The sequence below is a fragment of the Lycium barbarum genome, chromosome 6 (assembly GCF_019175385.1).
Source record: "Lycium barbarum isolate Lr01 chromosome 6, ASM1917538v2, whole genome shotgun sequence".
NCBI lineage: Eukaryota > Viridiplantae > Streptophyta > Magnoliopsida > Solanales > Solanaceae > Lycium > Lycium barbarum.
The window spans coordinates 112,314,043-112,386,131 of record NC_083342.1 but is presented as its reverse complement, the minus strand read 5'-3'; the positions used below and the strand labels follow the sequence as shown (position 1 = coordinate 112,386,131).

The following is a 72,089-nucleotide window of genomic DNA, read 5'->3' as shown; positions in this document are numbered from 1 at the left end:
TGATTTTATGATTCATGCATGATACTAATCTTAGTCGGCCTATGATATCTACCGGTACATAGTGTTTGTACTTATACTACCTTGTTATATTCTTTTTAGTGCAGATTTTGATCCAGAGACTGCTACTCGACCTCATATCAAGCTTGAGGCCATTTACTGACAGATTGAGGGTGAGCTTCTATCCGTGTCAGGCCGCCCGAAGATCTCCCCTTAGTTAATGTCTATTTCCATTTTAGACATTGATGTTTATTTATTTTAGACAGTATGGATCCTTAGACATGTTTTGGATTAGAGTCCTTGTATGGTGACTTTCGGATTTTGAGATTGTAATAGTTAGGACTTCCCCATTTACATTATTGTTTATGGCATGACCACTTTTGACTTAATCTTGTGTTTAGTTTTAATCTTGCGTTTAATTTATTGTGAACTGAATGAATTGACTAAGTAAAATGGACTTTGAATGAGTAGATGGTTAAGTGTATTGGTTCGCCCACTAGGAGTTAGTGTGGGTACCAGTCATGGCGGGTTGAGTCGTGACAACTTCATATGGGTTGTAAGTGTAGGATTTCGATGATATAGGGACAGGAAGTATTTGATTTTAATTCAGGCCTTATTTAGATTTTATACGGTTGGTAATTAATGATTAATTCCTCATCAAGCATTTTAATTTCATAATTGTACTTGGCCCTTGTTTGGTAAGAATTGAAGCTAAGTTGAACCTGTAATCTTTCAGTTGGAATTGTCTAGAGGTCTCCATTTCTGTTGGCGAGTCATTTGCAATAAAAAAAGACTATGAAGTGTTGGAATCACTTGTCCTACCACCAAAGACCACATGATGAATATTCTTTAAGTAAAAAAGAATTCAAATACAGTTTTATTATCTTGTTATTGTAATAATAAGTGAAGTAAGAAGAATATGGTCAATAAGGGAAGTTAATATTTCTTCAAAAACAAAAAAGATAGATTTTACTTCACAAACTTTATTTTCTTTTTCTTTGACCTTTTACCTGATTATGATTTCTTGTTACTATCCCATCTACCGATACCTTCCTTTGTTCGTTATCAGCCTATATTAATTTGACAACTTTCAAAAACTCAAGTACCAACTACATATACATCTCTTTCTTCTCTTTCTTTTTTGTTTATTTTTCAAATGTTGTTCAACCAACTAACCATGTTCCTTCTTGCTTCAAAGTTAATATGTTTATCATCACATTTCATTCATATGATACCATTAGAAGCTCAAATACTCTCTCCATTCCAAAATAAATATTATTTTAAACAATTACGAAGACATTAATTATTATTTTCAAATATACTTTTTCTGGTCGCGATAACTTATTACTCCTTCCATTCACTTTTACTTGTCCAATTTGGACTTTTCACGCTGTTTAAGAAATAATAAATGGAGTACATAATTTATCAATGTACCCATATTAATTGATGCATATTTTTATTGGATTAGAAAAATGATTTGAAGTGAGTAATTAATACTATGGGTAAAACAGGAAAAAAAATATTGTCTTATCTTGATATGTGAAAAATGACAAGTAAAAATGAAAATTTATTTTAGAAATAGTGAACAAGTAAAAGTGAACGGAGAGAGTATTCAATATCTAGTCTACTTTGTAATATTGTTGATGTCTAGTTCATTTAGAATGCTCTTTTTTTCCTTTTCCTTTTCCCTTTAGTAAACTCTCTAAAAGAAATAATCGGTGAAAATATAAATCTTTTATATTTCAGAAGAAGGGAGCATTTATTCCCATTTTACAGGAGCGTTTGAAAAAATCAACCAGCTTAAGCATAATTCAAATAAAAAAAAATGTTACCTTCATATTCCTTTTTTTTTTCACTGTGGACGTCAAGCAGAAGTTGGCAGCATATCACATCTGAATTTTCTTCTTTGTATGCATTAGAGTCTTGAAATTTTGGAAAAAATCACAAACTGAACCTGATGGACTCAAATGAAGGTTGGAAATGAACATATGTTTGCAACTTCATGCCTCATCTTCTTTGGCCGACCGACATACTAGCTTGAACTCCAACACTTGATTATTACTCCTTCCCAAGGCCAAAGCCACTAAGGCAATTGCTTTGGGCTCCCAAAAATTTGGGAACCCATTTTTTATTAAGTTTTATGGCTAATTTATTTTTAAATTATTGTAATTTATAATATTTTTATGTAGTTTTTAAATATATAAATTATTATTTTTTAAAATTAAAGATTGTATGTCAAAAATTTACGATAAAAATAAGGAAGTTTAACTCTCGAAATTCAAATTGCGTCAAATAAATTGGGACAGAGAAGTACACGATTTTTATTTTAAAAAAAGAGAGAGAAGAATTTTTTTTAAGTCGTATGATTGATTAGTTATATTATCAGTTGAATTTTTTTAGAATAAATTTATTTTAAAAAGTTTTTAACAACTTTGCATCGTTCTTGACGATTATAAAACAATAAATAATGACTTCGCATCTAAAAAAGCTAAAAAGTAGATTCTAAATAAAAATATATATATATCACGATCTTTCCTTAAAAAAAAAATTAAGGTTTCTCTCTCAAGTTGGACTTTAGGCCCCCAATCTTGTTGAGACGGTTTGTTCCTTCCATTTCAATTTATGTGTCATATAGTTTAACTCACACAAAACTTAATAAAATAAACAATATTTTTGAATCGTGTGCTCAAACTAAAGATATATAATGTACTAAAATTTTCTTTAATTTAGTGGTCTTAAACATGTCGTGTGGGATGTTGAAATCAGAAAATAGTTAAATTAGGAAAGAGACATTCTTTTTTAAATAAATTAAAAAGGAAAGTAAGACAAACAAATTGAAACATAAGTACTCATTATTTTTTAAACAAATTGAAACATAAGTACTCATTATTTTTTAAACAAATTGAAACATAGTCAGTCTATGATATACCGACTAACAAAATAGTAAATCCGATTAGTTATTCGGGTAAAGATCCCTCAAATTCTTTCCTTTCAGCTGTATTTCTTGGACTCGATCGGGCTATTGAAGGCAAATCAGCCAGAAGTGCTGTTGAAATCGTGGCCCCATTTTGATTAGTTGGCCGAATAGGATCATTTGCACTTATGTCCTATTTTGTGCTGGTCTGTAATTTCTATCCTTGGTAATAAATAATTTTTTTGCAGGTCATAAGTTTATATTTGAAAAAATGACATAGGTTACGTATTTAAGACTCTTTATTACAAAACATAACGATAATTTTCCTTATTTACAAAATATAACAGATCTTCATTTTTCATACATTTCTTTTTTAAAAAAATCGGTCAAAGCTTAAAAAATTCAGTCCATTTTTGTGTATAAAAACTGTATGAAATGTGTATATGTGTGCGAAAATTTTAATACATTTTTCATACACAAATTTTGAGCGAACTTTTTAAGCCTTGAGCGAGATATACATATTTCATACACAAAATTTTGAGCAATTTTTTTAAGCCTTAAATATTGTATGAAAGTTGTATACAATGTTGTCGTAGTTGTATTAATTTTCCAGAAATCTAACATGAACGTTATACACAAAAAATGTGAGCGACATTCTAAGCCCTGAGCGAGATATACATAATTCATATTGTTTTTATATACAAAATGAGTGAAAGTTTTAAGCCTTGAACCAGATATACACATTTCATACATTTTTCATACACAATTCTGAGCAAACTTTTTAAGCTTGAGCGAGATATGCACATTTCATACACAAAATTTTGAGTGATTTTTTTAAGCCTTGAGCAGAAAAAAATTAATTATTTTAAAAAAAAAAAAAATTAATTTTAAAAAAAAACTTGAGTGAAAATTTTATATAAATTTTGTAAGAAATCTATTGCTATGTTTTGTAAACTGAAAATTTCGTTATATTTTGTAAATACTTTTCTTATTATGTATATATAGGTCAATCTCCCTTTATATTTTCGCATCATAATATCCCAAAAGTTATGCTCCACGCCTTTCAAAAACTTATGCCTCTCAAGACATAAATTCGATTGCTAAGGACAAAAAATTGAAAATCATCCCATTTGAAGGGAAAACCATGCAAGTTCTTCGGCCGAATAAAGTTGAGTATATGAGTTGTTCTTGTAAAACTTTTACGCGATATGACAAAAAAAACTCAAAATTACCATTTTTAAAGGTACTTTCAACTAATTATCCAACATAACAATACTTTTCAAATATAGCAACTTAGAAAAAATTGGGGGTCCCTTGATTTTAGAAGAATATTTTGATGTCTATCTACTACCTAAATCTAACCCTTGTCTCCCAAGCACTCCAGTAGTCGACCCATCCTCTATTTCGATCGCCGCCATAACTCTGGCAACCGTCGTAATAGCCATCACCAGCGACATCATTGCTTTATTATTTGTGTTAGTGGCTGGATATGCTTTGGCAGAATCCAAGCATCTCTGAAGAATTTTTCGTCACCTAATACGATCACTTCATGACCTCCTTCTACAACAACACATGTCTCCGGTCTTGCAAATTCTTATACTACTGCATCTTTCATATTTACATGACGAAATAGCTCTAGCAAAATAGATCTGGACAGATCACTCCGACATAACTCTTTATTTGTATGGATATGATTTTGCATTGGGTATAGTAGACTGATGGTAGTATGGTGGTTTGAAGGTGAAATGAATATATGGTGTATCTCACTGTATATCTAGTTTAAGATTACTGGTGCTCAATGTATTGTTGTATATAGGGTGACATATATACAACCACATAGAACTACATAAAAGTGTATATATCATTGTATGTTATGTGTATGTCATTCATATGTTTTATATTTTTTGTGTTTGTCAATATATATCATTGTATGTCATGCATATGTCAAGTGTATACATTGATATACGTATTACATTGGCTGGATACATACGCGACCTCTCAAAAATGTCAAATATTTCATTTAAACACCTAAATTAAAGTTTGTACCTATTAAACACCTTAACTTGAACTATTAGACATAAAGCTGACAATCTATATCTATATATATAAAATAGGAAAGGTACAAGCAATGTAGTTAAGCCAAGTGGCAAGCTAATAACATGCCACATAGCAATTTTAAGACAAAGTTAATGAGAATTAGGACAAAGTTTATAAATTAATTTTATCAAATTCCAAAAATCTAAAATAATTTATGAGAAATAAAATTTTAAATTTTAAATTTAAAAGCAATATTAATCCACATTTAGAATAAATCCTTAAACCTTATCCTTATCAATATCACAATAAACTCAAACTCAAACATATCGGCTAAAAAAAGAGTTGTGTACTAACCAAATGCCACATTAAATTTAAATTAAAACTCAAAGATAGAAATGTGGGAACTTCTAGCAATCTGTAGTTATCTAGAAGTACTAAACACAAAGATATCTTTTATACGATGAAGTATTTGCTTTTAACGAATTATTTAATATTTTTTGTCTGAAATTCAAACTCAAAGTTGCTTCAGAAGTTGAATAAATTATACAACAAATGGGGAAAATGTGGATCTTATATGTAGACAATCTTGTAAATTACAATTTGTTACTTACATACTAACTATTAGAGCCCGGAGCCTAAAGGGTATAAAAATACACGGTATTTATCAAAACGGAATGACAAAAAAATTATATATCAAAAGGGGTATATCGTGGGTTGATCCACGATATACCCCAAAAAAAAATTTCATCTAACAACAAAAAAAAACAAAAAAATTTAATTGTATAACGTGGATCAGTCCACGTTATACAATTAATATTTTTTTCCCAGCGTTTTACAAAATAGGAGTCCGGAACCAAAATGCCCGAAGTGTTTTTTCCATACTTTGACCAACGATTAGTCGTGTGTCAAGACTCCGAAACGTCAATATTTTATCTAGAACCTGATATTTTTTTCTGCGTACAATAATGTAGGCCCAATACATCAAGGATACGTAGACGTTCGGATAGTCATTTTAGGGGTTGAAAAGGTGCCCGAAGTAAGTTTTGTTTGAAAAAATTTAGTGATTTTTCCATACTTTGACCAACGATTAGTCGTGTGTCAAGACTCCGAAACGTTAATATTTTATATAGAATCTGATATTTTTTTCTGCGTACAATAATGTAGGCTCAATATATCAAGGATACATAGACGTTCGGATCGTCATTTTAGGGGTTGAAAAGGTGCCCGAAGTAAGTTTTGTTTGAAAACTAGTTGTAAAGTGGTCAAACTTTAGATGGTCATAACTTTGCGCTCAGACGTCCGTTTTATGCGGTTTTTTTTTTAACCTGCGTATTTTTTCGAGATCTACGCAGACAAACCGCTATGGCCGAGCCGATTTTTGAAAAAACACCTTTGATCCCATTCAATTTCAATTTTCCCCCAAATTGGCCTAAAATTTTCAGTTTTATATACTTATAAGATGATGATACGCAATAGATTTCAACGTAAAAATCCCGGGGTAATGTATCTGTGAATGTCAATTTCACTTCTGTGGTTTCAATTTTTGAAAATAAAGCTGACTAATTTTCTCGACATATAAAGTTGACTAAAATAACCTTACAGTCAAACACTAAGTTTTTTCAAACAAAACTTACTTCGGGTTCAGGAGCACGGACTACAACTAGAAGGAGGAATGAAGTGTAGTACGTGCAAGCAAACAAGTCATAAAAAGAATCGCTGCCCCGACAGAAAACAGTAGTTATTGTTGCTTGTTGGTTTTTATGTTTTTTCTTAAGTTGTACGATCGTTGTTTCCTTATGCAATCTTCCAAGAATATATAACATGTCTTGTACCGTTTAATAGTTAGTATGTAATTTAACATTTACTACTTAGTTAATGTGTGACGTTTATTTAACTTATATTTTATTTTTTATTTCTGTTCGCATATATAACACATTTAATTATTGCATGTGTTAAAATATTTATTTGAGTTAATCATGCTTTAAAAATTAAAAAAATCAATAAATTTTTTTTATTAAAAACATAACCGGATATGATTTATTTTGGTAACCAAACCCACTTTTGAAGTTATTTAAGTTGCGGACTCCAATTAGTTGGGCGTTAAAGGGTATAACGCAAAAAAAAAAAAAAAATTACACATAAATAATTGATTATGAATTAATATTTTGTTAATTGATTATGGATTATTAATTTGTTAATTTTTTTATTTTGTTAATTGCTTATGGATTATTATTGCATGTGTTAAAATATTTATTTGAGTTAATCATGCTTTAAAAATTAAAAAAAAACAATAAATTGTTTTTATTAAAAACATAACCGAATATGATTTAAATTTAGGCAACGTCTTACCAAGTATTTGTTCAATGGGATAAAAATTTTAATTGTATAACGTGGACTGATCCACGTTATACAATTAAAAAAAAAAAAATCGTTGTCACATGAAAAAAAAAATTGGGGTATATCGTGGATCAGCCCACGATATACCCCTTTTGGTATATAAATTTTTGGTCATTCCGTTTTGGTAAATACCGTGTATTTTTATACCCTTTAGGCTCCGGACACCTTACTATTATGCAAGTCTTATGTGTTTCCTTGTTTGGTTCGCGGGATGCTTATCATCAAATCTTTTGTTGAATTTCAGCTCCAAGTGTACAAATTAAATGTGAGATATATCATCCTAATATCCTTTGTTGAATTTCAGTTCTAGAATTGAGTCCCTTGTTGTATTCCAGTGTGAAGTGTTCTCATAGTCGTATGTTTGTTTTACTTTGAAGAATTGCTTATGTAAAGTGCTTAGATTCCAAATTTTAAAGCAGTTTTCTATAAAGAAGCCTTTACATGAACTTCTGGGAACCAAATGAACCATTAAAATATAGGAATTTTGACGGTTGAAGTGACCCAAAAAAAAAAAGGGGGAAAAAAAAAGAGCAATCATAAAAAATTTGGTAACGGCAAGAAATTTAAATTTGATGTGAGAGCATCTCAATTCTTTTTAATTTACCTTTTTACACTATCTTATACCGAGTATGACAGTGAGAAAGATTAAAAAAACATAATAAAATGTATTTTTTACATTTCACAGTACAAAGGAAGCATGTTACAGGAGCACTTGAAACACTCAAACCAACCTGAGCATAACCACACACAAAAAAATTACTATCTTATTTTCCCTTTGTAGGGGGGTGTGGGACGGATAGGGAGGGATTATTTTTTGTCATTCGGTGCATATTGCATCATAGTGTCTTGAAATTATGCACCAAAAAAGAAAATCACCAACTGAAGCTGATGGACTCAAAGTGAAGGTTGGATGCTAAACCAGATGAACATATGCTTGCAACTTCATGTCTCATTTTCTTTGGCCCACACACTAGAACTCCAACACTTGATTCTTTTCTCTCAAACAACACCCCTGTATCAAATTTACAACTTATTAGCAAAAGTTAGGTAATTTGAATAAGAGATTCTAATGTAGGATATATAAAGATACCTGATCTTTAGATTTAAGTTATATATACAAAAATTATAAATAATTTTTACACCATGAGTTCAATTAAATTGGCTATAGTTAGTTACATTCTATTTCTCATATTATATATCAGGCTTATATGACGAGTTACTTGTTATTAGTAACATTTTCTGTGATGAAACATACTTTTGAGGTCTGGCCTTTCACCAAAATGGAGATTAGTTGATTGAAAAAGTGACTGCTGGGGCAAGCTCTCCATTTCCCTATCAGCATTATAGAACCAAGAATTAGGTGAAGCCATTGGACTTGCAGCTTCCATGTTCTGAATTTGTTTGGCATCATTGGCACTGTGTCTCTTGTTCCAAACAAATGCTGCACTACTTGTGATGGCTATTGAGATGCAAATGATAAGCATATTCAGCACTGCCTTTATTGGATAAGAGTATATCTCATTGGTATTTTTATCAATTGGGTATATGTAATATCTATTCAAAGCCCCCAAGGAAATCAAGAAAATGATGAAGGAAGATGATATGATAGCACCAAGCCACAGCCAATTGTTTGGGCCAAGAATTGGAGTAATGGGCTCATCAGATGGGCTAGGCTTGAACCACATGGTCCTCAAGTTCTTTTTGTTTTCTTCTGATATGGGCTGCTTTTCTCTTGTTACAAAAGCCTCAATTTGTAGGCCCAATTTAGAAGTTTGTGATGGGCCACCAGAAATAGGAAGGAGAAGGTCCAACATGGTGAGGTCTTGTGAGTTCTTGAACACACTTATTAGTAGGATTTCTGGTGTCTTGCATTTTTGTGACTCACTTGTGTGGATTAGCTCCCTGATTATGGAGATGAAAGGGGTAATTCCACTTCCTCCACTCACCATAACCAATAAATCATGCCTGCAACAAGTAAAATAAAACTTTAGTTTGTAATTGTAACATAAATCTAATCCATATACTAGTATATTTTAGATGACAAAATGAAACTATCTCTGTTTTACTAATTTTCATACATACCTTAGAAAATGTGTGGAAGCAGGTCCATAAGGTCCTTCAACAGAGACGTTAAGACGATCGATAGATTCAGGGGAAGAAATCATCTGGTAAAGTTTCTTGGACCAGCTTCCTTCACTCTTAATGACAACACTAAGCTTCTCTGGCTCCAAACTACTGCTTGAAGTGATTGTAAATGGATGCCATTGTAGTTTTGAAATGCTAGGTACATTCACAAACATGATGCTAGTTGGTGTATAACTTAAACCTGTGCATTTTTCAAAAAAGGAAAAAGGATCAAAATTGTCAGTTTGGTTATGTTATCCTTCAATAACATTCTAACAAGAACAACACAGAGTTGTGAGGGGACGGACTTGTTCGTCACAAAATTGTGATGTCATCAATTGGACAAATTTTGTGACGGACATCCATGCAAATTTTTTCGTCACAAATCGTGATTTTTCTTGTGTGAACAAAGTGTAAATATATGAAATTTCTTCAATTTACCTTTGCTCTTGGAGAAGTTTAGCTCAAGAGTTTCACATGGTAGAACTCGAGCTGAGACTAAACGAACATTTGACCGCGATTGTAAGAATCTCAAGTATCGATCAATCACGAAGAGGTAGAAACCGGGAAGCATAATGCCGGCATAAGAGATGCCAACATGGAAGACGAAGAAGACAACAAAGAGGATGTAGAAGTGATGAGTGTAGAAGAAGAGTTCAAACATCTTTCTCCTAATGCGAGGGAATGTTGCTATCCATAACACCAATCCAGATAGCAATGACAACTCTCCAGCCAAATTTGAGACATCAGTTTTTGCCCACTTAAGCATCTGTTTCATTTCAATCAAGAGTCATTAATTACTAATTAGAAATTCACCAAGAATTGAACTTGTGTTCTAGTACTACTACTTTACATGATAAATCCTACAATACTAATAAATTTTTTAATGTGATTCTACTGTTTGTTAAATAAAACTCAAATTAAACTTGTTCTATGTATATCTTGTTTTCCTTTGCATGTCTAATTTTGTTGCCCGTGTTGAGTTGTCTTTGTCTTTTAAAGCAAGGACCAGTTGATATATTTTAAAAAGAACAAACAGAATAAAAGGTCAATACTTTTATTCCCACTGAAAAGTGTAAAAACTTGATTGAGGAATATTTTGTTAGAAAATGTTTGGACCACTAGAACTCTTGAAGATTTGACTACGCATGGAGATCCAAGAAATTTGCTTTATTTATCTTTTATTGTGCTTTTCTTGCTAACAAAGACTTGACGTATTGCAAAAGAAGGAAAATGTAACAAATGATGGAGACAACCCCACTAAAATAAACAAATCAACAAGCAAAGAAATCACAAAAGCACAATCACTTTCTGTTTTTTTCTTGATGGTCATCTTCTATATATGTTCACTCCATCAAATGTGACCTAGCTTTACGTCATGATTATATCATTGTATTATTGGAAAAAATAAGGTTATTGTATTATATCCTAAGGTATGTAATTAAAGTATTACCTCAGATAATTGATGAGTGGCAGCCCAATAGACTATGTAACAAATGCCATGAGCAGAGAAAAGGGTCATAACAATATGTCCAAGCCATATATGGTATTTAACACTAGCTTCTGAGGTGAGACCAAATACTTGGAGCACAGATGAACCTCTTGTGACTGGAACAAACAGAAATGTAAGGCATATATTTCCAACAAGTCCCAACCTCAATCCTGAATCTTCCAATTTGGCTTCCCATCTGTCATAACCAAACCAAAATGAATAGAAAAGTGTTATATATATTAATGGTAACAATATAAGTCGGTAGCAAATTCAGTATTTAATGTTGTAGATTCAAGTGAATGAGTTTTAAAATATAAATTTATATCTAGTTCTATAACTTATACTCCCTTAATTTCACTTTATATGGCGACGACGTCAATTACTATTTGGAGAATCGACAAGATTTTCCTTTAACCAGTAATTTTTCAAATATAATTTAAAAATATAGAATTATTAACTATTGTGAGACCTATATATAATATTTCTTTTGGTAACATGGGAACCCACGATCGCTACTCATTGGGTGTAGTAATAGCCGCAAATCACACAGAAGATGTAAACTGCACTAAGTAAGTCTCGGGCGACGAGCTCGACCGAGAAACGCATGGAGTATCGAACCCCAGGACCTCCATTTGGGTAAACCTATATGTAATACTATTATCTATGTTTAGGTGCTAAATATGCATATACAAATCTTATTGCGAAAAACTTGATGATTTATGACGTTTGAAACCGAAAAGAATATACTCCACACTAGTTTGACTTAACTCCACTAAACTGCAACATAGTTCACTTTTTCCGGCACATAATAAGGTTCCAATTTGTGTTGAATCCGCCAAACAAAGTTGATGATGCATGGTTGGGAAAGTTTATAGTTCGGTATCAATCGATTTTTGTTTATGAAAAATAATCAAACTAATATAATTATATAACTCACATTTTTTCTCCAGTTTTGGCAACGGACTTTGGCGTAATAGTGGGAAAGATAATATGCAAGTAAGAGGCAAAAGTCCAGACTAAGAGTGCAATGAACATCACAAAAAAGCCAAGCTCTATCCTTGAAACAATCCCTAGCCCCTTCATTATTATTGGCCTCCTCCATATAGCCAACTTTTGTTTCTTCTCAACTCTGTTCATCAGAAAATACAAAAAACAAATAGTATTAAGTAATATTTTCTTCTTTGTTTTTTTTTTGTTTTTTTTGGTGGGATGGGGGTGGTGGGGGTTGAGGGCTACTGACCTGTTGATGTTTTTATCATTGTTCTTCCATAAATGGAGGTATACACATCCCAAGACAGCAATAAATAAGAGAGGAAATGTGTTCATCAACAGTGACCTTCCTGTAAAATAGAAAAATTGCACTTAATAAGATGAGTTCTTTAAATGAATGAAATTAATTTTTTTAGAGAAAGTTTCATGTCTGTCTTCATCCAAAAGAATTAAAGAAGGCAGCATTTTAAGCTAAATATTTTTAAAGAGCTCATTTCTGCGTTATGATGTGTATTATTCTACATCATCAAATTATGTTACCAACAATAAGAAGTATAACTACATATCAAAACTCTTAGTAATCTAAATAATATATTGTAACGGGTTAAAATACACTGATAAAGTAAAAAAAAAAAAAAAGTTGTACTGCATTATACCTTGAGCTCCAAAGTAAGTGGAGGTGGTTGTCTGAGCTCTGATCTTAGGTGTCCATATCTGTCTATACATATTGGTTGGAGTTACTATCAAAACAAGAAAATATCCAACTGTAACAATTAGCAGTAGAGCCATTATAATTGCTTGAAAGCCATTGTTGTTACTTGATGAAGCTCCATTTGAAGAAGAGGATGTTTGAGCCATTTTTTCCCTCTTTCTTGGTGCTAATGAGTTAAAGTACTTTTGGATGGAGAATGTTAAAAGGGAATGAAGTGTTTATATAGTATAAGGAGAGAATTGATATAATATTTTCTTTTTGGCAAGTGTACACAATTGTGAGCTCATCCTCATATATTTTTGAAATAGCATGATTCATGTCCCTATATCTTGTATATATTACTTTTACGGCTGGGAGATTCTTTTTTTCATTTTTCAACATTTTATAGTGACGTATGTAAAATTAAATCCATGTTGAAGATAAATAAGGTGGTTGCTAGTTACTATAGTATAGAGGTCAACCAGATGGGTGCATGAGTCGGTGGGGAGGGGAATGGCACGTGGGTAGCCCCATTTTAGCCAATTGCATGCTTCATGCAATGTTTACTTCTTTGTCACTTTTTTGGTTAAACAGTGAAAATGGCAAGTTAGCATTCTATTCTGTAATAAGAGACAGAGTGTTTAAGGTAATTAATTACACATATGTTTTCATAATAATTTATTTTGTTTGTATATGGTAAATGACACGCTAACCTACCTTCTTTCATAATAAAACTATGTGGACATGTGCTTTTTAATGAAACTTGGCCAGAAAAATTGACCACATTAAAATTACCTTTCGGGGAACTCAAAAATAATTCAGCTTCTTTGATCAAGCTTTTGGGAACTCAAAAATAATTCAGCTTCTTTGATCAAGCTTTTGGGAAGTCAAATACAGTAGCTTTTTTTGAAAAGAAAAAAAGAGCTTATTTTATAGATTTGAGGCGGTTAGTCAAGCAATTAGAGAAAAATAGGAGTAAATTTTACCATGTAGTAGCAGAATTTGTTTTTCAGAAGTTGAAAAAACTAAAAAAAATTCCTTTAGAAACACTTTCAAATAATGATCAAGCACATATTGTTAGCTCTAATATTACAAAAATAACTTTTAAATTGACTTGCCAAACCCAAATTATTACTCTCTAAATTTTGGACGCTTGGCAAATAGGGCTACTGAAACTCCTTTCCGATATCATAAAAAGAAATTGCATTCCCAATGTGTACAACTTAAATGTCAAGGGGAATAATTGGGCTTTTTTTTCCTTTTCTTCTTACTGAAGTATTAGCTCTGGCTTAAATAACACTTGAATAAGCTTGAAGGTAAGAAATTGATCTACAGATCTTAAAGACATACTCCATAATTAAAAGGGAAAAGAAAAAGAAATCAATAGAAGGGAAGATACACTACTTTATAATCAGTAATTACATCATATACTCAGAAAGTTAACATCCTCGCAACAGATTTTTCATAGAGCTCTAGAATTGAGTATCTTGCCCTTTTCCATTATAATGTGCTCATCTATTTGTTCCATTTTTAGAAATTTGTTATGAAAATCTTTAGAACGTGTAGATTCCCAATTTTTAAAAGTAGTTTTTGTCAAGATGTCGTAGATAAATTTCTTTATATCAGATTTTGGTAACCAAACCAAAATGAACTAGTATCATGGGTACTTTTTGAACTAAGATTTGGTAATGATAACTTGTTCCGTTGTTAATGATGTGATATAGTATAACATTTCGAACTAATTTAAAATTATTATTATTTAATTTCCTTTAGTTTATGAAAATTTAAATGATGTAAAGACAAACACGTCGATAACGTCCAAAGTTCCCGTAAAGCAAAAGATTTTGCTTGTAAATTACCACCTTTACAGTTCCTACAACAGAAAAGGCTGCGTTTTGGGACGGTTTTTTTCAATTTTTTTAAAGCATAATAATACAAAACGAAAAGGAAAAAAGGTACAAAGTTGTTTCTTTTAACAATTTCTAAGCTGCTTAATTAATGATATACTGGAAAAGTGATGAATGTGTTGGGCACTCAAAGGTACCGTTTAACAGTTAATATAGTGAGATGAAAATCATATACTTGGGTTCAAATCTCAATGGAAGAAAAAAAAATAGATTTTCATCTGCTAAATTTTTGACTGTGCAACAAACATTGATTGATAGGATAGCACAATTTTTTACCTTACATTATGCCTGTCAACCGGTTCCAACCGGAACCGGACCGGTAACCGGTTAGGAAACCGGCCGGTTCCGGTTCCAAAACCGGAACCGCCTAACCGGTTCCGGTTTAACCGGTTCCGGTTAACCGGTTTGAAGGTCCAAACCGGAACCGGTCCGGTTTGGACTCGTTAAATTTTTTTTTTTTTTTTTTTTTTGTATTATATATATATATTATAGTATTTATTTGTATATTGTAGGTATATTTACATATGTTATACAATTTTATAATTAAAGTTTAAATATTTACTGACTAACAGCCTAACAGCAAGTCAGCAATACAGAATAATGCTTTTCATACACATATATATGTATAACTTACATATACTTATATATATGTACTATATACTTATATATATGTATAACTTAATATATATATATATATATATATATACTATATGTACTTATATATATGTACTATATACTCTATATACTTATATATATGTATAACTTAATATATATACTATATATACTTATATATATGTATAACTTAATATATATACTATATATACTTATATATATGTATAACTTAATATATATACTAAATATATGTATAACTTAATATATATACTATATATATGTACTATATACTATATATAGGATAGCTTAATAGATATATAGGTATAACTTAATATATATACTATATATACATATCTACTATATATACAATATATACTATATATATTTATATAATATATATACTTATATACTATATATACTTATATATGTGTATAACTTAATATATATACTATATATACTTATATACATATCTACTATATATACAATATATACTATATATATTTATATAATATATATACTTATATACTATATATACTTATATATGTGTATAACTTAATATATATACTATATATACTTACTATATATACTTACTTATTATATATACTATATATACTTACTTATATACTATATATACTATATATACTTACTTATATACTATATATACTTACTTATATACTATATATGTACTATATACTATATATAAGTAAGTATATATAGTAAGTATATATAGTATACTTACTTACTTATATATGTGTATAACTTAATATATATAGTATATACTTGTATATATGTACTATATACTATATATACTTACTTATATACTATATACTATATATACTTACTTATATACTATATATACTATTTTTTCTATATATACTTAAAATATACTAAGAATATACTATATATACTATATATACTATTTTTTCTATATATACTTATATACTATATATACTATTTTTTCTATATATACTATATATACTTATATATGTTTAAGTATACTATATAACTTAAGTATATTCTTAGTATATTTTAGGTATATTCCTAACTTAATAAAAGTAAAAATATAAACACAAATAAATAGAAGAAAGCTCAATGAGCCATATATTTTATTCATTCTTGGATAACATTTATTTGCAAGTTGTATTTTTTTTAACTTGCAAATAATACATGAGTTATACAAAAATAGTAGAATAATAAAATCACCAATTTTGAACCATTTCGTTAATTTCCCCCACATCATATTCGGTCATGGAAATATCTTCAAAGTCTTCCATTTGGTCCGGTCCACTAGCTATCAAATCTTCAATTTCTTCGTCTTCGCCTTGCTCCGCTTCTGAGTTTTGGTTGCGTCGCTCCGATCTAATCCAATCTCGAATGCACACTAGTACTTGCAAGCTAAAGCCGGATAATGAATGTCTATGGTCTCCAATTTGCTGTCTTCCTTGGCTAAATGCGCTCTCCGAAGCCACGGTTGATACTTGAACCGTAAGGATATCTCGAGCCATTCTTGAAAGTATCGGATAGCTTGCCTTGTACTTCTTCCACCATGCTAAGACGTCCACCTCATCCAGTTGGCTGATATCCACATTTGGCTGCATCAAATAAAAGTTAAATTCATCAAAGTTTGCAGTAGAAGAAGATAGAGGCTGTGAATGTAAAACTTTTAAACCCGACAAGCCCTTTTTGCTACTATGAGAAGTAGTAGGGCGTGGAGCAACTGGTGTAGCACGTTCTTCCAAACTAGAATAATGAGTAAAAACTCTTCTAAACTCATCATCAATAGCGAGATCGGCTTCAGCTAAAGATGGTTGAACTCCCTCTTCAATTTCTAAAAATGTATAAATTTGACTAACCAAATTTTTAGTATAAGACACTTTTAAACAAGGATTTAAAAGAGAACCCAATATAAATAAAGTTGGGATGGGAAAAAAATACTTCTTAAATTTGATTATCATTTCAAAAATAGCCACTTGATAATCGGGTTTATATTTATACTCTTGTAAAACTCTAGCTATTTCCGCTAAGTAGGCTAAAATTCCGGTTACCGTGGGATAGAATTGTCTAGAAAAAGCAAGAGTTGCATTATAAAAATTTTCTAAGAGTTCAATACATTCTTTAACATCTTCCCAATGCCTATAAGTTAACCAATCCTCACTATCAATATTATATTTGTTGTGAACTTGTTGTATGGGAATCCTATACTCATATGCTTGTTGTAGCATAATGTAAGTGTAGTTCCACCTAGTCTCAATTTCTACTTGAATTTTCCTAGGTCTAAGGTTATTTTCCACACAAGCATTCTTAAAATCTCTAATTCTTCCCCTATTAGCATTACAAAAAAGAAACGCAACAGCATTTCTAACTTTTTGAACAGAATCATCAAAATGCATAAGACCATCTTTAACAATTAAATTTAAAATGTGACAACTACATCTTACATGAAAAATATTTCTTAGAGGAGGGTTTATTTCTCTTTTTAAAAGACCAATTGCCTTTGTATTATTAGAAGCATTATCTAAAGCAATACAAAGTGTTTTTCTATAAATGTTAAAAAATCTCATTATAGTAGACATTGAATCGGCTAAAAATTTTCCATCGTGACGACCTTTTCCTTCGTCGTATAAAAAAGCTATAATTCTTTTTTGCATAACCCAGTTGTCATCAACCCAATGACATGTAATAGCAAAGAAATCTAAATGGTTAATACTAAGACCCAAATCAGCGGTAAGACAAACATTACAATTTAAAGAATTAAATACATGACGCAAATAAAATCTATATTTTTTAAACAAATCTATAACATCGGCTCTACAAGTACTTCTAGGAATACCCTCAAATAACGGGTTATAACAACGTTGAATGTAAGTAACAAACCCTAAACCCGAGGGAAAGGAAAATGGTAAACAATCATAAGCTACCATTTTAGCTACTTCTACGCGTTCTTTTTTCTTGTCATACTTAAAATTTCTACCAGTTCGTGGGTCTATCGTCATTTGAATCCCCCCCACATTTGAACCCGTTTGCTCTCCCCAAACATCCATATGTTTGGTTCTCATATGAGCATTTAGTGTACCCGTTCCACCATCCTTACCAGTTCCTTGCTTAAAACTAAATACTTGTCCACATAGGGTACATGTAACTGATTGATTTTCCCTATCCTTAGTCATAAATTTCCAAACTTTAGCTGTTGGCCTACGAGTTCTAGGCGGTTTGTCTTGTGTATGTGATTGTGCAGGACCTGTATCTCCTATAGGATTTTCGGGGGGTTGTGTTTCATCATCATCATCATCATCTAAGTCTTCATTAAAAGTGTCGGTAAAATGTTGTTGCATTGCCTCATGACCTAAAAGTGGATTATTTCCACCAACATCAATACCTAAATTAGGTGTTTCTTCCACAAATGTTTCCTCATTAAGCGCACCCCTAACAGTACGACTACTACTACCGGCACCACGTCTTAATCTCTTTGACATTATTAAATAGAAATAATTTAAATCACAATAAAATAAATTACAACAAATTAAATTGCGTAAATTAAATTTCAAAAAATAAATTGCTAGAATTAAATTGCGTAAATTAAATTTCGAAAAATAAATTGCTAGAATTAAATTGCAAAAATTAAAGATAGAGTTGGAACGAAGGTACCAAATTGCCGGAATAATTTCCAACAAAGCGAAGGCGGCTAGAATTGCAAATCCACCAAAGCTACTTCGGATTGTTGCAAAATCACCAACTCCACCAACAATATTATAATTGCAAAATTAATAATTGAAAGTTCAAACTATAATAAGACTTTGTGGCTAATTATTGCAAAGTAACTATAATTGAGAGATTGAGATTTGAGAGAAAGATGAAGAAGAGTGAATTGAAATGAAAATGAAGAAGGGTTTATATAGGGGTGGGGGAGGGGTTAAAGTGTTAAAAAAAAAAATTTGGGGGCCAAAAATTAAGAAAATGACCGTTTGGCAACGGCCATTTTTGCAAATGGACCGTTGCCAACGGTCCATTACCGAGGCCCAAGTCCAACGGCTCTTTTCTTTTTTTTTTTTTTTTTTTTTTAACCGGTTTAACCGGTTTAACCGGTCCGGTTCCGGTTAAACCGGTTTAACCGGTTCCGGTTAACAAAAATTTGGAACCGGACCGGTTAACTAATATCCGGTTAACCGGAACCGGTTAACCGGTTATACCGGTTCCGGTTCCGGTTCCGGTTTAACCGGTCCGGTTACCGGTTAAAACCGGTTACACGGAACCGGTTGACAGGCATACCTTACATGGTGGAAGTCGAGAGTGGAAATCTAGACTCAAGAGTAATCAAGATACATGCAAATTAACCAGAACGACAATCATTTTCCTTACCTGGCGAAAGTTGAAATGAAAATCTAGACTCGAGAGCAATCGAAATACATGTAAGTTGACTAGAATATAAGAGATCAAAAATGAGTAGGATTTTGACTTGCATTGTAAATTTAAGTCTTGTGTTTCTTTGAGACATAGAAGCGTTGTCAGTGTGGTGGATGTGTGTCTACACGTGCTCATTAATCTAGTGACTTGATGATCCAACTTGAGATATAATCTAGATTTCGGATAATTAATCACTTGATTTACTTTCATTTGTCATGCTTACATGCTATGTCCTCATATTAAATTGAATAAGTATTCTTTTTGTGCATCAGCTTAGTACTTTAAGTCTTAAATCATATGTAGTGTAATAAAATAATATCCATGGGTAAGATTAAGAATCTTGGATCTGTTGCTACCTGGGATGCATTAAACCGTCAACAAAGAGAGATTTGAGTTTGGACCTACTCCAACTGATTGGTTCAGTCATTTCCATGAGAGATAATAAACAACAAAAATTGCTAATCATGTACTAATAGATAATCAATCAGATACTTCGCTTTTTTACTACTAATTAGAGATTGTAGAAGAACTTCTCCAGTTGGTCAGTTTCTACTGAAAGTAATAGATACTAAAAATAAAAATAATTAGCTTATAATCATGGTGTCCGGACCAGCTTGTTCGTATCTCGACTAATTCCACGAGACACCTGCTATCGCCCACCAACACAGATAAAGCGGATGAGAAGAAATCATCTAGTGATTTTGTCTACACTGGGATTTCGAACATGAAAGCTCATCGTTTTCAATCCACTTCATTGACCACTCGGTCACACCGTTGATGCTAGATCGTAAATTATCAATTATCCTTCTCTAAAAGTAATAGATATCAGATGTTTAACTTTTTCTACTGTAATGAATAGTACCATTCAAAGCCGATGAGAGTATCAACAGCAAAGTATCTATTATGATGATGTTAGGATCAAATCGTAAAAGTTGATATTTGTACTGGTCAGAGGTAGCAGGTACCAATAGAATAGTGGAGATATGTTCAAGCTGGTCCATTACTACCGTATTTTTATTATTAAAAAAAATAAAAATAAAAATAAAAAAAGAGATAGTGGGACAAATCAGGGCGGCATGACTGCAAGATTTCCAACTTGAAAAGAGAGCTGTTGAGAATACATTAGGAAGCCAAACCATGATTTGCCTCAGTTCATGAAGTTTTGATATGTCACTGTTTTGGGCTCACAAACAGCCACCTTATTGAGCACTTTGTAGGGTGATGTTGAATCTAGAGGAAGAAAATGGAGCTGCTCTGGAATTAGATAAACAGCACTAATGGAACTAAGTCTACACCAAACAAATGGCCAAAAAAAGGCTGCTTGTACTAAATAGTTCATACGTATGCACCAACCTCCTTTTGCAACAGCTGAATAGAGTGACACAGAATTCGGCCATTAATTGACAACCACAAAAACGACGCCTTGTTTGGCATATGCTTTTGTTGACAAGACGTTCACTGAATCGTGTCAATCTATTAGAAGTTTTAAAAGATCTGCAATTAGTCCCAATCAAGATCAGCAATAGTCCTCTCATAGACCACTACACCACCCGATACCACCCCAATCTGCTCTAGTGGAAGGGGTCATTCAGACAAACATATATAGTTAAGAAAGCAAAGCTATAACAAACAAAATGGTGCTTCATTACATTGAATTGAATCAAGGAATTTCACATAGCAGAAACAGTAAAGCAATATAGAAGAGGCAAACAGAAAACTAGCTGCGAGTTTAATAAACAGACTACTTTTTTAATAACAGTGGTGTCCGGGCCAGCTTGCGTGCCTCTCGACTAATTACACGGGATACCTGTCACCTCCCACCAGCAACAGGTACCAGGTAATTCTATCCACCACGGCTAGGATAGATGAGAACAAATCACCTAGTGTTTTTCGTCTCTGCTGGGATTTAATAAACAGAACCATTTGCTGCTATGAAGTCAGAAAACTTGTCAAAGATTAACCATCTTAAAAATTCTTTAAAAACAAAAATCTCATGTAGTACTTGGCTGAGCTTATAACAGACCAGCTTTGGAGGATTTTTGTTAACCTTAGGGGTTTGGCTTGGGTAATGCCAAACAAGATTACTCAAGTGCTATATAGCTGGGAGGAGGCAGGTTTAGGAGCTGCAGACAGAGCTAGATGGAGGGTTGTTCCAGCCTGTATATGGCGGACAATTTGGAAAGAGAGGAATTCAAGGTGTTTTGAGGACATCAGTAATGAAGCACAAAAGATCAAACTGAACTGCATTAAACTTTTTTGTTTTTGGTATAAGCAGATATATCCAGAAGATACTGAGTCCATTATAGATATTCTAGGATCTTGTTAGAATGTTGGATCAGTTGTTTTCTTTTGGCTGATGTAAATATGGTTTTCAGCACAACCTATGTGCTGGTTTAGTCTATAAATGCAACTGTTACCTTCTCAAAAAAAAAAAAAAAACTTGGCTGAGCTTATCAACAGTTTCCCCCAGTTTGTTGAGAGAAGTTCCCTTTCTTTTTGCAAGTCCATAGACTTTGCTGAACACAAATGGGGAAACCCCATGAAACAAGAAGTGTACTGGCAATCAATGCGCTCAAAAGATTCATCTACTTCCCTAAACAGCTATCCCAAAAAGTTTTTTGTGTTGCTATAAATAAAGAACCAGAAAAGTACTTCGAACTATACCAAACGGATTCTCCTTATATCGAAAAGCTACACAGCTCACCCTGTCCATGGCTTCAAAAAGCATAAAGTACTACTCTCATAGGCCATAGCTGCCTTGCAACCTTGGACCGTAGTTTTAAATGGTCATATCCGGCCCTCAGTACTTTGCGCATAAAGCACCAGAAATGTTAACATCCTGACTCCAGATCTTACAGCAACATAGCAACAGTTACCCGGTCCTCCCCATCTTTTTGCATAACGCAACGAGTTCCTAAACCTGAAGGTCTCCGTGATTTGTATTCAAGTAAACTTCGATTCTGTCAACTAACTCTGAAAGCAAAAGCGTTCTGGTTGGTAGCTACACCACATTAATACTTCTACTAATAATTGGCTTTCAAGGAAATTTTGTTGCACCAATAGATCAGAAATCTCTCAAAGAGATCCTATCCCAAGCTCCATCAAAGAGAAGAAGCATAACAGCTAAACAAAGCTCCCCACTGCCGTGTAATTTTATTTTATTTTATTTTATTTTTAAATTGTCTTTTATTACATAGGGGGTAGGGGAAAGGGATTACAACGTGGGGATTCGAACCCTCACAAACAAGGTGAAAGTAAGTTTCTTAACTCATCCAAGCAAAAAAAAAAAAAAAAAGCAAACAAGAATTTCCAGATACCATCATGAAACTCCCATTAATGAAGTGCAGCCACCTTCTAAGAAACAAAGACCACCACCACCACCACCACCCCCCCCCCCTTTTGTGTGTGTGGGTATGGGTGTGTCAGGGGAGGGGGGGAGGGACTTTAATAAAGCACACCCGAGTACTTCTCAACCATCTCGAATTTGCTAATGATGCGGAACTTGAGCAAACAATAGAGAATCATGAGAGTTTTTGGAGAAAATCAAGCCTCGCACGAAGTACAGTGCTTCTTCTATACAGAAAGAAAGGAGAAGGTAGAGAAATTAAAGTGAAGGATAGTATAGGGAGTACGCCAATCCTTGATGCAAAAAAGGGGGAGGACTTCTTGGTCCGTGACAAGGCTTGGAGAATTATGCCCATACTGAAGTTCAAGATAACTTAGTATTCAATATGCTGTAATGTTCTCTTCACTTAAGCTAGACATCAAATTCTGGTGACACGAACAGCTTCCGATATTTCTTGGTTATGTCTCTTGGTTACGTAAATAACCAAGAGACATTTCCAGAAGCGCCTTTTCCTAATTGAATGAGCCAAGGTGAGCATGATCATCTGACTTTGCATATGATCGCCTTTAAAAGTTCATCAAAAGCACTATTAGTGTCTATATCTACACCAAAGTGCCTTCTGAAATCCGACACAGCTAGCTACAGAAATTGTCAAAAATAAAGAAGCAATGATATCAAACTGTACAATATGTTGTATATGTCTTCACTTTGTCAATTGTTTCATTTGGGGGGAAATACTAGACATAGACCCCAAAACTTTTACCGAATTATTACATGTTCTGATATATTTTGTTAACGATTGTACATCCAGTTGGCTAAGGAAGCAAATGACCCATTTAGGCCATACCAACAACAACAACAACAACAACCCAGTGAAATCCCACAACGTGGGGTCTGGGGAGGGTAGAGTGTACGCAGACCTTACTCCTACCAAGGTAGGATGGCTGTTTCCGAGAGACCCTCGACTCAATAAAAACATAAAAAGAGGTCAGATACGGCTAAGAGATTCAAAGCGATTTAGGCCATACCAATTAGTTGGAATTAAGATTTAATCATTGCTGTCACAGATAAGTCAGGATAAGGATAAGAATGAGTATGAGATTTAGAAAACCGCTAATTTTCCTTAAAAGACAAAACTATTACCAGCATTTGAATGAAAAGGTTCAATCCTTAAATAGTCTTTCTGCGCCAATAAAGGGTGGACAGCAATCTATTTGGAGATGTTTAACAATCTCTAGAGAGCAGAATACTCAGACAGTGAGACTACCATGACCCCAACTAGTTAGAAATTAAGGCTTAGTTGATTGTATTGGTTGATTTGTACGTTTGGTCAACAATTGTTCATGCAACTTGTCAGTCGCACTTGTCAGTTTTTGAATTGCAATCCCATAAGTTCCATTCCCCTATCCATGAAGTGTGTTGTAAAAATGTTTTTTTAGAAATAGTATGTAAGGAAGTGCATTGTAACAGTTAAAACATCAAAGCAAACATAAAGCTCGCACTTAAAGTTAAGAACTTAAGATGAAGGGATCAGCATATAGGTATTCGATGATACCTCGACGTTGTGCAGCTAGCAACAGTCATAATAGTTAAAAACTATTCTGGACCAAGTTCAGACAGCAGACATGATGCTAAAGCCAAAAAGGAGTATATGCTTAGCTCCTTTAGCTCGCTTCCAGGGTTAATCAAAGACCAAACTGGTAATAGCTCAACTACGTTGAAAGGTTCATCTAGTACAAACAAGTAATAGTGAATACCACGATCCCCATCAAATACTTCGGCTTCAGAGTAATGGCACTTAATGAGAAGCATGCCAGAATGTTTTATGCTCCAGAGTGACCATCAACATGTAGTCATTAATAGGAAAGGAAGTGACGAGCACAGCAGAGAGAAAGAAGAAGAATAACTTAAGAGACATCCCAAATGGGTGAAGATAGTTTTGACATGAAAATCAGAATCCTGAATTTTACATGCTAATAGATCGTTTGTCGGTGGAAGGGCTATCAGACAAAAGCCTTAAATTGCAACGCATAAACAGCACAGGATAAAAGCAAGTCAAAGCCAGGAATACGGGTAAACAGGCACAAGGATGCGGTGGAGGAAAAAATGTAGGGGGTGAAAGAGAGAATTTTGCAACAAGGGGTGGAAGGAACAGAAACTGTGGAGGCTGGAATAAGAAGAATACAAATACTCTTCTACTAAAAAAAATATACTCTTTCCTAGTCTGGATATACATCCTAGAATAATTTGTGTATCGAAAGGGTTGCCTCCACCACCCAAGAAATGAGCAACAATTTAAGGACTGCAAGGATCTTATTAATGAACAAAGCTCATTAGTACTTATAGCCGGGTGCTCAATAGCAAACACTTGACACTTTCACCGGCTAAGTAACCACATCATTGCAGGATAAGGGGCTTAGTCTAGATGGTTCAAGGTATTGATCTTGTATCCTTCGTCATCTTAGCTATTAATTAAATTACTGATTTATCAACAAAAGAAAATCAACTATCATCCTCCTGAGCTAGAGCTAACATCTATAAGGTATTTGCTGAGACTCAATATGATTAGATGGTAATTGGAGTTGCATGCATCACAAACTTCAATAATGAATGCTTGGATGAAGTGGCAATCAAATAATCTTAGTCATTATGCACTAAACCCAGTTCTAAATCCATAAGCTAGATGTTTTATGAATATATTTCTTTTGGTACGATTTCTCAGTTTCAGATGTGAAGGCCTAAGCTTAGATTTTTCTTCTAGGTTTTCTTTATTCACTATTCGCCGGGGCACTCAGTTCCTTCATGTTCCCAAAGCTGAGGCATCGTAGTGCAGCTCTTGTTGAAGACTGCATCGTTTGGAAAGACGCGCTCTTGTTGCTTCTTGCTGTTGCAGCCTCAATTACAAAGTTCTAAATGATGTACCTTTTGGATTTAGTTATTCGGGTTTTACATAGGAACTAACTCAAGCCTCTGTACTTTTGCATCTTCGTGATGCTTTTTATCAAGAAATATATTTAACTTTACCAAATAATCAAGAACTCTACCCAGTTCTATGCAAAAGTAAATAATGTTTGAGATAAGCATGCAACAATGATACAAAGTTTCATAAATAAAGTGAGAAGATCCAAAAAAAAAAAAAAGGAGAAGGTAACATATTGAAAAGATCCAATTTTTCACAACTCAAACTTGCAAAGCATGCATACCAATAAATTGAATGAGTTTCTCGACAAGTTTACAGAGATAATACCTTCAGATTCTTCATTTTCTGAATGTTAAATTGAAAAACATAATATATAGGAGCACACGGAAAATAACAAATAGTGGAAATCAAAAAAGCAATCCTGTTAGAACAGCTACTATTTGCTTTTAATTACATAAATATGAATACTTACAGTACAAGACAACTGAAACTATGTGCTAAAGGCACCCCTAGCAGTTTCAAAGTAGTGTAAATTAAGCCATCATCTTAATCTTATTTCAGAAACATCACAGCTTATTAGATGACAGTTGGTTGCCATATTTCAGATTAACTTCAGGAATTTCCGTGGGTAACCTCCACCATGCCACAGACTCTGTAACCCCAGTTCTTCTCCGATGCATAATCACAAACGCTATCATCAGCAAGAAGAAGGCAGCTAGCATAGGATATACGACGTTACCATTTCCCCTCTTCCAACTCTTCAAGACAGCATGCGCACAGATCTCACCATCAAAACTACCCACAGAATTATTAATCTTCATGATCTCAACCCCATTAAGAATGGCATCTACAGCACGTGTACGACTTATATTCGAAGGCCCAACACTCAAAGTCAAAACACCATAACTATCTCCATCAACGACAAAATCAGCATAGAAAGGGGAAGCCAGCATCCTATTTGTCATTTCAGTAAGGTCCAAGTTTTCGTAGGCCAAATTGTTGTTCACATAAACATTGAAAACTAGCATACCACGTGCAACACTAGCTATATCACAGAAGTGCATCCTAACCAAGTACTTATACCCTCCAATCACCGGAAATGTCCACGTCATATTCAACTCAGGGATTGAATTACCCAAACTCCTAATAACTCGAGCAGACTTATAAACATTATCAGGACCAACCTCTCTACTTGCCCCGCCCTTTAAATAGTGTATACGGCCAGGAAAGTGAACCTTCGACAACCCATCATTAGACTTAAGATACTCATCATCAGTAACCCAAGTTCTCCACAACGAATCATTAAAAGGTGTAACTTTCCAACCACCAACATTAATCCTATACATAGTTTCATATCCATTCTTCAACAATCCATTAATTTGCTCATTCTTATCAAAACTAACATACTGAGCAACATCAGCAATCAAATCATTAGGAGCAGAAATAACCTCAATAGCATTAACAAACGCAAATTTCTCTTTCTCGCTGGGCACAAACGTTATAACAAGAACATCAGAATCAACCCCAATAACATAATCCTTAATTACCTCAAAACCCAACCCCATATCCACACTCAAACTATTAAACAACACAAACCCATTAGCCAAGACATGAAATTTAGCATTCCCAAAATCAAAATCACCACTTAATCTCCTAAAATGCAGACGCACCAAGTGATTACCCTGGTTCTTGATTACAAACCTGTACTTAGAGGGGCGCGTGAAGACACGCGCCGTGTGGTAGATTGGTGAAAGTTTAGGGTTTGGGTTTGCATCAGCAAGCGAAACTGTTCCTGTTGAGGTGAGTAACGACGTCGTTGAGTCACCGGTGAAGTGGCGGTGGTCAAAGTCAACGGTGGTGGATTCATGGGACCCACAGTTAATGAGGTAGTGATTTAGGGGAGTAAAGGAAGCGTTAATGAGAGTGAAGAAGAGGATTGTGAAGGTGAAAAAGAGAGTTAAGGTGGATGAGGGAGTAGCCATTTGTGAGATTTGAAGGAAAATAGTAGAAGTGAAGGTGTTAAAGATGAAGGTTGAGAGATGAGATCAAATGGGGTTTGGGCTGTAAACGTGTGGGACAGACCAATGCATGTTGGGAGAGTGGAACATTCGTTGGTGAGTTTTGTCTGTAAACGTGTGGGTCCCAACAAATGAGGCTTGGTCAGACCCCTATAAATTATTTTCCTTTTATTATCCATATACATTCTCGGTGAGAAAAATATCAAACCATTCCATCACAATTCATGCTACTACTCAAATTTCCAATCCTCCCTTCATGTTTACGTGGTAATATTTTTTTACTCAATTTTACAAAAAAATACTCCGTCTCAATTTATATGGTATAGTTTGATTAGGTACGGAGTTTAGAAAAGATATATGTATGGTTGTAAATTATTTCGTTAAGAATAAAATAAAAAGTTTTAAATTAAATTATTATTTTTAAATATAGAAATGTATTATTATTTTTGAGACATTTAAAAAAGAAAGTGTATCACATAAACAATTTGATTTAAAATTCACACAATTATTATAAAATATTTAAGATAACAAGTTCTTTGAATTTTTTTTATTGTACATAAATATTAGTATGACATATTAAGGATGATAAAAAAAAAAAAAAAAAAAAAAAAAAGAGTCGTGTGTGTTCAAATTTTGTTACGTAAATTAAAAAGGAGTAAGTAGTACTTACCTTGCTCGTACGTCGTCAAATACAATGACATGTTAACCCATACATCAATTTATTTGGACTTGTTCTTATGCTCAAGTCAATGTGGTTCTTGGAAGAGTATTCAAAGCAGTACAAAGTAAATGATGAAATAGTTGTTTAGGTTATATGAAAGGGTTACATCACCCCCAAATTTATGTATTATAAATGCTCTTTGATGCGTTTTCTAGTGACCCATTTTGATAGTCGGTTCAATTTCGAAGAGATTTCCCTCTGCATACTGTGTATGTATGTGTGTGTCTCTGATAGTGTGTTGAGTGAAAGGTGCATGCATGTCAATAATGTTTGGCTTAATGCATATGCGGCCCTTAAACTTGTCTCTTTTTTCCATTTTGACACCTCAATTAAGTGTTATTCCTATTGAGCCCTGAAGTCGACCTCAAGTGTGTCTATCAAACACAATCAGACTTACATAACATATATAGTGAGCTTCATTTTTTTAGCCTTGTCGATGAATGTCAATCGCATCCTATGTAAAAAATTCAACTAATCAAAACACCCCACCCATTTTTATTATACACATCAGATATGAAGAATTGTGCCTCTGTGTTATACAAGTGAAGAACCACCACTTAAACCAATCAAATAACAAAACTGGAAAATAAGAAATCAAAATTGGAAACTAAAACTGAAAATAAAAACTAGAAACTGAAAAATAAGAAACCAAAACTGGAAAATAAAAACTGGAAACTAAAACTAGACTGAAAAACTGGAAACCAAAACTGAAAACTAAAAAACCAAAACCAAAACCTAATATTTGAGGTGTATAATTAAAATGAGTGAGGTGTTTTAATTGATTGAATTTCCCACGTAGGATGCGATTGACATTCACGCGCAAGGCTAAAAAAATGAAACTCACCACATATGTCATTTAAGTTGGATTGTGTTTGATAGATACACTTGAGGCCAAGTTCGGTGATTTAATTGGAATAACACTTAGTTGAGATGCCAAAATTTTTTTTTTTTTTTAAAAGAATAAAGTTTAAGGGACTGCATATGCATTAAGCCATAATACTTCATCTCTAGATGAACATGGGAGACGTATCTATCATGCTTTCTTATTCATAATTTTAGGCGAGGAATTATGTACCATAATATATGTACATTATTCCTTAATTTGTTCCTATGCATCAGTTGTGGGGCGAATTTACCTTAGACCAAGCGATGTTACGCCGATTCGTAAAAAGTGGCTGGATGTTAACAAAACATTGAATCAATTAGTCCAGACACATTTGTAAACTAGTTAGTGCAACAATAAATTATTTGTATGTTTAGGGAAGGATGTTGTTGTTTCCTAGCCGTTGTGCTATTTTTTGTTTCCTTTCATCTTCTTTTCCGCCTGTAAAATTGATTAAGAATGATTTGCGGAATCAAATGAATAATGAGTTGGTTAGTGATCATTCTATATAAGAAAAAAGTGTTTAATGTTATTTATAATAAGGTTATTTTGAATACATTTCAAAAATTGAAAACTCATTGAGAAGAGTTGCAGTAATATACGTGAATTGTGTTTTATTTACATTTTTATTTTTAATATGACATTGCATTAATAATTATTTTATTTATTTATTCTTATTTTGAAGTGTGACACCGCTTACAAAAAATTCTACGTATGTCACTGAAAATCACTTGCTCTATGCTCCATGCCACCGACATATTCTACATTGAATTCTGAATTCTGATGTGTTTTGTCTGACATATGATTCTAGTTCTTTTTCTTTTATTCATTTTTTATTTATTACGTCACTTGTTCGTCTGATATGAAATAAGTAGATTTGATGACATTCATCGATGATAGACTTTCTCATTTACTAAGTGTCCCTGAATCTGTTAATTTAAAATTCATCTACAATCATGTAATCAACAATAACTCTTGTTCGAAAGTGGGGGTTCTCCATAAATGGGATCCTTAATTGTACCCCATGTGGGAGCTTAAAGTGGTTTTGCACCAATAACATTGTTGATCAATTATGTATCTTCATAAGAGCAGGCCTCGAGCAGCTCTTTGCTGATAGCGGTCCTTATTCAAATGAACCTTATTATGAATGATAAGTTATAGTAAGCAATATGTTTTAACACTATACTAATAAAATCCAGCATAAAATTTTCATAATGTAAATGCAGAGATAACTGGAGATGTTAATGCGTGAAACAAAATTCAAGTTCTATATGCGACTCTTATAGTTGTATGGAACTCCTTAATTTCCATAGATAATTTGAACACATAACAAAAAGAAGAAAGACGAAAAATAGATTTTCAAGTGACGTTGAGAAAGCAATACGTTAAAAATCGCAACAAAAGGAAGAAGTATGCACTTTTCTAATTTAGAACGAATACTAATTCGATTAGATGAATAACTGCAGCACAAACAAAAAACAACAAGCACAATGACGTGAATGCAATTTAGACGCAAAAATAATGTAAACATAATCATTGCGTGAGATCATCCCCTTTTATGTTGGTGGTTCAAATCTATATTAGATGTTAACATTCCTTTTAAAAAAAGTTAATTATACTTTTGTATATTAACTTTGTATAATTTGTTTATTCTCAAGAAATGACCATTTCAGTGTGAATTAAATGGGTATAAAGAATTTTATTTTCAAGAAGTAAAATGCTCTAACATCAATAAAAGTTGTAGACATTCAATTTACGTTAAAGTAACAAGAACTCATAATTAAAACAACAACATAAATTAAGTTGTTTAACACGTTTAGGCAAATACATAAGCTGAGCTCATTTGCACGTGTAATGTAATAAGGCAAAATACATCAATACACCCCTGAACTATACCCGACATGTCGATATCACACCTAAACTATACTAGCGACCTATTACACACCTTAACATCTTAAAAGTAAATTAAATTATCCCTCCATAGACCAAAACCCCCAATCAGTGAATGGCGTGGGCGACACTCGCCCTTGGGTGAAGCCACGTATTAAATGAACTGATTTATTTTATAATCACGTCATTATAATATATTTAACATAATAAACCCATTTTAATACCCAAACCCATTTTTAACACCCCATACCCATTTTAACACCCCAAACCCGTTTCAGATCACCCAAACCCACACTCATCAGACGCCCAAATCCTAATTCAAGAAAACCAAACGACACCACAAACAACAAATCATGCAATATTGGTCCTAAAGCATATATTTTTTTAGTTTACCTGCTCAATATTGTCGGATTTCATAGAGTTTTTTAGTTTTTCTTCATCCTAAACCTATAATCGAAGTGTTGGTGATTTTTTGAACTTGGACGATTCGAAGTTGGCTTTTTTGTTGACGTTTGGAGGACAAAAATCGGCTGTGTTACTAAAAGGTTAGTCCCTTGTCTCATTTTGTTTCTCTATTGTGCGATTAGAACTAGGGTTTTTTTGCGTCTTTAATTTTTCTGCAAATTTACAGTGTAAATGACTGGGTAAATGCTTGAATATGTAAATGTCGATTTAGTTGTTGTGTATTTCATTGACTATGAAATTGAAGTATTTGTACTGTTTTCGGGTCGAAATATGTCTTATGAACCGATTACTTTGCGATTTTACCATGGTGGTAATTTAACGACTGGCAAAAATCCCTACGTTGGTGGACAAGTAACTGAATTTACACGTATGGATTTAGATAGGTTTTGTTACTTTGAATTGCTTGATTGTGTGAAAGAATTAGGGTATGACCCTGGTAAATACACCATTTATGTTAAATTTGTCGATAGTGTGGTATTGGTAGAAATCAAATGTGATAGAGATACAACCCGAGTTGCTGCATGTTTGGGGGATGGGGATATTTTGGAGGTTTTTGTGTGTCACATGGTTGAAGAGCCCCTAGTGATCCCACCCTTATTAGAATATGTAACCCATGTGGAGGGGGAAAGTGATGTTTCTTTTGATAAAGTGACTGGTCAAGACATTGGGGGTAGTGGTGTTCCATCTTTTGATGCCTTTGATGTTGATTTAGAGTCATTCAATGAACCTCCCTTTGAACCAACTCAAAATACTGCCCCTCTCTAACCTAACTCTCCAAGTTCTGTCCCTTGCACTCCTCCAACTATTGACAATACTGAATCAAATCTTGCTTCTAATACTACTGCTGCTGCATCAAATCCTGTCCCTAGCACTACTCCTGCTGCATCAAATCCTGCCCCTACTACTACTAATGAATCTATTCCAGCCCCTTATACCACCGCTGAATCTTCACAAACTAGGGTTGTCCCTGATTTTTCTGAAACTGGTAGTGATTTAGATTCATACCTAGATGGATTGTTTGATGAAGGAGAAGTAATAGTGAGAGTGATGTAGATGAGGAGCTAAGGGGTTTTAGGGAGGAAAAGAGAGCTGGAAAAAGAAAAAGAAGGAAGAGGGGTGAAAAAGCTCCTGTACCTGAACATGTTAAGTTAGGTTCAGGACCAAAAGGGTCAGATGTGGGGTATGATGAATCTGAAGGTGCTAATAGAGACACCATGTGTTATATCCCGTATATTTTTATACGACGGATTATTCGTAAGTTAGTCAAATCAAAGAAAATAAGTTCGTCAAGGTTCAAAACTACTTGAATAAATACGGATCCAAATTAATGTAGTATGTCCGTGTGTTCCACTACACATATAGTGGATATAGGATACTTTAATTATTCAAGCATGTCACATTATTCTTCTACTTAGGGGACATAATATGACTGTTATATCCCGTAATTTTGCACATTCGGATAAATTGAAATAATTGTGACTAATGAGAGGTAAGGCAACATTTTGGTCCTATTTAATATATATGTTATTCATGAGAAATATTGATGTGGAAATATGGAGGAAGGCCAAGGGTAAAATGTGAAATTTTGGAAATTAGTTTTGGGAATTATAAAATAAGACCCATAAGTGAATTGGGCTAGAAAAATAAAAAAAAATAAAAAAAGAGGCCCAATCTATGTAGGGTGGCCAGCCATATAGAGTCATGGCCCAAGCCCATGGGAATTAAATTCAAGTGAAATAAATAGACAAGGGCCACCCTTTTGTCTTCATTCTAGAACAATCAAGAAACAAAAAAAATTGAGAGCACAACAAAAAGGCCATTCGGCCGAATAGAAAAGAAAGAGAAAAAAAAAATCTTGAAGCCTTAATCTTTGGTTCAAAAATTCATCTCTTTTTGTATTCCTACCAAGCTCAAGACCCTGTTCAACGTGGCATAATTTTTTAGGCAAGAAAGTACTTTTTTTAGCAAGTGGAAAATTTGAAAAAAGGTAAGAATTCTATCCTTTTTTTGTTATGGAAGACTTATATATATATTTGTAGTATATGGAAATGAATGTAAAGTAGGAAAATTGTGTGTTGTGGGTGTGTGGGTGTGTGGCCGTGTGTGGGTGTAGTGAAGGAAGAAGAATGAAATTTATTAGTATGTTAAATTATGTTGTGGTGGCCTTGTAATGTAAATAGAAGGATAATGGTTCAAGATTGGTATGAAAATTTGTTGTAAGTTGTTGTAGATAAGTATGTGATTTTATTATAGTTTTATGTAATTATGGAAATGGAATTGCTAAAATATGAATTGTTGTTGTTGTCGATGAAATTGGATGAAGAAAATGTGACGTTGTGACCTTGTCGCATTTGTGTAGATTTCGAATGGAATATGGTGATAGTGGGATTGTAGAAAATTTGGTTGAATTGTATGAAATGCTTTGAATTGTATTTGGTTGATCTTGAATGAGTAATGAATATGTGAGCATTGGAATCGGCTTGAAAATACGCAGTTGAATTGAATAATGATGAAATATGTAGAAAGGAAGGTTACTAGTGTTGGAATGCGTTTTAAATTGGTTTTTGACGACTATTATTATGGTTGTTGGTATTGTTGGTATGGTTGTTGATGAATTTGGCCGAGTTGTATTCTCGGGGGTGTTGAATTTACAGGGGAGATGCTGCCGAAATTTCTGTAGACAAGTACTAGTTAGAATTGGATTTCTGAGTACTTATAGCTAATATTTGGTAATTGATAATATTATTGTAGATATTGGAGAGTCCGAGACTTGATTCGGGGATTGGTTAGCGAGCGATCGAGGTATGTAAAGCCTACCCTTCTTTCTTTTGGCATGACCTTTTGGAATGAACAAATAACGTATAAGTATGCTTCTAAAGAAAAATCCTATTCTTAGAGCCATTAGGATGGCTAACATCTTTGACCTTTATAAGCTATTCCATATGACCGGATACATATTTTATGATGTTCAAAGATTCTATGTGTTATGTTCCGAATGTTGTTCGAAAGAAAAACGAGAAGACTAAAGCCTTTGATGAATACTTCGATATGAAAATATGGTATTAAAGTCCCCATTTGATTTGATCCATAATGTTATCCGCAAGTTTCCGAATATGAAAATGTGATCCATAATGATGTTTGAAAGGCCTCTAGTATGAATGGTACTTGAATTTCCGAAAAGAGCTTCTGAAATGTTTTTAGAAAGTTCTGTACTTCAAACGTTTGTAACTTTCGTATACTAACTCCGATTGACCCGAAACTGATTTCTGAGCCTTCGGATGTCGTAAATATATTTGTTCATCAAGTTTTGAAATTTATTTATTTATTTATTTCTATGCATATGGTTTCCGCACTACTCCGCTCGTGCCTACTACTATGATATCGTTCGCCGGTTCCCGGGCCGGTTTTGTGATCATGCGCACTATGTTATATTCGGCAGTATGATGTGTTACGGTTCCCGAGACCTCGCCATCGGGCTGGGTACCGCTTATATACGGCGTTATGATGTGATATGGCATATGATATGTTCTGATGTTTTGATATGATATGATGATATGATATGTTCGGAGATTGTACGAAGATTTGAAACCTTCTGGAGTATGATGTGTTGTGGCGCCAGCGTCGGAGTGGCGACCACTTTCCTGAACCTTATGCGTGATTTTTATTTGCATTACTCATGTTTTTAAAACAGGTTTTGGTATACCAATTTTGTAACCACTTTCCATACTTCGTATTTCAGTTCTGATTTGGATTATTGTATTTCATGCTTTACATACTCAGTACATATTTCGTACTGACCCCCTTTCTTCGGAGGGCTGCGTTTCATGCCCGCAGGTGCAGACGTTCGTTTTGGTGATCCTCCAGTATAGGATACATATTCTGCCACTTGGAGTACTCCTTTGATCCGGAGCTCATATTTTTGGTACATATCTTTTGTTACACATGTTCTGTATATATGGTTGTTTGGGTACGGCGGGGCCCTATCCCGTCCTGTGTTTCTGTTATGGTTTGTAGAGGCCTGGAGTCATATATGTGGGTCATGGGTCATGTTTGTTCGTTTATGTTTATGATCTGCTCCTTAATGCGGTCTCGTTTGCTATTATGGCCAAGACGGCCCATATGTTTGTATATGTATATATATCTGGGCGATGTGTATTCTGCCAGCCTACCGGATTTGATATGATATTTCTGTACGGGCGACCGCTTAAGATAATATTTGTTTTCAGTATATGTTCAGAATAACGTATGCTAAATTTGAATAAATCTTTGATATGTCGATCTGGTACGTAAGTCTGTTTGGGTGTCCAAATAGGGCACTAGTCGCGGTCCACGGGGCTGGGTCGTGTCAATGACCATATGGTCTTCCACTAAAGACCAAAAAAATGGTCTTCAAGAATAGTGTGCAAATGAGACATTGAATTGAGTTAAATAATTGAACAAATACACTCCACATGGGTTAAAATTTCTCTGGTCACGTGTAGAGCTTAGGAAGAGCATATATGTATTTTATATGACTAAAAAAAAATCAGCCATTAACCTCATTTCATCCCTAACATATAAACTAGAGAGAGAGAGAGAGAGAACAAAGCCATGGCACTCACAGCCATGGCTGAGCAAAATTGAGCTCCAAACTTGTTGATCAAAAATCAGATTTTCAAGGTAATTCAACCCTTTAGAAGGTCCCTAGCAACGTGAATGTGGTCATTAGGGCAACAAGAACAAGTATTAATTCAATGCACAACTTCTAGCCAAGTTAAGAAGCCAACTTGTTAAGGTAAGGGCTGCTTGTTCTCTACACGTTTTAGTAGGAATGTGGACACGTTGTGGATGTGAAAATGTGAATTTCATGTATGAAATTATGTGTGTTGATATTGGAACATGATAGTAGCCATGGAATTATATGTGTTGATGTTGAAGTATGGTTGTAACTTGGTGAACATGAATTGCATGTATAAAATTATGAACGTTGGTGTTAGAATGTTAATGTGGCCGTAGGGACTGTTTTAGTTTAAATGGGTGAACTGATTTTTAACTAATATTATGGTTGTTGCTATCATAGATTACATAGTAAAAAGAATGAAAAGAATTGAAAAGTTAAAGGTGAAGTTGTGTTGATATGAACATGTTGTTATTTTTGTTGAAATGTGAATTTGGGGCCGTGTAGTGGACTGTTTTGTAGAAGGTGGTGGACTGAGTTTTCTTGGTATTTTAATTGTTGTTGTTATGAATCTTATGATGAGAATAAAGGTATTAAATGGTTAGAGTTGGAGTTAAAATTGTTTGTGGGTTGTTGTAAGGATTATAGTGATGACAATGTAGCTTATTTGCGTATGAATTGATGATGTAGTTGTCGTGTGGCTGCTGGTCGTATCTTACTGAAATTATATGAAAAGAAGATATGAAATAATGTGTAAGAATCGTATGTGGTTTTCTTGGTATGTTCGTAAACGTTTGCAAGAATTCCGAGCATCTTTTGTGTAATAGTTAGGGGTTGTTTTGGATATGTCGTTGTTGTTCTTATTGAGCTTGGGAGATTGATGATAATTGAGATTATGCATTGTATTGTATGTTGGTTGGGCTGTTATAGAATCGTTTTGACGAAATATTATGACTATAGACTAACAAGAATAAATTGGATGTGTCATAATCGCATGTAAACTATTATCGAGTGTTGTAAGGTATGGGCTAATTTGAAATCGCGTACGGGCTGTTTTGATACGTTGTTGTTGATCTTGTGGCGCTTGGAAGATTAATGATAGTTAAGAATATACATTGTATTTATGTTGTTTGGGCTGTTGTAAGTTGTTTCGATGACAACGTTAAGACTATGGATCATTAATAGTAACTTAAATACGTAGTGGCCGTATGGGAGTTGTTGTTGAATGTTATGAATGTGGGCTGTTTGGAGTGTGGTGCAGGCTGTCCGGGTTGGTATTGAACGTATGATTATTGATGTTGGATCGGTTGTATGTAGTTGGTTTGGATATAAGGATCTAGAAAGAAGTTACTAACGTTAGAATACGTTTTGAATCTCCCCGTAGCTTAACCGTAGTTGTTGGCGTCTTAATATAGGTTGAGGTATTATTGGGCAGCGTATACGTATTGTGTGGCGAACAAGCGCTAAAGGTACGTAAAGCTAACACTTCTTTCTTTTGGCATGATCCTTATGGAACGAATAGACGATATGTATATGATTCCAAAGAAATTCCTATTCTTAGAGCCACTAGGATGGCTAGTGTTCTTGATTCTTAGAATTTGATTTATTATTGTTTTGATATGTACATATGATTTCAAAGTTCCATTTTGAAATAATCCACAGGGACATCCGAAGGTACTTGATATGATTATTATTTGAATTTGCAAATGGTGGTTCGTGTTGACTATTCTATTGAGTCCTTGAAAATGTTTTAAATTGCATATAGTTTCTCACTACTCTGCTCGTGCATGCTTCAATATCTTGTTCACCGAGTCCCGGGCCGGGTATGTTCTCGTGCACAGTTTCATTGCATTGTTCACCGAGTCCCTCACTAGAGGGCCGGGTACGGTATATATATATGATGATATGACGATATGATGATATGATGACATGATATGGCGGCCAGGAGGGCATATGATGACTTATTTCACCGAGTCCCTCACTAGAGGACTGGGTACGGTATATATGTATATGATATATGATAGTGACAAGCATGCTTATGTTTCAAAGGCAAGTGTTGGTAATCTGAACATTGTACTTGTTTTCTGTACTCCTTATCTTAGTTATGATTCTTTTACTGCTTTTCACGCTTTACATACTCAGTACATATTCCGTACTGACCCCCTTTCCTCGGGGGCTGCGTTTCATGCCCTCAGGTACAGATACTCGCTTTGGTGAGCCGCCAGCTTAGGACTTCTTTTCTGCTATCTTGGAGAGCTCCGTTGTTCCAAAGCCCAGATTTTGGTATAGATCCTTTTTTATCTAAATATATGTATATGTTGTTTAAGGGTACGACGGGGCCCTGTCCCGTCATATTTCACTGTTGAAACTCTTAGAGGTCTGTAGACATGTATGTAGGTTGTATTCAGATGTGAACAGTTGTGTGTATGATTAGTATGCGTGTTCTATCGTTGTGGCAGCCTTGCCGGCTTGCAGATATTGTCATGTTGTGGTAGCAGCCTTGTCGGCTTGTGTTTATATATATAGTTGGGACGTTCCCACATGTTATGACAGCCTTGTCGACTTATGCACTGTGTTATCTGTTGATAGTTGTGACTCCTCAGGAGACAGGTTGCTGAACATATATGTACATTTATGCGACAGTTCCGAGACTATGTTTTGGTCGTTATAAGTTCCATATTATATTGTTGTGGACTGAATATATATCTAACAGGTGTGTATACGGGTGTCCAGCTCGGACACCAGTCACGGCCTACGGGGTTGGGTCGTGACACCATGGAAGGTGAGTTGGCTGGTGATGAGCCTTATTACCCCTCAGATGAAGCTGCCAGTTTTGAGACTGATCCAAATGACATATCTGATGATGATGAAGAAGTAGTTGAACAAAGAGTAAAAGCAAAAAGAAAGAAGGTGACAAACAGAGTTGTGTTTGATAAAACCTCCAAGAAAATAGTGTGGGAAACAGGCCTCCAATTTGAAAGTGTTAATGAATTTAGAATTGCAGTTACCAAGTATGCAGTCCATGAGCATATTGCCATTGAAAAATGTATTAATGAACCTACAAGGGTAAGGGTTAGGTGTGTAGAGGGTTGTCCTTGTCTTTTATTTGCTAGTCTTGACTCTAGGACTAACAACTTTGTGGTGAAGACCTATAATCCAATTCACATGTGTGACCCTACCAATAGGAACAAGCTTTGCAATACCAAATTCTTATCTAGTCACTATAATGAGAGAATAAAGGAACAACCAAACATTAGGATTTTTGAGTTTCAGCAGCTCATTAAAAATGAGTTGGATCTTTATGTTGGTAGACCTGTGTGTAGAAGAGCAAGAAACAAGGTTTTAGCTGAGTTGATGGGTGACCATGTTTTGGAGTTTGGGAGGATTTTAGATTATAGGGATGAGTTGTTAAGATCAAATCCAAGTAGTACATGTGTAGTTAGGCTTAGTGATGAGACATTTGAAGGTGGAAAAAAAATGTTTAGAGGATTCTACATATGTTTTGATGCAATGAAGAAGTCATACTTAGCTGGTTGTAGGAAGTGCATTGGTTTGGATGGTTGCTTTTTAAAGGGAATCTCAAAAGGTCAATTACTTGTTGTTGTTTGTAAAGATGGAAACAATCAGATGATGCCACTGGCCTGGGCTGTAGTTGAGGTTAAGAACAAGCACAATTGGACTTGGTTTATTAGAATTTAAAGGAAGATCTTCAACTGGGAGATAGGGCAGACATTACTGTTATAACAGATATGCATAAGGTAAGATTTAAGTGTTGAATTCACTCCATTTCATAACTCTTTACCCTAATGTTCTTTTACTTTATTAACTGCCTATTTTTTATTCCTCACAGGGTCTTGAAAGTGTCATAAAAGAGCAGCTGCCCAATGTTGAACATAGAATGTGTGCTAGGCATGTTTTAGCCAATTGGTCCAAAAAATACAGAGGCCTTGAGAGGAAGAATTGCTTCTGGAGGTGTGCAAAGTCAACTTTTGAGTCTCAGTTGAATGAAAACTTAGACTACATGAAACTTTTGGGAGAAGAATGTCTTGATAAGTTGATGTACTACAACCCTGAAAGGTGGAGCAAGGTTTACATGAAATATACCACAAAGTGTGACATTATAGACAACAACATGGCTGGATGTTTCAACTCTTGGATACTGGTTGCAAGGCACAAGACTGTAATAACTATGCTTGAAGAAATAAGAATCAAAATGATGAAGAGAGTAGGACAGATGATGGGGTTTTGTGACAGTTGGATTCATGACTTTTCTCCAATGGCATTGAAAGTTCTGACAGAGCATACTGCAGGGTCTCTGAAATGCAGTATTGAATGGAATTCTGATACAGGGTATGAGGTTCTTGAAGATCATTTTAGACATGTTGTGGATCTTCCTAGACAAACTTGTTCTTGTAGAGCATGGATGTTGAAAGGCATCCCATGTCCTCATGCAATTGTTTCTCTTCACCACAAGAGGTTGAACCCAATGGATTACATTTTCAGTGGTATTCTAGAGATACCTATATGAAGACATATAACTACTTTATTCAACCAATTCTGAACTTGAAGATGTGGCCACCATCCACAAATCCTACTGTTATACCACCTGAAGTGAGGAAGATGCCAGGCAGGCCTAAGACTGTTAGGAAGAAAGAGGCAAGTGAATCCAAAAAAACAAGAAAACTCTCCAAAAGGGGGGTTGAAATGACATGCAGCAAGTGTCATACCCCAGGTCATAATAAAAGGAGATGTCTTAGAGAGCCTACAACTGCTGGCCTAAGTGCAAGTGCTTCTGCTGGCCCAAGTTCAGTTGCTGGCCCAAGTTCAGGTTCTGGCCCAAGAAAGGCACCTGCTCCAACTGGTAGAGGAAGGGGTAGGCCAAAGGGATCAACTGAAAAGGTAAATAATTTCACATACTTCATGTACAGTTCAGTGCTGAACTAGTTGCTAATTTTTGGTATAATTTGTAGAGTGTACTATCATCAATGTAAGACTGTTCTATGTTTAACAATTAAATAACATTTTTTGAAATTAAGTACCACTAGGTGTGAGCGATTGGCCATGGATGGTTTCATACGAGGTAGGGATAGGCCGAAGAAGTATTGGGGAGAGGTAATTAGACACGACATGGCGCAATTACAGCTTACCGAGGACATGACCTTAGATAGGAGGGTTTGGAGGACCCAAATTAGGGTAGAAGGCTAGTAGATAGTCTCGTTATCCGTTCGTATTAGTAGTCGCAGTATCGCAATATAATTTCTTGTGCTCCGATTTATGCTATTATCTGTTATTTCCTGTGCTTTGATTATCCTGTGGTATCTGTGTCGATTGCATTATTTTATTTTATATTATTTCTTTTCCATGTCGCTTTGAATTTCTTAGCCTTATCTGACTTTTTTATGCTTTTATGCTTCTCTTGAGCCGAGGGTCTTTCGGAAACAGCCGTCCTACCTTGGTAGGAGTAAGGTCTGCGTACACTCTACCCTCCCCAAACCCCACGATGTGGGATTTCACTGGGTTGTTGTTGTTGTTGTTGTAACAAGTAGTTCTATTCATTTGAGCAGCCTGGATTTCCTAGTGAAAGGGTTGGAAACATCAAGTCAAGTGCAGTTGTCACTGGTGAACTGCAGCACAAAGCAAGTGGTGGTGTGAAATGGCAAGGAAGACAAGCTATGACCTCCAGGCAGATTCAACAAGGAAGGGACAAAAAGCAGAGTCAAACCAGGACTAAAGCTGTACAAATGAGCCAAGGCAACACCACTGCCTTGTGAAATTGTTAAAGTATTGGCTGCATTGTGAATTTGACCATTCTAGCTTTACTTTATGTTTTTGGCAGCTGTGACTGCTTTGTGAATTTGCTTATGTAGTTGTTTTTTAAATACTTTGTTTAGGCAGCTGTGACTGCATTTGGTTGGGGTTAACTACATGCAAAATACATCAAATCTATATTTTGGGTACAGTTTAAGTTGTGATTTGATGTATTTTGCCTTAACTATATGTAGTGGTTTGGTAGATATGACTGCATTTAAGTTTGTTTTGGGCAGCTGTGACTGCATTTAGCGTTAGTTCTTGTCTATGTAAAGTGACTCTCTTTTGATCAATGGTTATGCAGCTGTGACTGCATTTAACGTTAGTTCTAAGCTGTTTTGCAATGTATCTTTACGGCAATTTTGTTAGATTTTATTGTTGGCAGTTTTGTGAGCCTTTATTGTTGGCAGTTTTGTTAGCCTTTATTGTTGGGTTGAATGGCACTGATTTTGTTCAGTTTTGGTCAAGTCTTGGTACACTTTTTGAAGTCATTTTAATCTTTTTTCCGAATTCAAGTTTTTGACCATTTCCTTTGGCTTCTTTAAGTGAGTTGGTTGGTGATTAATGTCACGACCCAGCCCCGTGGGCCTCGACTGGTGCCCTGCTTGGACACCCAGACAGACATACAAGCCAAATTGTCATATTAAGGCTTAACTTAGATTTCTTATTCATCATCTTAAACAAAACTGAAAATGAATAATATCTTAAGCGGTCGCGTATACAGAATATCATATCAAATCAAAAGGGTCGGCGGAATACACATCGCCGTACATATGCACATATACAAATATACAGGCCATTTTGGCCGTATCCAAATCTGATAGGTTGGCGGAATATACATCGCCAGATACATATACGTGTGCAGACAAATGGGCCGTTTTGGCCATACTAGCAAACGGGACTGTACTAAAACGCAGATCATGCACAAACAAACACACACGTGACCCATGACCCACATATATGACTACAAGCCTCTACAAATCATATCGGAACATATGATGAGACAAGGCCCCGCCGTACCCCAAATAGTCAAATATACAGAAGCATATGTATGACAAAAAGGCATATACCAAAGTGTGGGCTCCGAATTAAAATGGAGCTCTCTGTAGTAGCAGAATGTGTGGCCTACACTGGCAGATCACGAACCTCTGTACCTGCGGGCATGAAACGCAGCCCTCGAAGAAAGGGGGTCAGTACGAAAGATGTACTGAGTATGTAAAGCACAGAGTACAGAAATACAAACCATAACTGCTATAAAAAGGTACAGAGAGAAGATACCGAATCAGTACATCAGAGTCTGCGCTGAAAGCATATGTATATATATATATATATATATATATATATATATATATATATATCATGCAAGTAAAAATCATGCATAAGGCTCAGGAACGTGGTCACCACTCCGACGCTGGTGCCACACACAGCATAACTCCAGAAGGTTTCAAATCTCCGTACATCTCCGAACATAACATATCACATCATCAAATCATATCATAAGCCATATCACAGCATAACTCCATAAACGGTACCCGACCCTATGGCGAGGTCTCGGGAACCGTAACACAGCATACGGCCGAATATATCATAGTGCGCACAATCACAAAACCGGCCCGGGAACCGGCGAACGATGTCATAATAGCAGGCACGAGCAGAGTAGTGCGGAAATCATATGCATATACATAATTAAATTCCCAGACTCGACAAATAAGTACGTATACATATATTTGAGATCAAAAGGTCCAAAGTAAGTATCGAGTCTGTCGGAAGTAGCATACAAAAGATATAAGCCTTTAAGTTTACAAACTTTCGAAAATATATTTCATGAGCCTTTTTCTGAAAATTTGGTATCATTCACAGTGGGGAGCTTTCAAATACCTTATGGAACAAATCAAACGGAACCTTAGAGTCATAGGCAAAAGTCTCTCTTTTATATCATACGAATTTAGATCAAATCAGACAAACGAAGGAAATCTCGGGGGTAATGGGCCCACCTCGGGTCAAGTCGAGGTGACGGACATAAATCACGAACATTAGACTCTATGCGGTCGTCCATGAAAGTTTCAAAGCGATTCTATCATATTTGTGCAAGTTACGGATGTTTGAACAAGTTTCCAACAAAACATAAGGATTATAGTTCAATTGCACTGAATGAATAGTACCCAAAATCAGACTCGGATTTCTATGAACAGAATAACCCCCGAGGCTCAAATCCAAACCTAGTATACCTAGGACATGCCAAGAGAAGGAAAGGGATAGCTTTACATACCTTATTCGCTCCTTACGCCTCTCCAAATTCAAATCCCGTTTCGTCCAAAATCTACATTTGGTCACATTTACCAAATATTAATCATAAGGTTTAAAAGATCAATCTTAACCAATACTTGTCTACAGAAATTTGGGCAGCATCTCCCCTATACATATAACATCCCCGAGATTTAACTCGGCTCAAATATCAACAACCATACCAACAACAATCCACACTTTAACAACTTCATTTACATTATAAGGATCGCAACAACACAACTAACATATTAAACAAAATTAATCCATTTCCATTCTACTTCCATACACCACACGGCCACACCCTATATTTCCAACTTCCACCAAATTCATTCAGCTTTCATTTCCAATATAAATTCCACCATAACCACAACTAGAATACAACATAAAATTCAACTCATATTGTCTATACAACATCACATATATACGGCCACCTACATACATACACACCCACTTTGCAAACTTCCATATTTCCATAAATTCTACTCATTTCTACATACTACAACATAAACAAACCTTCATAACATAATAAAAAAGAATTGATTCTTACCTTTTTCTACAATCTTCTTCCACCTTACTTCGCTTTGCTATAACCCGGAGGGAATAGACGTTTGAATCCTTTAAGTCATAAAGGAGTAACCAGTATAAAACCTTGACTAGCATCAAGATCAAGTCTTGGCCGAGAGACCACTCATTTTCGTGATAGCTACTGGTTTTCGTTAGAAAACATTGCAAAGAATGGATAGAAATACTTAATAACCAAAAGTTAATCCTTATATTTTTTTATTCACTTAGTGGTCGTTTGGTTTAAGGTATAACATGGGTTATGCCGGTATTAATTTTTATACCACGTTTGGTATAAGGTATAGATTTATCCCGGGATTATTTTATACCTTGTACCAAACGTGGTATAAAAATTAGTGCTGGAATAACTCAACTTATACCTTCTTAACCCACTTATACTGGTATTATTTTATACCATCTTTCAGATGGTATAAAATAATACCAACAGATGGTATAAATTAGTCCCGGAATTGTAATCCCGGGACTATTTTGACCTCAAACCAAACGACCACTTAATGGATAAGGTTTTCCCTTTATGATGTGGTCAAAAACGTGGCAAGAGGAAGCATGCATACTAGTTGGTTTGCCTTTATTTATTATAAATACAAAATGGCAAACATAGACCATGTGCACTTTCGTACTTACACTGCATTCTTCTCCAAAAATGTGTCCACTAAATAAATTTACACCTAATCATATATTGAATAAATATCATGATGCCATGTGGATGACTACCATTTGGACTTTTCCCACTACTCTCCCACTTTATCCAATAATTAATCGGTTACGCACATAATTAATTTCTTGATCCCAATTCACTTTAATAACAATTATTTTTAATACATTTCATATACTTATTGCCACGATTATGTGACATAGCACTAGTCCATAATCCCTTTTGGTACCCATAAAATGTTATTTTCAATCACCGTCATTTACTTTCGAGTCTTAAATAATTTCGGGGCCTCAAACTTTTATACCATGATCTCTTTATTTGCATACTTGAATGTGATTAAAATTTCATATAGTTCGTTATAACTTGTTTAATTTCTAAACTTTGACAAAACTTATTTTCTCCGATTCGTTTAACCTCCACGACACTTACTTATCACTTGTTAAACATAGCATAAATACTTATAACGTCATAAGTAATATTGTCCTTGAACTTATGTCAATTAACTTACGACAAATCCAATGCACAAAAATGTGGAATTTAACAAATTCACGCACTAATAGTACGAAACACTTATCCTATCAATGTAATGTTCCTTATATTTACTAAAATTAATGTCTACCATTAATCCACGTAGTCACTACACCTTTTAATAGTAGCTATTCCATCCTTGCTGTCCCACTTACATTTAATATATAATACATATTTTCCAATTAAAAGGACTTTCTATCTGTTACACTTGTAAACAAAAAGCACCATATGCTTCCTTCTATATTTTCATCTAGTAATCACTATATCTAATTGGTAACATAGTATTCATACGGTAATCATATAGCAATGGTGCAGATATAAATATCTATCATACGTATTCTTCAGTAATTCTCATAATAGAAAAAGATAGATTTTCATAAGAGAAAATAATTTATGTACCCATAACAAATAAAATCTCATTTCTAAATGTCCTCATACCGCACACATAATTAGAAATGTATCCCAGAAGTAGTAACAGTAATAACTATAGAAAATCATACTTATCAAATATTTACTAAAAGGGGTTTACTTAAAAAAAAAAATACCATATCAAGACCATATATAACAGTTTTAAAATTCATCAAACTTATTCTGTTACTAATGTCATTGAACTCGTACGCCTTCCAACTTGTGAAAACGCGGGATGTAACAATTAATCCTTCACCCAATTCTTATTAAAGCATAGTTCTTTCACTACTTCTCATTGCAACCCCTCAAACCAAAAATGACTACCATCCTAACAACATTTGAGAAGAAGTTAACAAAATCATACGTTGACAAGGATGGCTTTATATTTCCTTCCCATACTTTCCAATTCCTTCCAAACCATGACCGTGAAGCGGTTGTTCTTCACAATGCTCACGCCTACTATATGCAATATAAAGTGGGTGCATATAAGCGTCTTTGCCAAGGATGGAAGGCGTTTGTTGATGACAACGGACTGCAAAGAGGAAATGTTTTAGAATTTCAAGCTTGCGAGGTCAGCGGGCGCATATGCTTCTTCGTTAATAAGAAGGCACCGGAGATCGTAATTATAGAACAGGTCTCTTTATTTCTTTTCATGTTTTATGCCTTCGATTAATGAAAGTTCTTTCAATGTTAAATGAAATTTTGTCATTGTTTTATGCCTTATACTTACTAATTTTGCAAAGCAATTGCACAAGACTGAGAATTGCACAACAACAACATTATAGCCAACATTTCCAATTCATTCCACAAAATGCCAACACTAACAAGTTGTTTACAACACTAACAAGTGCAACCCCGCTAACAATATGCCAAAAGTACCAAAACTTACTACTACAAAATAACCCCTAACGACATGCCAAACTACATCAAGAGCTTAGGGAAACTTCATTGAAACACCTCTAAAAAAAAAGTTTTGAAATAGAAAACTTACTACTACAATACAAATACACAATAACGAAATCAAAAGAACTTTCTCCCTTTTCTTGGACTTAGCCAACTTGCTCTTCCACTTCTTCTCTTTTTCCTTCATCTTCTTAATGTCTTCTCCAAAATTTTCTAGTTGAATTTCTATGTTGTTCATATCAATTTCACTTTCCACGGAGTTTGTTGACGGAGAAGGCTTGTAATCATCTTTTCCAAAAGTCTCCAATGATGCTTCAAGTTCACCAATTCTTCCCACTAATTTAGGAATAACAAATTTGGATCTTGGATCAATGTCAGCATCCTTCCAAAGATAAAAATCACATGATCTATCACCCTAAAATGTAATAAAATCAATAAAAAAAATCAGTCTTTCAACTCTTCAAAGTTCAATATTTGAAAGGCAAATTCACTTCTTCAAAGTTCAATTTTTGAAATAAATTTCACTTACACCATAATATGGACAACTCCAATATCTTCTACCAGGGTTCCTTGGGGTCCAAGAAGTCAACAATGGCAAATGAAATTCATATTTGCATCGCACATCCTTCAACTCATGATCATCTTCTTGCTTACAAAACTTACTTAAGCCTATTTTAGCCATTGCATAACAATCTTTAACAGAAAAGAGAAAAAAAAAATCAAATTAGGCAGTGCTCCATACGAAATGAAAGATTACAGACAAATGCAACAAAAAAAAAGGTGAATCCGAGAACAAGCTAAATAAAATTGAATTTAATTACCTTTGATTAAAAAACAACTGGGGTTGAGCTCCGATTTGGGCGTGTTTTTAAGCAATTTAGGGGAGTGGGAGTTAGGGTTCTAAATGTTTAGGACGGGTATGGGTAAATGTGGGTGGATGAAGTAAATGTGGGTGGGTGAAAATTTGAACCGTTGGGTTTATTATTAATTAGGATTTATCAAGTTATTTTCCATTTTTTAAAAATTATAATGGCCCTTTTTACAGCTCCAACGCGCTAAAAAACGTGGACAAATACGCGCCTGGGTTTTGGTCTGTGGAGGGGTAATTTAATTCACTTTTAAGATGTTAAGGTGTGTAATAGGTCGCTCGTATAGTTTAGGTGTGATATCGACATTTCGGGTATAGTTCAGGGGTGTTTTGATGTATTTTGTCAATGTAATAATACATACTTGCAATATTGACATGTTTATATTTGCGGTATGTATTTTAAACAGTTGAATGCTATTTCCATTACGACGTTAATAAATACATATAGATAATTTCTTACTTGTTTGAGGTTTTTAACGTTTAAGGGAAAGGTTAGGAAAATTATTCGAGTTAGGAAGCATTTTTTCAGTTCAAAATAAATTTTTAATTGAAGAAATGATTTTAGAATGTATTTAATTGAAATGACTTTAGAATGTATTTGGATGAATCCGACCAATCGTTTTTTTTTTTGATTTGTTGGAAGTTGATTGAATTTTTGATTTGAGAAATTAGTTTAATAATTTTTTGTACAATTAATTAAAATTTAAACTATATTTTTTTAAGTACAGTCAAACCTCTTCATAATTACCATTCGTTATACCAGCATTTCACTATAACGGCCTGATTTTCTCCGGAACCGATTTTTCATGTTATATTTTACTTCCCTATAACAGCATTCTGCTTATAATAGCAATGTCATCCGTTATAAATACACTCTTTGTAAAATGACCTCTCTATAACAGGCATACTCAAATAGCGTGTAATAATATTTTGTAAGGCATATATTATGTGACAACAAAAGTGTCGATAAAGAGCCTAACTGTTACTTAGAGATAGAAGAGTCAAATGTTTAGCACCTAGACAGTCTTCAAGGGAAAGCTATTGAATTTCCTTTTGCTGAAAGTTTGGATAAAAATTTTCGTCAGTTCAAGCGTTATATTATCACTAAGAGACTAGAATTTACGAAACAACCTACAATTGTAGAGTTCTTAAGTCAAACTTGAAATATCTAAATTCTCAATTAATTTAAAATGCATATGTTTCATATATTTTAATTCTTTATCTGTGTGGTACAACTAGTTATGGATTTAGTAGTAATTTATTAGTCTTTACAATTTTTAATTTATGAGATATGAAAATCAATTGAGATTTTAAAATTTACAAATATATTATTTTCGTTTAAAACATAAAAAGTATGAAAAATTAATTATTTACGTATTTTTATTTATAACAGCTAAATAAGATCTAAATATCGAATATCATTATACATGCATAATATTACCTCACTATAGCAGCCATGAAATTTTCGAATAAACGCTGACGCCGGAAAGAGAGGTTTGACCATACGTGTAATTAAAATCCCCATGCCCAAAACACACGGTGTAAACCCTCTGTATATATCCGACCCATTAAACAGTTCTTCATAAATTACGAAAAGGAGACGTTTGTGCATAATCACTTTACCGGCGCTAAGCAGTGAGTTGACCATGGCATTCCCTTACTTGGAAGCAGTTGTTGGTACGCCTTCCATTTTTTCTATCTTTCTACAATTATACGTATTCGTATTTTAGTACGTCAGATTAGTATTTTAGCTGTTTCCTTACTGATATCTATGAAATCTTTTTCCCCTTTCATGTTTCGATTAATACTGTGTTTAAATTATGTCGAACGTATGTTTTGAAAGAGATAGGCAATATTTTATAGGGTGTATTGGAATCTTTAACTCAATATCTTTTCTTACTCTACTGTCTTTCTGTTAGTCTATTTTTGAATATGTATGGATCTTGGGTTTCTTTAACTTAAAAGGAATCTGTAAATGTCTTGACGTGTTTTACGCATTAGTTGGGTTCAATAATCCTTGCTTGTTTTCAAAATCTCCGGTTTCTTGATCAAATATTCGTTTAATCTCTATTTAGAAAGAAATACTAGGAATTTAGGGGTTATTGGATTTTTGAAACTATACCTACTTCTTGAAGAATATATCTATTCTTGAGTTCGAGGCCCCTTGGGTACGGAGTCACCATTGTTAGGGAGTGCTTTGACCCCCAATGTGGGACTACCTGCCACGAATCCGGATTTAGTCGGGCCCTAATGTGGGTACCGGACACCAGATGGGAAATCAAAAAAAAAAAAAAATCTATTCTATAGAACTCATAAGATTTTCTATGTATGTATCTGTTTCTATCTTGGGGACAATCAATTAGCTATCTTGATTAGAAATAGTTATAGTATCGCTGTTGTCAACCCGGAAGGGTGACTCAGTTGGTTGAGCACGGGTCTTTCATAATGGAGGTCTCAGTTTTGAAACCCCTTGCCTACGAAAGTAGGGGATTTTCCTTCTGGGTCGATCTTGTCACACATGGCTTGCGTAGTGTGGGTTATCTCTCCTGTGTGGTTTGCGAGCTATTGCACTGGAATGGGGTTTACCCTGTGCGCACCCAAAGGGTAGCGGCTGCGGGTTCCCTTGTCATCAAAAAAATAAAATAGAATAGTATCACTTTTGTCTGTCTGCTTAGAAAGAAGTAGGTATTTACGTTTTTGGTTATCTTGAATTTATTTTGTTTTGTGAAGTTAGTACCATAATTTCTAAAAGTCTTGATGTTATCTATGCACGTATGTGTGTACATTTTCTTATTTGTGGGACCTTTTGTCAGTTTGGTTAGAGATTTATATGTCAATATGGGGATATATGTGAGATACTGGAGATTTTCTAGTTCTTGAGGAGTCTATTTTCTTAAAATTTAGGTATTAGAATGTAACAGACTCAAATGAAGCATAGTTGGATATGGAGTATGGACCATATAACTGACCCCAACTCTTTTGGAATTAAGACGTAGTAGTTGTTCTAAATTGTCCTCTGGTTCTACTAGTACTTTGAGTTCTAAATTGGTTAGCCTTTGCCTGAATACTTTTGTATGATGCGATGAAGCTACTGATATGCTTCTCTGAAAAGGTATGCTGATGCTCTTGGTATTAGATGTGGAAAAAATTCACTTTTGAAGAAAATGAAACTATATGGATTATATATGTACCCCTTGTTGTGTAATGATCGGGATAAGATTTTATAAAAGGATATCTTGAAAATTTATCTCCAAAGAAAAAAATAGATATCTTAATCATGGGTTAGTCATGCTGTGGAGAAAGGAAGGGACATACAGGGCAAACCATGCTGGTATAACTTCCTTAGCGAATCAATGTCAAAAAAAAAAAAAAAAAAACTTCCTTATTGAATCGTTGTGGTCCGTTGGTTAATCTGGTTGCATACTAGCTTGAGGGTCATGCTTTTGAGCCTCAAAACAGCTTTTTGTAATTTGTACCTTTTATATTTTTTTTGGACTTCTTATTTTATTTTTGGATCTTTTATTTTATTATTTGTACTTTTTTATTTCTTGTACTTCTATTTTATTTGTATAATGATGGCCTGAGATGAATTTAAATGGAGAAACATGGTCATTGAGGATTCATATAGTCTGACCAAACAAGCCTCAACATGTTTGGGATTGAGTTGTTGTTGAAAAGCTTATAGTGAAATAACAAAGTTTATTTTATTTTTTTGTACTTCTTATTTTATCTTTTTGTACTTCTTTTATTTTATTTTTGGTACTTCTTACTTTGAGTTCTAAATTGGTAAGCCTTTCTCTGAATACGTTTGTCCGATGCAATGAAGCCACTCATATGCTTCTGTGAAAAGGTATGCTGATGCTTTTGGTATTAGATGTGGGAAAAATTCAATGTTGGAGAAAATGAACTGTATGATTATGTATGTACCCGTTATTGTGTAAGAATCGGGACAAGAGCTTATAAAAGGATAGCTTGAAAATTTATCCCAAAAGAAAAGAAAATATTTTGATCATGGCTTAGCCGTGCTGTCAAAAAGAGAAAGGAAGGTACATGCAGAGCAAACAATGCTGATATTACTTCCTTTTTGAAGCTGTTTCAAAAAAAAAAAAAAGAAAAAAAAAAAGCTGTTTCAAAAAACAAAAAACAAAAAAAATTTACTTCCTTATTGAACCATTGTGGTGCATTAGTTAATCTGGTTGCTGTCTAGCTCGAGGGTCATACTTTGATCCTCAAAAACAGCTATTTCTACTTTTTATATTATTTAGCGTACTTGTTATTTTATTTTTTGTACTTTTTGTTCTTGAACCTTTTGTACTTTTTGTTTTGTTTTCTTCTACTTTTATTTCATTGTTTGTACTTTTTATTTATTTTGTACTTATTTTATTCGTATAATGTCGGCTTGAGATGAATTTAAATCGAGAAATATGGTCATCGAGGATTCATATAGTCGGCTCTGACATGCTTGAGACTAATGCGTAGTTGTTGTTGGTGAAAAGATTTATTTGAAACAACAAAGTTTATTTAATTTTTTTTGTACTTCTTATTTCTTTTTACTTTTTATTTTATTTTTGAATTTTTTTTTATCAAGGCTTCTTATTTTATTTTTGTACTTTTTATTTTAGTATCTTTTACTTTTGTTTAGTTTATTTTTTGTATCTTTAATTTATTGTTTGTAATTCTTATTTTATTTTTTTGTACCTGTTTTATTTTATTTTGTATAATGCTGGTTTGAGATGATTTAAATGAAGAAACATGGTCATTCAGGATTCATATAGTTGTCCCCAACCTGTTTGTGACTGTGGCGAAGTAGTTGAAAAACTATTATTGAAAAACAAAGCCAATGTCAATATATCAGATTGCATTAGAGTCCTGTTTCGTTTGTCGATGACTGAATTAGGTGTTTTATTTTTGTTTGCTAAGAAGCTAACTTAGAATTCCATTTAGCAGAGCCTTTCTGCTTGATAAGTGAGGCGTACCATCATGATTCTAACTTTTAAAAGGTGTTAAAAGTTTCTTAGCCTTGTTTCGTCACAGTTTTGGGATTCACCAGACGATGCACCAACCACTGCTGAGTTTCTGCAAGGTTGGCATAGAAAATGTCTAAACAAGAACGATAAGATACACTTAGTCTCCTGTACAACCTTTCAAACTCATAGGTCCTTTTTCTTCATGTTGTAATCAACCTACATGATAAGAATAATAAATACTTGGTGTCTGCGTTTTGGTTTTACGGAAGAATCATGATAGAGCTGGGGGACTCTCAGATTTTGCAAGTAACCAAGTTAATATTAAGTGCTTGAATGCCTAACTCCTCCTGCGCTCACTTCCTCAACTGTGCCTAAATTAAGAAATGCCATCTGTCTCTTTTTGCTACCCAAGGAGTGGTGCATTATTGGTACGTGGACCATATGGAAAGAAAGGTATATATATATGCTTGAAATGAAATTTTTTCCCTTCTCTTTCATTGAAGGCTAAGTGTGTGTTATAAATCCTTTTTTGCTGGAGCAAACTGTGCAATGTATATCAAGTAATGAGTTTTTTGGGTTTTGCTGGTTCTTAAAGTTTATTTAAAGGAACCTTTTTGTACTTATTCTGCATCCACTGGATGCCCATTACTATTATTTATGCTACCTTGTAAAATAAGGAGTGATGTGTTATTGGCATTTGGAGGGCTTTAATTGTTGGATCATGTTCGAATTGCCTTTCATTCTGTGCACTTTAATTTGTCTGGCAACTTTCTTAGTGAGTGGACAAAAAAACAGAAGCCATATGAAGCTTGGTTGGATGCCCATTAATAACATTTACATTACCTTACCAAAAGCGGTGATGTGTTATTGGTATTTGGAGGGATTTAATCGGAGGATCGTGTTGTAAATGCCTTTTTTTTTTTGAAACTGGTAATGTTGTATTCCTCAGCATTAAGGATATGCTGGCAACCAAAAAAAAAAAAAAAAAACAGATAAGAAAAAGGGATAGATACTACTTACAGAGAGCCTAACAAATCTACAAGCTCTGATTCCTCTATTTCTTTCTCTTTACACCAAAAATAAAAATATAAAATACAATTCCATTCAACTATGTGAATGGAATTGGACCTATCTTGAAAACTTCTGCTATTCCTCTCTCTCCACACAGTCCACCAGGTACAGTGTGGGATAATTCTCCACCATTTCTTCTGGCTCTCGCTTCCTCCTCTTCTAATCCAGCAACTCAGTAGATCTGCAGTGTGCTCGGGCATGGTCCATTTTGTGTTTGTGAGGGTAAAAAATAAAGCCAATAACTGTGCAGTGAATTTACAATGCAGAAAGAGATGGCTGTTGGTCTCATCTGTTTCCCCACATAGTGGACATCTGGAGACAATGATCTGTCCCTTTCTCTTCAAAACTTCCTGAGTCAAACGAGCCCTTCTAGCTACCAGCCATGTAAAGCATTTCACTTTAGTTTGCTTGGTTCTGTATTGTTGTGCATTGTCAATTTCATAGACCCTTTTAACGGAAAATTGCCCATCCTTGTTATGTTTCCATCTTATAGAGTCTGATTCTGATGTAGTGCCACTGAAGCCCTCCAATTCATGTAGCAAATTTGCCACCCTGTCCACTTCCCAATCATTCAAAAGTCTCCTAAATGATAAATCCCACCCTTGAGTAGTCCAACACTCGTTGACAGTTGCCTCAGGATTGTTGCGTATGATGAATAAGTCAGGGAAATCTTCATTCAAAGGGGTTGTAAATGCCTTTTATTCTGCGAGCTTTAATTTGTTCTGGCAACTTCCTCAGTGACTGGAAAAATAGTAGAATCCATGTGAATCTTGGTTAAGCATTTTTGCTGTACTATCCAATTGTTTTTCTATAATTGTTGTAACACTCACTGTTGAACTATAATAATTTACGTTGCGATGCCCATTACAGTTTGTGAAGAGATTCATATATCTTAATTCTGTCTGTGCTTAAGCCAATGGATGTCGATTGTTGAATGGTTCTGTAGGTGCAGAATATATAGTCAAATTGACTGAAACCTTGGCTGTCCCTCCATGAGTTCTTTGTTTTCTTAGTTTTGATTGTTGATTGCTAATGCATCCAGTTTTTCTGATAATACCTTGAACGATGATAGAGTAGATTTTGACTTCATTCAATTGTTAAGTATGGACAGCTAATGCTGGTGGGGAATACACCGTAACCACAATTTGGGTATTGCTTATGGATTGGGACAGGGAAGAAAAAATTTAAGATTTCTTTTTTTGTTGATCTTATATAGTTTGAGTTGTCATCTGATGTATGATTTGGTGGCTTACTCCTTCTTCACCCTTAATTTGATGTGGCCTATAGTTTAACTAGCCAGGAAACAACATTGTTAAAATGATGATGCAATGAATGGAAGATTTCCCTCCAACTAGCATTGTTTGCTTTAGACTTAGGGATGTCGTCTAATCTTTGAATGATTGTAAAACGTCTGGTTTGGTTCAATTTCCAAGACATATTGTGTGACTTAATGATTTTCATCTCTGTAAATTGTTTGTTTTCGTGTCACTTAGTTGTTGACTGGCTGTTTGCGCCAGGTTTTATCTTGGACTTGACTCCTTGATTTTATTTATTGCTTTCTTTTCTACGGTGTAGTATTGACCTTCTCTTATTGAGCTTTTTGCTGTTGAACCGTTCAGGTTTCATGATATTAATGTACATATTTGAGACATACCTTGATGTACGGCAGCATGCTGCTCATAAATTGCCAACACTTCCCAAACCTTTGGTGGGAGTTATCGGCCAGGAAAAATTTGAGAAGTCTCGCGCATATAGTCTAGACAAAAGGTTTCTTTTGTACTTGTTTTTTTGGGTTTCTATCGTACTAGTTTTTTCTTTTGTTCATGGGACACCATCAAAATCTGCCCGTTCTTGTTCTAATTTGTTCGACTTTGATATTTACTTTTTGGTCTTCTATTTTGTTTCAGTTACTTCCATTTTGTCCACGAGTTTGTTACTATACTTATGGACGCTTCCATCTTGTACTTCCGGATACTGCCCTGGTTTTGGAAGGTGAAATGGTTCAGTTTTTTCCTTAAATTGTCTTATCTTGCCATTCTAGCAACTCATTGACTTTGTGTTTTATTTTCTGGCAGAGATCAGGAGAAGTTTTGCTATACCTTGGTTTCAATGCAGAGAATGAAATATTTCACACACTCTCTTTTTTGGCAGGAGTTATGGTTTGGTCACAGGTGCATATGGATATCTTTTGGTTTCTTGTTCATTATGGTTGACATTTTTTGGAGTTTTGTCCTTGGTGAAATTGATTTGGTTTGGTTGCTCAAGGCTGGTCCTTGTGAACCGAGCTTGCATAGGAATTTTTTTACTGTGAAATGTAATGAAATTATGCCCATATGATGGTGTTATCCATGTTAAGTGAATGTTAGCTGATGAGGCAAATGCTGATGATTTGTGATCTGCGTTTGATTTTGGAATAACTTTCATTTACTTATTTGAGGGATTTTGTGTTAGCTCTAGTCAGGGAACTTGTCTGTTCCTTGTTTAGTAAGGCACTTTGCTATAACTACGTATGAGTTCTAGGATTTGCAGCTAAAGTTCTTGGTGAATAATTGTTTCTTCGGGGAGCAGCAAGTCTTTCATGCATAAATGTTTCCCGTGTATCCTAAAGGGTGCCCTGTATAGCCTCCTTTAAGTTCTAGTGATGTAGTTTGGTCGCGTTGGCTAAATGAACCACAAACCATATATGCAGTCCCGATCTTTCTTTTTCTTTTTCTTTTTGTTGGATTGAAGATAGCTCCAGATCTGATTTAATTATGTTCTTTATCATCTCTAATTGTGGTGCTCTGTATGAGGAATCATGCTTAAGTAAATGTGTCAGCCTGTTTGTTGAATTCCGAGGGTGAATTTTTTCAAAATTGGAGCTCTTCGTCCTGGCTCCCTTAGTAGGCGTTTGGACATGCATTTCATCTCATGGTTTCAAACCATGGTTTGAAATCCCAAATCATCCGAAAAGGCATGATTTGGGGTTTCAAACCATGTTTTCAAAATTTTTAAATATAGAACTTGACCCATAAGTTTATATTTTGTAAGCCAAAGACCCATAAGTTGGTAGATATTTTTAACAATTACTCCCACCAACCCTTTACCAACCTTTATTTATGTCTACCTTGTGGGAGGATTATATTAAAGAGTAGTTACATTACTATTCTTGTTAAATTTTCTTTTTTATTGAACTAAAGTTTGACCAATTGATGTTGTATTTTTTAGAAAGGCCTTCTAGTAGTGTATTAATTTTGTTATGAACCATGACTTGCTCATTTGGTAAGATTGTATAAGAATTGAGAATATTTTGATAGTTTTCACAACTTGTGGGCTTCTTATGTCTATAAGAAAAAATACAACTTTAGAAATCCAAATTGCATGTCCAAACATGGTTTCAAATCATGGTTTCATCTCATGGTTTCAAACCATGTCCAAACGGCTCCTTAGTGTCTGACCTGACATATTTTTTAGTTTTTGCACTCGCAATGACAAGCAACTTTGATCAGTAGTTTTCAGTTTTTGTTTTTTCAGAGGTCAATGCATCTTTTCATAAGTTAAGATCTCAGTTAGGAAAGTATTGCAAAATACTTCTGTTTGGCCGAGACTGCTTTCTTGTGGTGAATTTGCTGTTGGTTCCTCTTCTGAAATGATACAATCTTATATCAAGAAGCATGTTGGTTACTGCAGCTACTTGGCTATACTAGTGTTTAGTGTGGTGGTATACTGGACCAATGACATCTTCCAGTATTCTGGATTGCTTCAAAATGATATGTCTGTCCTAATCTTCATAATTTGGTATCAAGTCTAATTTTCGGTTGCTTCCGCAGATCACTGATTTGCCATTTTCATTGTATTCAACCTTTGTGATTGAGGCCCGCCATGGTTTCAACAAGGTATCATGGAATTAATGTCATTCTTTCTTCCACTTTAAAGAGTTTCATGCAACTGTCGATTCTTTGTGGTTAACATGTCTATTTGGAATTTGAATTGTCTTCGTGATGCAGCAAACAATGTGGTTATTCTTCAGGGACATGATAAAAGGAATTGCTTTAGCTATTGTGCTTGGTCCTCCCATTGTTGCTGCCATCATTGTTATAGTACAGGTACTGTCACATGCTACGAATTAAAGGATACTCCCTCCGGATCAAAAAAAGAGTCCACTTAGCCTTTTTTTCTTGGATCAAAAAAAGAGTCCACTTATCAAATCAAGAAAGTATTAACCCTGTTTTTCCATACTTGCCCCTATTAAGTGTTATATGATCAAATCCCAATGCTTATTTAATTAGGGGTAATTTAGTCAAATTACCTATTTTTGTCTAGGAGTTAGTGTTTTCTTAAGAGGTGTGCAAATGACTAAGTGGACTCTTTTTTTGATCTGGAGGGAGTACTATTTATTGCGGCTATGTTAAATTCAAAGTCTTAACATGATCTTTGTTGGGTCTCCATAAAATTTACTTTTGAATTTGGGGTGGGTGGGGGGCTGTGCATGCTCCTTGCACGTGCATTTTGGAGGCTGGAAAATATCATTTGTGCATTCCATTAACAGTATAAATCAATTCTCGATTTACAGAAAGGAGGTCCTTACTTGGCAATATACTTATGGGGATTTATGCTGATTTTGTCTCTTGTTATGATGACTATCTACCCAGTACTAATTGCTCCACTTTTCAACAAGTTCACTCCGGTAAGTAGTACATAAACTCCGTCTTCTCCTCAAGAAGAGGAAAAGCATAAACATATTTCCTGCAGCCCTTATGTGGTGATTAGGTTTTCTTTCGATGAGTAGCTTCCACAGGGAGAGCTTAGGTTGAAGATTGAAAATCTTGCATCCTCACTCAAATTTCCCCTAAAGAAATTGTTCGTTGTTGATGGGTCCACAAGGTCAAGCCATAGCAATGTGAGTACTTTGTCTACTATAGTGATCTTTGCCTAGTAGTTATACATGTATGTTGGTTGAATTTTACTCGTCGCAAAGTTCATGTTGCGTTCTAAATTTCATAGGTTGGTGGGTGGTGCAAGCCATGCTAGTAGAGTTTGAGATGATAATTTAGATTTTTAAATTGGGCTAGTTTTATTTGGTTTCCAGTTTGATTTTTTTAAAAGAGTCTGTGATAGCTTTTTGTGGTAACAGGCAACCAGAGTTTATATGGTTGTGTTAGAGTTGCTCCTCAGATATCTTGTTTTGCTTCAATATCTTAGCTTTAACTAACGCAGATTTGCAATACCCTCTATCTCTTATTTGCTTTATTTTGTTTTGTAATTGAGTATCTTTCTATTTTGTCATATATTTTGGAGATGAGAGGTGTGTATTCCTTTTGCTGTCCATGGTTTGCAAAAGAGTAAACTATAGGCATTCACTTACTTTTTGAGCAAATCAAATATAATAAAGAGCTCAGGATGTACGGCAACCAACTCGGTGTCTGTAGAGGTGTCTCTTCTTTTCTGTTATGGACTTAGTATGAGAAGTCCTCTTCGATCTCTTCGTTTTAATCAGATATGGAGTATTTGCACTTGTGCTGAGTGACAAATGGGCATGTGATACCGATGCTCTTTTGTCATCTGCCTACCTATTTACAGAAGGGTGGAGCCAATTTTTTGACGGCGGGACAAGAATATTTTATATAAATTTAAAGATAAAGGAACAAATATATAGTCTTTCAGACTGCAATTGAGAACAAGAATATTTCAATTAACATATCAAAATGTGTATGAGCCCAAGTTCTTTTGTTCTTTTTAGAACTATATTTTACATAGAAAACAAATATATTAAACAATTTTTATTTTTTTTTCAAAAAAATCTTTGTCTGCTTTCTGTTTTTTCGGTTAAAAGTTTTTTGCTACATTGGTAAGAGCTTAGAGGGGATTTAGTTGTCATCTTCTCTATCACAGTACTGGGCTGCATATTAAATCTGTCTAGTCATTCGTAGTTAGTTATCTTTCTGCTAGAAAAGTGTGTTCAATTTCATATGGCTAGTGCACTTGCAACAGTAGACAATGGCTGATCAAGTCTTCATTGTTCTTGCATTTATATCTGGTGAACGTAATGAAATAATACAACTATGTCCTACGCCGAAACTATTGATAAATTAAGTTGTACAAATTAGTTGCAACTCATTTGTGCTTTTCGGAAATAATAAAAAAAAGGGGTCAGCCCGGTGCACTAAGCTCCCTCTATGCACGGGGTCCGGGGAAAGGCCGGACCACAAGGGTCTATTGTACGCAGCCTTACCCTACATTTCTGCAAGAGGCTGTTTCCACGGCTTGAACCCGTGACCTCCTGGTTCGGAAGTAAAAGACATTCAAAAGAATTTTCCCCCTCACTTTCATTATTAAGTTCAATGGATACAATAATCGTATACACGATAGCTTTCTAGTCCTTATCCCCTTCTACATTAGCCACATTACATTACCGGATGCATTGTTGTATAGGATTCTTACACAGGTGTGTATAGAAGTGTGTCTGCACTTCCGTGGTGCATGTTTTGTGGATTTAAAGAAGCATTTATGGTTCAGGTTCCAGCTTGTTGTGACCAACTAATTCTTGCTTCATATTGAAAGTTGAGCCATTCTTATCATATTAGATTTGGGATATTGTAGCCTTCTGGTGGCAAAAGGAATATTAGAAATATATCTGCTCACACATTTGTTGGAGTTATGCCGTCTATGACAGTGAAATAGTAATTGTCACAGAGGGTGTAATATTATCCTCATGTTTCTCCCTTATTACCTATTTCTGTCTTATCTCTTGTATACCTGGTGACCTATTTTCTCTATTATATGTCACAGGGTATAATATTATCCTGATGTTTTTCCCTAGTTACCTATTTCTGTCTTATCTGTTGTATAGCTAGTTAACTATTTTTTCTATTATCTCCCCTCTTACTCCATGACTGATCTTGTATCTGTAACCTTTTGCTAGGCATACATGTATGGGTTCTTCAAGAACAAGCGCATTGTCCTCTATGATACACTCATCCAGCAGGTGTGGTGCCTATAAAACCTGGTTTTTTTCTCTGGTCCTCTGTTCATTGCTATTAGTTGTTGATGAAGTTATAAACATTTAATGAACTCCTATAGACTGTTTTGTTGGTAAAAGGTTGTTCTAATATGTTCTTGATTTGAGTGAAATAGCAAAGAATAAGGGCAATGAGTTCTCATGCAGATGCTACCATTTTACTATTGCATAATAATTGAACTATAACTTTGCTGGTTCCTCCCAAGACGGGTCACCGTAACAGATATCTGCTTGATGGCAGGAGTTTATGCCTTAGATACTGAGAAAATTGAAGATGGTAAAATATATTACTGTGATGATTTTTGAAAACCAATTTTATGTTGCTTTTTTGGGTGGAGAGTATGCTAATGACTGCTAGTTTACTGAAAACAGTTTCTGCTATTTCATTGCTTATGTATTGAATGTCCTCAAGGAGATATAACCGTTATTTGAGAACATTGAGAGCTGTAGCCGAGCTTAAGATGGAGGGGTATCTTGAGGAATGGCTATATAGGTCCATTGCCATTATATGTTGGCGCTCTACATTTACTTTTCTAACCAACTAAAAATAATATTCCTATTTCCTTGAACTGGTTGGATGTTAGAAAGATGTCTTTACTGCATGGATCATTATGATAATGTCACTTCTTATATGTGGTATCCTTGTAGCTGGACTTCATGAAGATACATATACCAGGATACATGTCCAAAATATTAGCCGTTAAACTCTTTTTTCTCCCCCATGGTTTCTTTCTTCTTCTCCGATTATAATTTCTTCTGGCTTTTAAAATCCTTTAAAATGCTTACTTTGTATTTTGGGAGTCCATTAATTTTACTTGCTGGTGCTCTGTAGTGCAAGAATGATGAGGAAATAGTTGCTGTTATTGCACACGAGCTTGGTCACTGGAAACTTAATCACACCATGTACTCCTTCATCGCCGTCCAGGTAGGTTAATTAATTCCTGAAGCCCATGTTGTCTCTCTCATTCATATGTCAAGTCTGTTAGCAGTTGTTTAGGCTGGGTAGGGAAGCAGGAGGGATTCCCATGTGTGAGCTGTAGCTGGCCAAGAAGGTTAATGAAGTCACTGCTATACTGAAGTCAGAGACTTCTCACTCTGATCAATAGTTTTTCCACATTTGGTCTCACTTTAATGTATTGTGCTTTCTGCCTTAGATTAAGCATATTTTTGCTTCATCCCTTTTTATGTGATTTAATTTGTGTTAGCACGGAGACTCTAGGGGTTAGTTCGTTTTACATCTTAGATTTTATGGCAGAAGATTATAATTAAAAAAATAAAGAATAAACAAGCTTCTTTTATGGAAGAAGATAATGCTAAATTCTGGTGTAACTCTTGAAACACGGAACGGCATACCTATTGTTGTCATTATTGTTCACAGAAAAGTGTCAAAAACTCATGCCCAATTGTTACTGAGATGGGCTGTAAGAAAATTGTTAGAACATGGGATTTAAGCACTAAAGAGAAGTTTCATATGGAGTTGAAATAAGTTTAGTATTTATTGGACACTGATCACGATAAAAGAAGCATTTTATTTTTAGATCTCGTGTGGTTTGATCAGTGAAGTATTCAAGGACATTAGTTTTTAATTAGTTGGGGTCTTTTAGCACGTCTTCAGTTCTTACGATGTAGTTTAGATTTCAAACATATTTCTTATCTTTTGGGTCCCATTTTTAGTTGCAACTGCTAGTGACATGAAATGTTCTGACTTCTGAGAACTGGCTCACACATCTAAGACGCCAATGAGCACAAACTCCTTGTGATTTGCATTGCATTCAGCTCTTTGGGAAATTGAACTTAGTCTAAGTCGTTTTAGTTTTATGATTTTGGATGATAGATTTTGCTAGAAAGGCCGGCGTCTTTGTTTTACACGATATGTGGTCTTACAAAAACTTACAATGAGGTATACAAAATTACCTTTTTTGGGGCAATGGTAAGGTATTATTGATGAAGAAACTATGAAAGTGGGTGAAATTTATGAGGAGGAAAAGGAGGAAATTATAAATTCACGTGCTATTCATTGATCTAGTGAAAAGATAGGATAAGGGTCAAAGAAAAGTTATTTGATGGGTGCTTGAGAAGAAAGGGAGAATTTATATCAAATATGTAAATGCTATAAAGTAAGGATATGCACAAATGAACGTTCAGAAGTGTGAGTGAAGATGCAGAGGAGTTCTCATAACTTTGGGTTTGTTTATCCTAGGTATGGATAAGTGAACCAATAATATACGTGATGAAGTTTTATAGTATATGCTATTTGCACGTGATATTGTATTAATTAAATGAATCCAGTGAGAGTCGCAAAAAATGACCTATTGACAAATCACTTTGGAGAGTAAGAGTTTTAGGGTAAGTATAATATACAACAAATTAATATTACAAGTTAGCCCCAATAAGAAGAATGCTGGTGAAGTGATATTAGAAAAGATTTTATTGTGTAAATGCCTATGTTGCTCGGACTCGGGTGCGGGTGTCGGATACGGGTATGGATCTAGAGGTCGGACTCGGTATGATCTAAATTTTAAGATTCGTGGGTACGGATCCGGGTACGGATACGGGTGCGGGGATTCGGCAAAAATAATTCAAAATTCTAATAATATAGCTACAAGAATATGCCTAGATTATGAGAGCTTTTTGTGGAAGCACCTACATGTAGTTTGTACCAGACATGTGATTCAATCTTCCATTCTACTAGGTGCTAGACTGCGTGCTCCGAGAAACTAGTTAAATTTTCTACATAATATTGAAGGTATGCCATCTCATGTCTTCAAATCTCTACTTTTTGTTATCTTGAGAAATCATAATCTCAAAATTTTTCTTTAGTTTGGTCATGAATTTCGGTCAAAGTATCCGATCTCTATTGACCGGATCCGACACGAATTCCGTACCCAAACCCGTGTCGTGTCGTGTCGGACACGGGTACGGCGGCAAAAGCGAAGGGTCCGAGCAACATAGGTAAATGCACACAATTCAGACATTTAGGTGTCTGTCCTCACTCTTCAAGGAGGATGTGATGACATATTTAGATGTGACAGATAGAATTAAATAGAATGATTTAAATGGATGAATATTACAAGAGTGATGTTACATTTTCAAAAAAAATATTACAAGAGTGATAGCTATGCAAAAGGGGAAGGCGCCTAACAAAGTAAAAGGCATGTTTTATAGAACAATTGTAAGGCCAACAATATTATATAAGTGAATGTTGGGTATCCAAGACCCATATAAATGCATTTTTTTTTTCATTCTCAAAAAAAAAAAATAGAAGCTATGCAATCACACTATATTGGGCACGATTAATAATGATCACATTTGACAAAGAATGCAAGAGTCGTAGAACTTATAAATGAGGGAAGATCAAGTCAGATAGTTTGGTCATGTCCTAAGTAAACCTGTATGCACCCGTTTGTAGGAGAGTTGATTATGTGATTCTTGAAGGTGCTAAAAGGAGTGACTAGTTAGGTAGATGTAAAATCACATAGAGGAAACTTGTAAGAAAAGACTTACAATTGCTCGGAATCAATCTAGATGAGAGATACGTCAGGATAGAGCTTATCTATTGTAACACTTGTACTTGGTCCATTATCCAGCAAAGCTTTTCATAGTTGGGTTAGGAACTAATGTCAGGTATGTATAAGTGTGAGATCCAGAAGACAAATTAGTTAGTATTGGGATCAAAAGGGGCCTGATAGAGAAGAATGAGTACACATGACTTACATAGCTAACTTCAGTTAATCTGGGTGTACGGCATAGTTGATCGATTGATTTGTATGCAACATTCTAGATGGATCAACCCTGTTTCATGTTTTGGGTTTCCCTTTCCTCATCTTGCTTATTTTGTCACTTCTTTCCCGTCTTCTCTGGATTTATGAGTCAGAATTCCTTGCATTCTCCCTATGTGCTCCTAATACAACACATCGACTTGCAAGATCCTGCACTAGTTTCTTTGTTTGTCACAATATATTTCCCACATATACATTGGAGTAACTTGAAGTGGTTGAATGCCCCAGGGCTTGAGTCTAGTGGTAAGAGTGAGTGTAGCTTGTGATGTGTGGGTTTGCACACGCCACCGGTATGGTCACCACCTTTGTATTGCCTTTGGATCGTCACTGTCAGCAACTCTTTTTTTTTTCCTATTCTCAATTTTGGATTGTGATCACTTGAGCATATTTTTTATGAGGCCAAACAATACAAAGTGTGATCTTTTTGGTGCTAGGCTCAGTTGGAAAACCACTTGTACTTGGAGGAAAATAACCTGTGGCCATTGCAATGTGGTTTCAGGACTTTTGACATTAGGTTTATCACATTGTGGTAAAAGGTTTTGGTCTGTATTTACGTCGATGATTGCCCTCGAGCTATAGATGTTTGACTGTGGGATTTGCCTTTGGAAACAAGTTGTAAGATGTGGGAAGTTATTATTTAGGGACATCACCGCTGTAACCTTTTGAAAATAAAGTTATGGTAAAATTAATTGACTTCCCTAAATAGCATTCAATTGGACAGACTACATTGTTTTGTTTCAGGTGCATGGTTTGCCCAACTTTTGGTGCTAACGTTGCCAAAAGTATCTTGCTTCTTTCTTCTTTCTTCTTTACCTGATAGGCATGCCTTGTGCACACATATATACTTATCTATGTGGTGCATACATATGTACTTTTATGATTGCTGTTTTTCAGACAAACTTTACTTTATATTTATGTTTATTTTTTTCTGACACATGTATATCTCTGCAGATTCTCACGTTCTTGCAGTTTGGAGGATACGCTCTTGTTAGGAATTCAAAGGATTTGTTTCAGAGTTTTGGGTTTGATACACAACCAGTTCTCATTGGACTCATCATATTTCAGGTAATACTGGACATCTGGTCAGGAGGTGTGGCGACTAGGAAGAGTTAAATATGATTATTTCAAAATATGCAAATCCCATTCAAGTCCATCTTTTGGATTCCACTTACCAATTTAGAAGCAAGTTTCAATGTACAATTAATTGAGATTTTCAAGTGCCCTTCAATAGTTCGAAAGAGATGACTGAGCTTTTTACTCCTCTCTCTGAATTGAATCTCCATTTTCCTTTCTAGCTCAGATCAAAATAATGGTGACTTTTCTAAAGAGGGAACTTTTGAACTTGTCTCGTAGATCAATGGGGCCCGCATTTACTCTTCTCAATACAACTTTTCTCCATTCTATCATAAAAGATCAACCAGCTATTTCTTTTAGAACCCTTTTGTTTTGCTTATATAACAAGTCAATTCATATTTTGTACTCACATCTTAAATTCATTTAGAGCTGAATCAAGATCTTTAATTTGAAACGGTCTTTTTACTTATAAAATCAAATCCTGGCATAAGTCGTGAGTCTGTGATTTAGTTGATCATTGTTGTACCCCTCAAGGTTGTTTTTCTTTGTGACAGTCAATTTTGTGTATGCAACCAGGTGGAACTTCTCTATTATGTTGTCTGAAACACTGCAACACAAGGATTAATGTTTTCAATAAAAAATCAAATACTTTTTGTCTTATTTATTCCATTTAATTTTATTTTTGCAGCACACTGTGATACCTCTCCAGCATCTTGTGAGCTTTGGCCTTAATCTTGTCAGCCGTGCCTTTGAGTTCCAGGTAAATTTTGTGATACCTCTCCATCACTTGTCTTCAGATTTTGAATCATTTTTTTTGCACCCGAAAAGCTTTTACTTGAACTTAATGTTGCTTCTCTCTCAAGGCTGATGCATTTGCAAAGAAGCTGGGTTATGCAGCACCTCTTCGAGCTGGTCTTGTGAAACTGCAGGTTAACTTTCTCTACTTTCTGGAACATATCTACTTTAACATTTGGAAACTGTTTTCATGTATCATTTTTACTATATTTTATAGAACTTGAGATTATTGGAATGCGCATGTTGTCCTCTACTTTGGAAGTATTTGCATGGTACTAAGTCTGTAATAACCATTTGTCCGGTGTCTTGCAGGAAGAGAACTTGTCAGCTATGAACACAGATCCTTGGTATTCAGCCTATCATTATTCTCACCCTCCCCTAGTTGAGAGATTAGCTGCCATTGATGAATCTGAGAAGAAGACAGAGTGATACATACATGGGAGTTTCAGCGTTCGATGTAGAGTTCATTCTATACTGTACACTGCACATCTGCAAGCATAGCTATTATATACTTGCAATGTCATGTATCTTAATATTGTTCATGCCATATTCACAATATAGGGCTTAGTTTAGAATATTGTTTGAGAGGTCACATGAAGAGTGGCCATGTGGTTTACAAGGTCGAAAATTTTTGCTTGGTGTTTGCCACCGGACTTGGTCGAAAACGTTCAGTGCTCCTAATCACATGGTGGGAATTCTAGCTCTTCTGAGAGATGCAGCCACAGCTTGAAAGAACTCAGGAGGATCATACTTGTAGCTCAAATAGCAATTTCACTTGTGCAACAGTTAATGGTGTGGCATATTTCAGTTTTGGTGACTATCTTTTCATCGTTTTGACACTTTATAGTCCGCATTTTGTTTGATTATGAAAATAGTCTTAAAGAGCGCGGTTGTATGGTCTGTTTTATAAATAAGCGAATGCTAGTTCACCAACTCTTCTGAAGGGTTTGAATTTTTTCAAGAATTGCCATGGTAGGCTATAGTGGTGTAGGTATTTTCTTTAGTGTCAGATAACTTTACAGTGTCAGAGCAGTTGTAGGTATTGTCACAGTTCTAGAGCAAAGTCAATCGATCTCTACCTTAAAGACTTCTAACACGGTTGATTTTGATGCAACTTTGGTGTTTAGAGTTTGACTAGATCCATTATTTTGATAAAAAATGACAGCCGGGTGTGCTAAGTTCCCGCTATGCCCGGGGTCCGGGGAAGTCTTATACTAGAGTCTTATTTTGATACATAGTTTAAATATGTACGGAGAACTACTAAAATTTTAACAAATATAAAATTTGAACCATGATATTAGAAGTACAATGTGGTTAATACTAAATCTTAAGATGAAATTTATCAAACTTTGGATCTGCTTCTTATATGTATTCATGAGGATTTTAAAGGCCAGTCTGTCGGCACTGAGATTTTTGTCTAGTAATTTAGATATGCAATTGCTCTTTATCAGATACTGTTGCTTAAGTCGCTTGTCCTAAAACAAATATTCTTCAAGTTGAAAATAAGTCATGAAGATTCTTATCCATGATGGGCATTGTTATTTATTATTATATGAAAAGAGGCTCATAACATATCCATTCATGTTGGTACATTGCCACCATCCCTAAACATACCAATAATTTGATCATCTTTTTAGGCTATTGCTTTTGTAATTAGACATGGCAACCCTTATTTTAAGTGCAAACATAGAAATGGAACATCTCGGCGTATCATTCACTTGTCTTTACTAAAGTTGGCTAAAAAGGATGCTTAAGGAGGAAGAAACAAAGTGCTACAGTCATGTTAGTGTTATTTCTCATCCATCGATATCTAGCTTTAAAAAAACCCAATAGGATTCCAACAAAAAGGTAAAGTATCATCATAAAAGTCAATCATTTCTTTGCAGAAAAATTCTAAAGATAGCACATTCACAACTAAAAGCGTTATGACAGTCTATTAGAGTTTCCCTAATTCAACATCTATCAGTGTTTAACTTAATGACCATGTGGCCGCATTTTTGATAAATTATTTTAATAAATCTTCAACTAAGAGGTGGGATGGTGGGGTTGTCAAGACTATTATTATAAAGTGCCTAGTTGTTGTTTTAAATGATGTTTATAGATCGTAAATAGTAGAACTTTTAGAGCCTGTTTGGAAAGCCAACCGGTAATTGGAATTGGTGTAATTACTATCCTAGTAATTCACAGTCTAGTAATTACAACGACTTGTTTGTTTGTCATAATGTAATTACAGTGTAATTACAAGCGTGTTGTTTGGTTGCACATGTGTAATTACACAGTCAGTTTAATTTAAAAATAAATTTAATTATAAAAATTTTAAAATTAATATTTAAAAAAGATGTGCATATATAAATGATATTAAATTAGTTATTTAATAATACATTATTTCTTGAAAATATGTTAATTAATAATCGTATATTTGTAACTAATATTGTAAAAAAATAATTGATATATAATTTCAAATTAATAATATTTTTATTTTAATTGATTATAAAACTTAAAAGCATACCTTTTTTTGTGAGAACATCATGGGATTGGATGTTTGACAATAATTCTATCAACTGTAAGTGAAAAATAAACAGCATGCAATGTGAAATAACAAGTCAATAGTACTAAAACAAATATTTTTAAAATAGAAAATATAACCTAAATTCAATCTCCAAAAGAAAAAAAAAATTAACATAATACTCTTACGTCAAATTCCAATGTTACATAAGTAAGTTTCAACGTAACATAAGTAAATACTCCTATAATTCAAAAGAAAGGGAAAATATAAGTCTATAACCTCAATCACAACGAAATTCTACTTTAATAACGTTACTCATTATATGCCAAGTTTGTTAATGACTCATTCTTTCTAATATTAAGAGATGTAGTTTCAAAAATTAGAATATTAACACGGTTGCTAAATGAATAAAATAAAAAACTAAAAAATATGATCAATTACATGGAACCACAAGAAGTAAAGGTTGGAAATAAGAAGAAAGGAAATGAAATATAAATACTATAAAAAGAAAACTATATTGTAAAAAATAAAAATAATTGAAAGGTAAAAATAAAAAATAAACTAAATAATAGAAATAAAAAATAAATTAGAAAAGAAAAGAAAAGAAATTAAAATAAAATAAAATAGAAATTAAATAATAGAAATAAAAAATGAATTAAAAAAGAAAAGAAATTAAAATAAAATTAAAAAGAAATAAACTAAAAAGTAACCTTGTAATTACTGCACTCTCTATTACACTCAATTCCCACCTAACTGTATAATTACGTGGTCAAACAAACAGGCCAAACTGTATAATTACATCCAATTACACCCAATTTCAATTTCCTGGGTGGCTTTGCTTTCCAAGCAGGCCCTTAATGTGACAGTAGCATTTACTTTCAAACTTTAATAACATAGCATCGCATTCATGAGTAATTTATCGATGGTAACAAGAAACCCTAATTTGTTAATGTTAACACTAAATTTTAACAAGTTGGCCTATTTTAGAAAAAGAATCAGTGTCCCATCAATCGAAAAAGACAATTACTTCCTTCGTTTTAAAAGATATGGAGTTTATATTATGATAGTCAAGACATCTCGGCATGAAATTAGTCATTAAATCTTTGATATAATATTTGCATAATAAAAAACGACACAAAAGTATCATAACTAACGGTTCCTTATCATATAAAACATTTATGAAATAAAATTGAGAACAACTTAAATTCTTAATCATAATAATAAGAAGAAATTTGAGTAGTTTAGTTACGCATTCGAAAAGAGTTTCTAGGATACTTTATTATCCTCTTTCCTTACAAACTATGCTCCTTTTTTTTTCTTTAAAGTCTTTTTGCCCTTTTTTTTTTTTCTTCTCTTTTGTAGTTTAGTTAATGCATTCTGAATTTTATTTTCCTCTTATTCTCTGAGGCGCTTTCAGTTTCATGTCCAAAGTAAAAGAGTGATTTGGACGCTTTAAATTAGTTCTAACAAATCTTTGAAATTTATAAAGGAACATTGTCTTTTAAATGTGTCTAGAGATTGATGTATTAGGAAAGCCAAAATTGAAGAAAAATCACTTTTCTCACAATTAAATGCACTGGCACGATGAAAGGATTTTGAGTTCATCATTTTCTTTTGGCAGGGAAGGGTTAGTTAAAAACAAAAATAAATTAACAAATGCTCCAAAGATTCTGAATTGATAAATCAAGATTTTCTAGTCAACGTAGTGGTTAATGCACGCTCTCGTGAACTCTCATTCTCCTTCAACAATCAACAGTATCTTGTTATCGATTTTTTTAATAAAAAAAAATCTGAATCATTTAAGCCGTTTGATGTCAAAATACTTGAAACGTGTCAAAATCCTACTACCCCTACTTATATCCAACCGTTAGGAACTAGGAAGTAAATGTTTTACTTAAATAAATTAATAATTTAAGGTCACTACTACTAATAGAGGTTTTCCTATGACTTCAATGGAAAATTTGTGCCGTAAAACATGATTTTCGGATCTCATTCCCGCTGAATCAACTCACTGGGAAAAGCATTGTAGGAAACAAATTCTCATTGAAACGCTGGAAACTTCCTACTTTTTCCGTGTGAAAGACTACTATTTAAGTTTTTCCCACCGACATTCAGTGGGAAATAGCTACTAAATTTTTTTCAGTGGGAAAATAGAGATTTTTTTAATAGTGGGTATAACCATGATAATTAATTTTTTAATCTAATTAGTCGTTTTCTGTGAATTACTTGATCGGGTTTGGAGTTTAATCAAACAAAAAAAAATTGAAATGTTTAGTCTAAAAGCGATAAATTTCTCATTAAGAATAAAATGGAAATATAAATTAACTTATTTTTAAATATAAAAGTAAATTTATTTTTTTGGACAAATTAAAAATAAAAGTGCATCAAATATTAAGATGG

General features: G+C 34.4%; 4 protein-coding genes across 4 annotated transcripts; 2 read left to right on the top strand and 2 right to left on the bottom strand.

Annotated features, from left to right (window-relative positions):
* Positions 1–7,999: 7,999 nt before the first annotated feature.
* On the bottom strand, positions 8,000–12,921 carry LOC132645551 (ferric reduction oxidase 2-like). The gene is made up of 8 exons (XM_060362574.1): positions 12,608–12,921; positions 12,202–12,301; positions 11,899–12,090; positions 10,923–11,157; positions 9,911–10,238; positions 9,428–9,671; positions 8,601–9,310; positions 8,000–8,357 (listed from the first exon to the last, which is right to left on the bottom strand). Exons 1-8 carry the CDS (start codon positions 12,807–12,809, stop codon positions 8,218–8,220), a joined length of 2,151 nt encoding a protein of 716 aa, XP_060218557.1. The 5' UTR covers positions 12,810–12,921; the 3' UTR covers positions 8,000–8,217.
* A 13,310-nt stretch (positions 12,922–26,231) lies between these two features.
* Positions 26,232–27,901, bottom strand: LOC132645550 (probable receptor-like protein kinase At5g24010). Its single transcript, XM_060362573.1, has one exon. The coding sequence runs from the start codon at positions 27,808–27,810 to the stop codon at positions 26,395–26,397; it is 1,416 nt and encodes a 471-aa protein (XP_060218556.1). The 5' UTR covers positions 27,811–27,901; the 3' UTR covers positions 26,232–26,394.
* Positions 27,902–39,237: 11,336 nt separating this feature from the next.
* On the top strand, positions 39,238–40,990 carry LOC132644400 (uncharacterized). Its single transcript, XM_060360998.1, has 3 exons — positions 39,238–40,110; positions 40,155–40,220; positions 40,313–40,990. The coding sequence occupies exons 1-3, from the start codon at positions 39,238–39,240 to the stop codon at positions 40,988–40,990; spliced, it is 1,617 nt and encodes a 538-aa protein (XP_060216981.1).
* A 9,032-nt stretch (positions 40,991–50,022) lies between these two features.
* LOC132645549 (CAAX prenyl protease 1 homolog) lies at positions 50,023–68,003 on the top strand. The gene is made up of 14 exons (XM_060362571.1): positions 50,023–50,177; positions 56,158–56,305; positions 56,446–56,530; positions 56,614–56,709; positions 58,348–58,413; positions 58,525–58,623; positions 59,091–59,204; positions 59,307–59,417; positions 61,440–61,502; positions 62,368–62,460; positions 66,266–66,379; positions 67,077–67,148; positions 67,252–67,317; positions 67,496–68,003. The coding sequence occupies exons 1-14, from the start codon at positions 50,147–50,149 to the stop codon at positions 67,610–67,612; spliced, it is 1,275 nt and encodes a 424-aa protein (XP_060218554.1). The 5' UTR covers positions 50,023–50,146; the 3' UTR covers positions 67,613–68,003.
* The last annotated feature ends 4,086 nt before the right edge of the window (positions 68,004–72,089 follow it).

Bases quoted from the DNA above. Each gene is read 5' to 3' on its own strand.
- LOC132644400 (XM_060360998.1), top strand. From the start codon at position 39,238: ATGGAAGGTGAGTTGGCTGGTGATGAGCCTTATTACCCCTCAGATGAA. The intron at 40,111-40,154 runs GTAGTTGAGGTT...TTGGTTTATTAG, and splicing joins TGATGCCACTGGCCTGGGCT to AATTTAAAGGAAGATCTTCA. The intron at 40,221-40,312 runs GTAAGATTTAAG...TATTCCTCACAG, and splicing joins TTATAACAGATATGCATAAG to GGTCTTGAAAGTGTCATAAA.
- LOC132645549 (XM_060362571.1), top strand. From the start codon at position 50,147: ATGGCATTCCCTTACTTGGAAGCAGTTGTTG. The intron at 56,710-58,347 runs GTGCATATGGAT...TTGCTTCCGCAG, and splicing joins GAGTTATGGTTTGGTCACAG to ATCACTGATTTGCCATTTTC. The intron at 67,318-67,495 runs GTTAACTTTCTC...GGTGTCTTGCAG, and splicing joins CTGGTCTTGTGAAACTGCAG to GAAGAGAACTTGTCAGCTAT.
- LOC132645550 (XM_060362573.1), bottom strand. From the start codon at position 27,810: ATGGCTACTCCCTCATCCACCTTAACTCTCTTTTTCACCTTCACAATC.
- LOC132645551 (XM_060362574.1), bottom strand. From the start codon at position 12,809: ATGGCTCAAACATCCTCTTCTTCAAATGGAGCTTCATCAAGTAACAAC. The intron at 11,158-11,898 runs GTGAGTTATATA...TGGTTATGACAG, and splicing joins GCCAAAACTGGAGAAAAAAT to ATGGGAAGCCAAATTGGAAG. The intron at 9,672-9,910 runs GTAAATTGAAGA...AAAAATGCACAG, and splicing joins AAACTTCTCCAAGAGCAAAG to GTTTAAGTTATACACCAACT.